This window comes from Lepidochelys kempii, chromosome 26 (genome assembly GCF_965140265.1).
Source record: "Lepidochelys kempii isolate rLepKem1 chromosome 26, rLepKem1.hap2, whole genome shotgun sequence".
Lineage (NCBI taxonomy): Eukaryota > Metazoa > Chordata > Testudines > Cheloniidae > Lepidochelys > Lepidochelys kempii.
In genome coordinates this window covers 729,971-801,480 of record NC_133281.1, presented here as the reverse complement: position 1 = coordinate 801,480, position 71,510 = coordinate 729,971, and the positions used below count along the sequence as shown (strand labels likewise).

At 49.2% G+C, this 71,510-nt stretch overlaps 1 protein-coding gene across 1 annotated transcript; it reads right to left on the bottom strand.

The window, feature by feature from the left end:
* Positions 1-14,207: 14,207 nt before the first annotated feature.
* On the bottom strand, positions 14,208-67,202 carry SFRP1 (secreted frizzled related protein 1). The gene is made up of 3 exons (XM_073325158.1): positions 66,472-67,202; positions 53,895-53,972; positions 14,208-17,956 (listed from the first exon to the last, which is right to left on the bottom strand). The coding sequence occupies exons 1-3, from the start codon at positions 67,013-67,015 to the stop codon at positions 17,634-17,636; spliced, it is 945 nt and encodes a 314-aa protein (XP_073181259.1). The 5' UTR covers positions 67,016-67,202; the 3' UTR covers positions 14,208-17,633.
* Between the last annotated feature and the right edge of the window lie 4,308 nt (positions 67,203-71,510).

Below are 71,510 nucleotides of genomic sequence, written 5' to 3'. Positions count from 1 at the left end.
ACTTTTCCCAGCAAGGGTCAAGGCAGAATGCAAATTGCCAGCGATGTGGAAAATTAACTGAGGGCTGGAAGAGGACTTTTGTCTAGCGTGAAAGGAAATGTTGTTTGTTTATAACTCTGCTACAGACTGAAGGCCAGAAACTCAATTAAGAGATGAGACGCAGCAGAAGGAATGCTGGAGGAAACAAAAAATTAAACATTATTGGGGAGGATCAACTGAGTCACAAAGTGATGGCTCTTTATTATGTGCAATAATTCATACCTAGAAGATCCACATGGCGGGCAGCTCCCAAGCTTGAAAGGCCTCTCTTCCCATCGTTTAGCTGCTGCGACCCACACATAAATCAGCACTGGCTTCCCAGTCAGGACAGTGCAATGTCTCTGCTCCAGCTCCGTACAGCTGCTGAGGAATGTGAGGGGGATAGAAAGCCTGAAGTGGAGTTTCCAATTAAAAATGTGGTGGTCTTGACCTTTAAAATGGGAACCAGCTCTGGCCTGTGGTGATGAGTGCTGTGGGGCACAGGATCCATTGCTCCACCAGTCTTTCTTCCTTCTGGTCTCACTTGCAGCATTCTGCTGGGACTCGGTTTGCCAAGGGCTGAAAGACAAAATAAAGTCGTTTTCACCGTTGCCCCCAGGGACTTGCCCAACGCCTGAGATTGCACTGTCAGAAGGCATACAGGACCTGGCTTGCCAAGCCTGGCTATACGCCACCAAGTCTCTTGATTGCTTCATGCTCAATAGAAATTAAGTACTTGATGGCGTTTCTCTTTAAAATGCCCAGTCTCGACTCCTCTGGGTTACAGTTAGCCAGTCAGTCATCCCACAGCAAGGCTTTGCAAATAAGTGATACACTCTCACCACCACCACGCAAGCTGATCTCCAGAAACCAGCTCCCAACCTGCTGCAGCATCTGAAAGTCATCCAGTTTCCCTCTCTCTGTACCAGTCTGTGTTGAAAACTTTGCGGCTGAAGATCCTGCCATACCCACATGGCCAGCCAAGAAGCTGCATCGAGAGAGAGGGAGTCCAGTACCGTGGGATTTGCAGCCCAGAGAAATGACTTGTTTTGAACCCAAATCACCTGCAGTGTATCAAGCAGCTCCCGATGCAGATGTGTTTGTGCTCCCCGTGGGTGCAATCCACCCCAGCGCAGAGGGGCCGGCACAAGTCCCACTGGAGGCTTATTTTCAGCCTTCACACAGTTAATGTTTTCTAGACAAAATCCCTCGGGAAGATCAATCAATTTCCAGTTAATATAATTTCTTTCTAAACATGGAGTGTTTTGGGCTCCTGCTGTGCACGTAGCCGGCTAAGCAGGGGAGGACCAATTTAGACTCCCGTTTAGCAAAGAACTTAAGCGCATGCTTAACATTAAGCCTGTATTTGAGTCTCATTGATCTCAGTGGGATGCAAGCATGTGCTTAAGTGCTTTGCAGAGAACCAGAACTTCAAAGACAATTGGCAGAACGCCCTGGAATCGTGGACGTGGGCAGAGATTGCCCAGACTAAGCAAATTGCACCAATGCAACGGGCATGGTCACTTTGCATTTGCACTATGTGATTGAATTGAGAGAAGGTCAAAAAACTCTCCATGATGATTTTACACCAGATCTCTCAAGACTCATCAGAGTATATAAATGATGAAAGAACAAGGAGACTACATCACAAAAACAGTATATTCCTGTCCCTCAAATGACTCCATTGTCCACATGTGAACAATAAGAGGGAAGCTGTCTCCCAGCACAATAAGGCATTAGTTTAAACTGAGCATATGTGCAGACACAGCCTTTTAAATCTATTTTATTTCAATTTAGGATTTAAACCTGAGATTACAATTAAAATGTAAAAATATGCAAGACAGTTGCATATGATCTGGCATTTCAGCCCCCAGCCTGTTCCAGTTTAGCAGAGCCCTACAGATTTTCTGATTTAACAGTTTCTCATGCTTTCAAATGTCAGCATGTCTATTTGTTTGATCCCTACATGACCTGATATCTCCATGTAACTTTTTCTCACAGCATATTTCCCCCATCGTTTACATTCATTGGGGGTTTCACGTTTCAGTAACTTTTTCTTTCAAGAGAATCTAAGAGAAATATCTCCCATGTCTACCAATATGGCACAGCATGGGCTCTCTGTTTGGCTATTTTAATCCAATAACCCAGAAGCGCACTCTAATTTGGTACCCCACACTTCTGACCAGATGCCACCAAAGCCCTCAGATGAAAAGAGCTGGTCAACACATTTTGAGTTTCAGAACTTTCAGTGAAAAAGGGGCACATTATCTGAGAAAATGTTCCCTTGTCTTAAACTACTCTGCAAACATACCTGTGACGTTCACTGACATGCCACCCCGATTTGGTAATTCTCTCTTTAAGTAGCAGCTTAAGAAAATCTAACCCTGAAAAACTTAGTTGCAGAGCATGTGATAAACTATTAAAATCCCCAAATTTAAGCAATCCCAGATGCCAACTCTTAATTGTCCTATGAGCAGAGATAAGATAAAACTTCAAAGCCCTTCAAAGCAATAGGCCAGGAATTCTGACCCTTAGCTTTAACTTGCCATAATTTTGATATAGTGTCAGTTCCAGTCTTTCTTGCCAGAAATACTCTATAAGCAGCTCTCTCTGATTTCACTGGGATATCAAAAGCATTGTACATCTGATGCGCACCACCTGTGAACCATCACCATCTGCAGCACGTTCAGATCAATTGACCGTTTCTCTTTAGTGATGGGGAAATAATTAGTTTAATCAAAATGGCCTGAGAGTAGAAGCCTAGATTGAGTTGGGGGGAGGATATGGGGGCATTTTTTTTTGAAAGTTGCCTGCTTTCATTACTGCTAACAAAACAGGACACTCACTGTCTCTAGGAAATTCACTGGCATAGAAGAAGTTTTCCAGATGACACTGTTTGCTACCAAAAGGGCTAGTTGCTTTCTGGCCTTCACATCAGAATATTCAAAAACCAGAGAATTCAGTAAGACTAGGAAGACTATGGTGGCATGAGTGACCAATGCTGAAATGAGGATGTATTTCAAGGTACTCTAAATAAAACCACAGAGGGGTCCTCTCTGCAAAAAAAACTGAAGAAATTTTTATAGGAAGCTTGTGGCTCGTGTTAACAGCTCCAAGTATCCAGCTCTGCAGTGTGTTAATCCCCTGGCACCCACAACACAAATGAGATTTAACACAGTTGTGGCAAAGTAACTCACCAGGCAGAGCGTCCCAGGTTGAGAGGGGTCAGCAAGCCCATCTCTTCTTACTGGTGTCTTCTGCCTAGCGGTTAGTGGGAAGAAGTCTGTCCACCTCCCAGGGCTGGGCCCTTTGGAACTGGGCTTCTCCCTTTCAAGGCTCCTCCTCCAAGATCGTCATGCCTTGCAGGTGTGGCAGGGCAGAGCTTCCTGAGCCCCCAGCAGCTCACCCACTGCAGGGTTTGTACATCCCCTCCCAATGCTCACATACAGTACTTTTCAGTTAAAAAAAAATTAAAGAAGTTTTAACTTCTTAAAGCAAGAAATACAAGCTGTCTAATGGTATAAACAAAAACATTCATATTCAAATGCTCTGAACATGCCTTTTTTTCTTCATTGTCCATGTTTAAAAAGTAAAGCTATAAAAGGCACCTTTTGTGTTTGCAATACGCATAAAATTATGTGTTTAACCCACCTTGTCCAAGTGTGCCAAGCACCTGTGCACTAAACATGCTCTGGAAGCAATGACCCACTGCTATTCTGGGGGCACCTCTCCCCAGAACGTGAGTGGGTACAAGATATCCAGTAGCATTAAGCAGAGTTTCTTTATTGCAGGCTACTGCAGACCATCACTTCATTGTTCTGTTCTGTACTCTTATCCCCACACAACCTTGTCTCTAGTTGTGTAATGCCTTCTTGTTTAGCTAGTGGCTGTTGGCCAAGCCTAGATGATGCTTCTGATTCTCTAATACTTATACTTACCAGATAACATTTCCTAAACTGAATGCTGAATTCCTATGGAAAAACAAATACTAACCACATAAATATCACCGAAGATAATCTTCTAATACTGTCTCCTGATGGAAGTGCAGGAATCTCCATGTAACAGAAAGGATTGCACAAGAACCAACACAGTAAGAGACACCGATATGGAAAAGTGTGTAAGCAATTGCACCGAGACAAATGTGCCACTAGTGAGTCATAATTATATGAACACATCAGTGATTAGGAAGCAATAGCAGCAAATTAAGACATTGATCATTTTACCTCTTGTAAAGAATGTGCAGCCTACTGACGCGGCTTGGGCCTTATCTGGATCAACCGAGCGACTGTGCCTGGGGGCCGTTAAACATGTTGATTTAATTTGTGTAAATTCATATTCTGCCGTTTCTCTGCATGAAGCAAATCACAAAATTCAAATGCAGGCTGGCTCCTTTTCTTAACGGCAGCCACATTTCCGACTGGTGGAGAAGACCGGTTCCGAGGGAGAAAATGCCGGGCTGAAGCTTAGGGGTGGAGTATACTGTCAGAGTGGGTAATGCACAGAGAGGCCAATAGCAGGACTGGGAAGAGAACCCACATCTCCTGACTTCCAGCTAGTGCCCTCTCCACTGGGTCATGGTGCCGCACCCGGTTGTGGGTGCTCTGGTATTACTCCAGTCCCCACACATGAAAGCAATGCGGTCCTGTACGATGCTGAACACCCTCAGCTCCCAAGGTGACTCATTCCCTCATAGGACCAGGCTCCTTACTAGGGGCTGCACAAACCGTGTGAGTCCCCTGTCCTGATGCCCTCCCTCTGGCAGGCTGTGCCTGAGAACATGATCTCTGGCCTGCCCTTGGCCAACAACACTATAGAAAGGATTGGGGCAGCCCCAGGCTGCCAGGGAAGGAGATGAATTGGGAGTGCAGAATTGGAGCTAGTCCAACAGGCCTGGGCTTTGCAAACCCAAACTGGGGAAGATTTGATTCCCGTGAGGGGGCCCTGTTTTATCTGCCCCACCAGAGCTCAGGGATAATAGGTTCTGGCCTCAGTAGCAGGACGTGTGGGGCTTTGCTCTCTGATGAGTCTGATTCCTCCCATGTTATCCACGCTGCATGTACATTACAAACACCCCGAGCACCAAATCTATGAGCTTCTTAGGGGTAACACTTGGGAGTTTGGTGAGGTTAACAGGCACTGTTTGCAATTAACAGCTCACCAGGAGACGCCTCTGCCAGCTGGCAGCTAATTGGCTTTAGCTTTCTCGCTCCATTCACAAATGGGTGAAACACCATGAAAAAACAAGTGCAGTCCATCCCCTGGTATACACACAATGCCCAAAGCCCTGCCTATGCCTGAGGCTCCGAATTGATTGGACAGTTTGTTCTGTTTGGGGATTTTTTCTCCATATTTATTTATTTTCTGGATGGAGGGTAGAACCAGAAACTCTGAAATCCTTCCCCTCAGAAAGGGGTTCCCATGCACAAGCAGCAGCAATGTCCCATGGAAGCACGTTCTGTAGTCTCCCAACGAAGTTTGCAGACTGAGATTTGGACAGGTGAGCTACGTTTCAAATGAGCATCCACACAAATGGATCATCTAAAGGCAGCTTGCCCGCCTCGGACACTGAGAATAAATAATTATTTAATATCAATCCTCTCAATAGTCTTTTCCATCCCCAATGTCTGTGATTTTGTGATCTAAACTTTTATCTGAACTACATTCTGAACTTTCATTTCATCCATCACTGAACAGCAGGGTAGACATGCTACATCTCAAAAGAAAACGGACAATATGATTATTCCACATGAAGCTAACATCTGAAGGCATGGGAAATACCGTCTATGTGGAAAAAGTTATAATAAAGATTGATTTGGTTTCTTTTACATTTGTTTTATGGAGGGTGTTTTGTACCATTGCAGAAGAGAGAAAAGCAAAGCTCAGAAGTTTATATACTGGCTAAAAATAACAACAACAAAAAACAAAGAGGTCCAGATTGTCTCATCAAAATGTACCATTAGAGAACTGAGCAGTACTCTGCCACAGGCATTGTATCTATTGTGACAGGGCAAGGCCAGATGGCTATAGAAAAGTAGTGAGAGAGAGATATATTAGCTCTAGACTAAACAAATCCCTGGTACCAGGATAAGTGAAGTGGCAGCTGCTCCATGTCAATTAAGACACCTGGGGCCAATTAAGAACTTTCCAGAAGGCAGGGAGAAGGCTAGGTTGATTGGGACACCTGAAGCCAATCAGGGTCTGGCTGTAACTAGTTAAAAGCCTCCCAGTCAGTCAGGTGGGGGTGCATGTCAGGAGCCGTGGGAGGAAGTTGTGCTGTTGGAGAGGCTGAGTAGTACACACCATATCAGGCATAAGGAAGGAGGCCCTGAGGTAAGGGTGAAGTGGAGCTTGAGGAAGTGAGGGCTGCTGTTGGGGAAGTAGGCCAGGAAATTGTACATGTCATGTTTCTAAAAGGTCAGCTACCATAGCTGATACTATTAGGGTCCCTGGGCTGGAGCCCGGAGTAGAGGGTGGGCCCGGGCTCCCGCCCCGCCACCTTTGCCTCCTGATTAATCACGGAGACTGGGAGACAACAGAGACTGTGCAAGGAAGGATAACTTCTCCTCACCTCCCTTGCTGGCTTATGATGAAAATGGCTCACTAGACTGTGACCCTTGTCCCTAGAGAAAGAAGGGTTACGTGGAGGGTCACAATGAGCCTCTGAGGCTAGCGAAATCCACCAGGAAACGCAGGACCCACGGAGGCAAGAACAGAGCTTTGTCACACTATGTATCTTATTTATACCCCAGGTCCCTGACATTGGTCTGGTGGTTTACTTCCACATAAGGGCTCTTTACACAGCCAGGCAGAACAGAGCCGTAGTGCTAAGGAGAACGAGGGCCTATATGTTTTTGTGTCTCTTTCCCATGAAGTATGTCTTTGGGGTGCATTGCTCAGACAACGGACTCCATGTAGTTTGGGCTAATCTAAGATTTACTCATCTTAAAACTCAGAGATCAATGGAGGGACAGGCAGTCCTTAACCAAAGGAAATCTCTACCAGGTACCAAGCTGACAAGAGCATCTCTCTCCTCTAGGACCTGTTTTAAGCTCAGTGTCAGTACAGAATTGCCTGGGCCCATGGCATAGAACAATTGCACAAAGCCTGAGATCCTTCTGGACATTCTAACCCTGGGCGATTTTACAACTGGCCACAAATTATTCTGCTCTGTGGTATCCAGACAAGTTTAGGTTCAAGGCAGCACATGCCATTCTTCACTCCCCCAGGCAGGAGCACACAGAAGATAACAAAGGCGGTAGTTTATTCAGGTGATGAGAGAAGAATGGCCCCCTCTCAGTTCCTGGGAAAAGCTGCCTCTCCAGACATACTTTGCTCCATTCTGCTTTTGGGAGAGGTTTGCAGTATAGCTAGCTGGGGGCGGAGCGGGGGGGGGGGAGGGATTATAAAGGACTTCAGTCAATATTCTTTCCTTTATTCCTCACAGATCAACACCCAGTACCACCTTGTTGTGCCTGCCCTGTCCCAGTGAAAAGACTCCAAATATACTTGGCTTATTATACTGTATTCTTCATGCAGATGAAAGTGAGAATGGGTCAGCTTACAGAGTCAGAAAATTACATTTCTCCGGGGATCACCCCCGGTGAAGCAGGGTGAGGTGGTAACTCGTCACTCAGGCTGGGGGAGTGCTGGGTCTGGTCTCCCTGGCTTTGCCTCAGTTTTGTCTGTGCATTTGCAAGGAGCAGAGATTGTGAGCTGGCGTCCATTATTTTTCCTCCAAACCAACGTTATACACTAGACACGCTGAGCTGTTCTCGTTGCTAAAGCAATCCAATGAGGATCCATGGAAGCTTGCAAATGTGGCCGTTTGCACAGTGCCGTACTGACTGTGTTCCCTCCCCACTCGTGCTTGTCGCCCTCTCTTTTAACATGTAGGTGAGAAAATAATTTGTCCTGTCAACAACTCTGTTTATCTTTCAGGAGGCCCAGATTTGTAAAGGTATTTAGGTGCTACTTCAGGCCACTTTGCAACACCTGGTTTAATTTCAAAAGTGAATTAGGCACTTAGGAGCTAAAATCTCATTGACTGTCCTAAATCAGCTTCTAACTCAGTTAGGCATTGCAATGCTAACTGCAGCAATGCCTAAATCCCTTCAAAAATCAAGGCCTAAATAACCTTACAAGGATAGAGTGAAGAACCGCAAAGCATTTTACAAAGGCAGCAACTCTGTACACCGCTAAAGCACAACTGACTCTGAGAGGGAAGACAGCAGCTGTTTCACAGAGCACTCCACCACTTGAGAGCAAAGGGCCCAACAGAGCCAGCTGCGACTGTCCAGGGCTTTAGGGTGTGATGCTGGAGGTAGTTATCTGATTTGGAAAGGAGTTAACAGCCACTGCTCAGAAGGGCCCCCACTCTCTGATGACTGAGTGGGGTTTGGACTTATCCTGGAGCTGGAACCCATCTCCCGTTGGCCTTCACGCTGCAGCCCAAGCCTGTTCGTATTGGGCATAATTAATCATTACAGACTCCTCTAGAGGGCCAGCAGCCACCTGTCCCCAGTTGTTCTCCTGCCAGTGGATCAAAGTATTTTTCTGTCTTAATTCTTTTCCTTCTGCAGGGAACCAACCCAGTTGCTAGCAAAGGAACCATGAAAGCACAGTCCTGTCACCAGGCTTCCTAGTCCACATTCCTGCTCCAGGTGAAACTCTGAAGAAAACCACCTCAAGCTTTCCCAGTTCAGCCCAGCTTCCATGCCCTCAGCAGCCACACAAGCTGAGCCGTGCCACTGGGCAAGCTGGGTGTGAATATTCATTGTAGAATTGGTGCAGCCAGCCTGCCAGTCAGCATGGAACTTACCTTGGTACAGAATGCAAGCCAGAAATTTCCCATAAACCCCCTTTCTGCTCTGTCATTTTCCTGTGTGGATAAACTCTGTTTTGATTGCATCTCTGGGGGGTGGAATGCAGAGGTGACATTCAAGCGGAGGGATCATAGAATCATAGAATATCAGGGTTGGAAGGGACCCCTGAAGGTCATCTAGTCCAACCCCCTGCTCGAAGCAGGACCAATTCCCAGTTAAATCATCCCAGCCAGGGCTTTGTCAAGCCTGACCTTAAAAACCTCTAAGGAAGGAGATTCCACCACCTCCCTAGGTAACGCATTCCAGTGTTTCACCACCCTCTTAGTGAAAAAGTTTTTCCTAATATCCAATCTAAACCTCCCCCACTGCAACTTGAGACCATTACTCCTCGTTCTGTCATCTGCTACCATTGAGAACAGTCTAGAGCCATCCTCTTTGGAACCCCCTTTCAGGTAGTTGAAAGCAGCTATCAAATCCCCCCTCATTCTTCTCTTCTGCAGGCTAAACAATCCCAGCTCCCTCAGTCTCTCCTCATAAGTCATGTGTTCTAGACCCCTAATCATTTTTGTTGCCCTTCGCTGGACTCTCTCCAATTTATCCACATCCTTCTTGTAGTGTGGGGCCCAAAACTGGACACGGTACTCCAGATGAGGCCTCACCAATGTCGAATAGAGGGGAACGATCACGTCCCTCGATCTGCTCGCTATGCCCCTACTTATACATCCCAAAATGCCATTGGCCTTCTTGGCAACAATTCCATCGCACTGAGCACACAAGTGAAGTGAGTGCAAGGACAGTGCTGAGCCTACAGGGAGAAACGGTCCGGCAGGACTCAGTGAAGGCAGCCAAATGGCGCAGTGAGGGATGTGCACTCTAGCACTCCCTCCACTCTGTTCTTTTCAGGCCTGATGCCACGTTGTGGGGCTGAGCCAGAGCACATCGTTCCTGCAAACCAGCAGGTTCTATGCCTCCCGAATGTTCACCGAGAGCTTGTTAAACATAAAGGAGACAGCGCAGCCAGAAACGGGATTTCAACTGAAATACGGGATACGACTAGGAAAACCTGAGTGCCATGCAACCCTGGTGAGGAGTAACCCTGCAATGGCTCCCAGGCACCTCGCTACAGCTCCGAGGAACGGGTATTTTACTCCATGGTGCTCCAGTCCAGCTCACTGCCTGGGACAATACATCTAGATGTATTCCACTGAGCAGTCTACACACCTGGCTAGCGCAGCCGGGAGCGCTGGCAGAGCGAGCCTGGGAATAGCTGCAGAGCTGCGTTGCTGTCAGTGCTACCTCTAACTTTGCAGGCTCCCAGGGAACAGGGACCCCGGCTCCCGCAGCAGCAGCAAAGCACGGGGAAGAACTCTGCTTGCTGGGCTGCATGCTTGGACATCTGCTTCCTGGCATTCATTTAATAGGCTTTAAAATTTGCTTTATTGGGGCACCTCTGAGACGCCCTACCACGCGAGTGGAAATATGTGCAATATGTGGGAGAGCAATACAGCGGTGCACAGACAATCCAGGAAGTTTTTGGAAAGTGTAGGGGACAATTTCCTAGTGCAAGTGCTGGAGGAACCAACTAGGGGCAGAGCTCTTCTTGACCTGCTGCTCACAAATGGGGAAGAGTTAGTAGGGGAAGCAAAAGTGGATGGGAACCTGGGAGGCAGTGACCATGAGATGGTCGAGTTCAGGATCCTGACACAAGGAAGAAAGGAGAGCAGCAGAATACGGACCCTGGACTTCAGAAAAGCAGACTTTGACTCCCTCCGGGAACTGATGGGCAGAATCCCCTGGGACAATAACATGAGGGGGAAAGGAGTCCAGGAGAGCTGGCTGTATTTTCAAGAATCCTTATTGTGGTTACAGGGACAAACCATCCCGATGTGTAGAAAGAATAGTAAATATGGCAGGTGACCAGCTTGGCTTAACAGTGAAATCCTTGCTGATCTTAAACACAAAAAAGAGGCTTACAAGAAGTGGAAGATAGGACAAATGACCAGGGATGAGTATATAAATATTGCTTGGGCATGTAGGAATGAAATCAGGAAGGCTAAATCACACCTGGAGTTGCAGCTAGCAAGAGATGTTAAGAGTAACAAGAAGGGTTTCTTCAGGTATGTTAGCAACAAGAAGAAAGCCAAGGAAAGTGTGGGTCTCTTACTGAATGAGGGATGCAACCTAGTGACAGAGGATTTTGAAAAAACTAATGTACTCAATACTTTTTTTGCCTCCGTCTTCACGAACAAGGTCAGCTCCCAGACTGCTGCACTGGGCAGCACAGCATGGGGAGGAGGTGACCAGCCCTCTGTGGAGAAAGAAGCGGTTCGGGACTATTTAGAAAAGCTGGACGAGCACAAGTTCATGGGGCCGAATGCGCTGCGTCCGAGAGTGCTAAAGGAGTTGGCGGATGTGATTGCAGAGCCATTGGCCATTATCTTTGAAAACTCATGGCGATCGGGGGAGGAACCGGATGACTGGAAAAAGGCTAATGTAGTGCCCATCTTTAAAAAAGGGAAGGAGGAGGGATCCTGGGAACTACAGGCCAGTCAGCCTCACCTCAGTCCCTGGAAAAATCATGGAGCAGGTCCTCAAGGAATCAATTCTGAAGCACTTAGAGGAGAGGAAAGTGATCAGGAACAGTCAGCATGGATTCCCCAAGGGAAAGTCATGCCTGACTAACCTAATTGCCTTCTATGATGAGATAACTGGTTCTGTGGATGAAGGAAAAGCAGTGGACGTGTTGTTCCTTGACTTTAGCAAAGCTTTTGGCACGGTCTCCCACAGTATTCTTGTCAGCAAGTTAAAGAAGTATGGGCTGGATGAATGAACTATAAGGTGGGTAGAAAGTTGGCTAGATTGTCGGGCTCAACGGGTAGTGATCAATGGCTCCATGTCTAGTTGGCAGTGGTATCGAGCGGAGTGCCCCAAGGGTCGGTCCTGGGGCCGGTTTTGTTCAATATCTTCATTAATGATCTGGAGAATGGTGTGGATTGCACCCTCAGCAAGTTTGCGGGTGACACTAAACTGGGAGGAGTGGTAGATACGCTGGAGGGTAGGGATAGGATACAGAGGGACCTAGACAAATTAGAGGATTGGGCCAAAAGAAATCTGATGAGGTTCAACAAGGATAAGTGCAGAGTCCTGCACTTAGGACAGAAGAATCCAATGCACCGCTACAGACTAGGGACCGAATGGCTAGGCAGCAGTTCTGCAGAGAAGGACCTAGGGGTGACAGTGGATGAGAAGCTGGATATGAGTCAACAGTGTGCCCTTGTTGCCAAGAAGTCCAATGGCATTTTGGGGTGTATAAGTAGGGGCATTGCCAGCAGATCGAGGGACGTGATCGTTCCCCTCTATTCAACATTGATGAGGCCTCATCTGGAGTACTGTGTCCAGTTTTGGGCTCCACACTGCGAGAAGGATGTGGAGAAATTGGAGAGAGTCCAGCGAAGGGCAACAAAAATGATTAGGGGTCTGGAACACATGACTTATGAGGAGAGGCTGAGAGAACTGGAATTGTTTAGTCTGCAGAAGAGAAGAATGAGGGGGGATTTGATAGCTGCTTTCAACTACCTGAAAGGTGGATCCAAAGAGGATGGATCTAGACTATTCTCAGTGATAGCAGATGACAGGACAAGGAGTAATGGTCTCAAGTTGCAGTGGGGGAGATTTAGGTTGGATATTAGGAAAAACTTTTTCACTAGGAGGGTGGTGAAACACTGGAATGCGTTACCTAGGGAGGTGGTGGAATCTCCTTCCTTAGAGGTTTTTAAGATCAGGCTTGACAAAGCCCTGGCTGGGATGATTTAATTGGGGATTGGTCCTGCTTTGAGCAGGGGGTTGGACTAGATGACCTCCTGAGGTCCCTTCCAACCCTGATATTCTATGATTCTATGTGATGTGTCTGATGTGCCAGAGCTTTAATGGCAATAATACCCAGCTCTTACATTGCGTGTTTCATCAGCAGATCTCCAAGTGCTTCCAAAGGAGGACAGTATCATTATCCCCAGGTCACATATGGAGAAACTGAGGCACAGAGAAGGGAAGTGCTGTTCCCAAGGTCACCCCGCAGGCCAGTGGCCAATCTGAAACTAGAGCCCAGGTCTTCGGAATCCCAGTCCAGTGCTTTATCCACAGGTGCTTAGAGAGGGGCTGGTATCGGTCTGAACTAGAGATGGTTGGAAAAAGGGAATCTATGTTTGAAAAATTTCAAAATTGCAAAGTTGTTTTCATGTTGAAAGATTCAAACATACCCATTTTCAGTGCTGCTATGTTTGTTGTGTGGTTTTTTCCATTTTCTTTTTCAAAACTTTCACAAAAACATAATTGTATCAATTGCATGATTAGGGGATTTTATTTTTAAAAGCCATGAAATTTTTGGCAAAAAAAAAATGTTGCCAATGTCAATAATTTCTCTCTGCCTCTCAAACACACATTTTCGGAAAGGCCATTTTTCCAGTGAAATATCTTTTCATCCACAAAGTTTGGGCCAGCTTCATTCTGGACAGAGCTTCATGAGGTGTTTCCCATGTGAAACCTCAGGCTCAGTTATTCCATTCAATTAGTTGGAACGCTCCTCAGAGGCCGCCCTATTAACCAGCTGGGGCTGGATTCACCCGCTAAGCAATCAGGGACCCAGCAGGACTCCCTTGACAAGCCTGATTTCTCCCCATCCCTTGTCCCCACGGCACTCTGGCTCTTTCATCTTTCAGCAGGGAGTGCCCAGGGCACACTTGGCCATGCGATGGCGGCTGGGTTTAAACTCACACACTGTGGTAGAAAACGCACCTGAAAGGAGAAGGAAGCCAGAGGCTGGGCAGCACGGTGGGGGAAGCTTATAGATCTGCCCAGCATGCTGCGGCGCCAACTGGGGAGTGAATGTGAAAGAAGCTCATCCAGGAGTGTGCACATGGGAGAAGCCTTTGTGACAGTTTCCTTTAAGAATGTCAGAACGTCCAAACTGGGTCAGACCAACGGTCCATCTCGCCCACGATCCTGTCTTCCAACAGTGGCCAATGCCAGGTGCTTCAGAGGGAGTGAGCATCATCAGGAATTAACAAGGATCTTCCCCTCGGCTTGACTGTACATTACTTTTTCACCATAAGACTTCAAAATACCAGTTTCAGTGGGTGTTTTGGGTGTGTGAGGAATGCAGCATCAGGACTTATGTGTCACTCACACACACACACACAGACACACACACACCCCCCACAAGAACATTCTAAGCATTTCTGGAAGTTTTGCAGTTTGTGTAAATACACAATGGGTTCTGCTGCAGATTATTCCCAAGTGCCTGATTTAATCCATCCTTCTACAGAGACCATTTGAAAGGCACCAGACCAGGGTTAGAAAACAACATCTCTTTATAAAAAATGGGGGGGGGGAGGGGAAATCACATTGTAATTGATTAATTCAGCAATTTTAGTTAAGTGAATATTGATACATGGATGGAAAAACAGGGAAAGCATATGCAAGAATAAGGAACAGATACTGGACTTGCTATTAAACATAAGTCATAACATCAAAACAGCTGGTAAAATAATGTAACATGAATAAAACGCTGAAGTTAAAAAAAAAAGAGGAATGTCAAACATTTTCACAGTATCCTAAGCTTTTATACACATCTTAGGAGAAAGTAGAAGCCGATACTAGTTCTAGGGAAGAGTCAAGCTCCTGAGAGAGGGCCTGAGCCAAAACCCAGTGACATCGGAGGAGACGCTGGGAGACTTCAATGGACTTTGAGTCAGGCCTGGAGCATCTGTGACGTGGGCTAACATGATGTTTAAGTGGTGCATACCGCCTTGTGCATATTCCCTGCACTGGGCTGTTTCACCCTTACTGCTTGAAAGATAGGTACTGCCAGTCCATTAGGATACATCAATTGCTTAATGTATACAGCTAAAATGCATGTGGAACTAAATATATCAACAGCTATTAGATGGTGATTCCTGAAAAAGAGACAAGAACTGGGTTCTGACTTTCGAGAGCATGAAACTTACTGGACCTTTTCTAGGAAGGCATCTTCATCTGAAAATTCAAATGCATTTGCCCGGTCAGTATAGGAATCATTTAAAAATCAAGAACATACCATATGTCTGCTGCTCTGAGAAGGAATTCAAGAAGTACCTATTAGAACTATGCAATGAAGTACATTACAAAAACCAGACACTATTTTCTCATGAAATCATCAATGCATTACTGAGGATTTTCCTTTGGTGCCAATTCTAACATTTTCAGATCATGTCTCTCAGTGAACCCTTCATTTCCCTGGTAGGTTTATTTTTATGATTACATGGAAACACCATAATGTTATCTAGCAAACTGGCATTATAGCAACGATTGTAGCTAAATTCCTGTAACACAAAAACTCTCTCACCATCTGTGGCTTAGTCTGACAGGACTAGGTAAAAGCCTGTTATTGTTCCAACACTACTGAAATGGTTTGGATGTGCTTTTTCAGGTCCTATTTCCAGAATGTGGGGCTGCGTTAGCCTGCACATGAGTGGCTGCAGTATCCTTTTTGTTTTTTGAAAGGTGTAATAATGCTCGTAAAAGTAGAAAAATCAGGCCACTTTCAGGAACAACACGAAAGCCTTGTGTTCATTTTCACAGCCCTTAGAAGGGAGCTCTTTTCAGTTCCAATTCTTTCTAACCTTTTACATTTCACTTCCTCTCTCAAAATCTCTATTTACAAACAAAAAACAAGTTTCCCCCCCTCCCAATCTGCCACACTTCCCTAAATTAACGCTCTAAACAATTACATTAAGACAAAATGTAAAGATACTTTCACTGCCCACAAATAACGTGATGTTACATCGGACTCATTTTTTTGGGTGCTGTTAATTTTATCAAAAACTGCACATGCATAAAACAGAACTAAAAAGTCCGACTGACGACCAATCAAACCTAAAAGCTAGATCCATGCAGTCTCAGAATCGCTGACAGTTCACCAAGCAATCTGGCAAAAGGGAAAGTAAAATTACTATTCAGCTCCATAAAAATGTCCAAAACACCCTGATTGAAATATTACACACAAATCTGATAAAAGGATCTAGCTTATCCTCTTTTCAAAGGACTAGAATACAAGATCAGAGAGCTGGTAAACTAACTGATACAGTACCTAGAGGCATACAATTATGCTATGCTTTAAATAGGTAACTACAGTAACAAATTGCTTTTCCACAATGTAACTTTGATAGATGATAGCTTTTCTCGGTCCTCCTATCCCAAGCAGAGCAATACCGTCCCAGTAACCAAGGCACACAGTCTGACTGACTGCAGAACCCCTACCTCGTGCCAACCAACCAACTATGTTCTGGAATCAGATACTTCTTTAGGCCCTGGTCCTGCAAAATGACACAAATGTCTGCTAGAGCTGGTCCTTACTGTGTAACTGACCTGACTTTTACCAGGTAATTAACATCCTGTACAGAATAGTTACAGAGGGAGAAAGAAATGCAAAGAACACATTATCCTTCTAAACTTGCTTCCTTACAGGATTTGTGTAGGAAACTAATTGACACTGCTAAAAATGTAAAAGGATCAGATATTTTGTTTCATGCAATACACTAGAACACTGAAAAAGGTGATGTACTGCTCAGTTCTGTGGCCCCAATTGTCTCTGAACTTGGACTTTTTGGCTCAATATCCATTTTATAGAAATCAGCCAAATTCTGAGAAGTGCCAGGGGGTGAGTGTGAGTTTAAATCTACATGAATTGAGTTTCTATTTGAGCTGATGGTTCCTGCTGAAATATCTGAATTTTGTTTAAAACAATCAGCTTTTGCCCATCAAGAGGCATAAGGTACATTCCTATGGCTGAGGCAGTGATGAGAGAAGGCCAATAAAACCAGAGGGACCAGCATGAAAATTCCCATATCCTTAAAACCCTTTAGCATCTCCCTTCTCTGATGCAAAACTAATCTCTTTTCTGTCCCTGTTGCTCTGCCAATGGAAACAATCCTTGTGTAGACTTGGCAGCCTTTCCCCCATGTCCCATAGTGCTTTGCAGACATCTTAAGTGTATGTTGTTTTAAAATAACCTCATCACCTGCTTTATGGCTTATACTCCCGACTGAGCCTGTGTTTTCCTTACTGTTCCACCTCCTCATGGCTCCAGGTTTGTCGCTTCCCCCATGTCCTAACCAATCTATGGCATTCAAGTCTGCAGAATTTAAAAAGCAACTAATGATAAAGTTCTTTATCTAGAATTAGTTTTGCATCAAAGACAACACTGCAAATACTGGTCTAAGATTACAAAGTGGGATTTTCTGCAGCATTCATGTGCTAATTCCACCACCCCATTAGCTTTAAAAGGCCTTTCACCACACTTTGTGGAATTGGCCTTCAGTGAGAACTGCAGAAAACATCCCATATAGGGAATAAACACCCCTGAGCTAAAGAAAAATCAATTTACCCAGAATTATTTCACTTTAGACCAATTCAATAGGATAATCTAGTATCACCCCCCCTTTGCTCTCTTTATCTGACAAGTTCCTTATTTAAATAGATTTGTATATCATTATAGCAACAGGTTACTTCAGACATTGCAGGTGTAAATAGTTTGTGACCTCAGTGACTGTTCTGTATGAATGTGTTGCATTTTCAAACATTCACTTACAGGGAAATACTGAGACTGGGGGTGGAGCTTTAAAGGAAGCCAAAAAAATTACAAAGAAACAAAATTGACTCAGGTACAACATCCACTACTACAGAAGGAGCAACATTTGAACCCCCGAGTCCTAGGGCTGTGCAAGTTCTGGGCCAGCAGGAGTCCCTCTAGCCACCTGATCATTTGAAGAGAGACTGAAACGTTGGACACTCCAGAGTTTTCATTTTCTTCATGAACTTTTTGAACTCTTTGTTTTTCTTATCCCACTTGTGAATGGCCATCAGCAGGTACTGGGTCTTCACTTTGCGGCCCATGATCAGGAAGTGGTTGCTGAGGTTGTCCAGCTGGTGGCAAGGGCAGTCTGCTCCGTTCTTTAGATACAGTACTAGCTTCTTGAGGTCTTTTCTCTTGATTGTGCCCAATTTCAGGGGCTTCTTCTTCTTTGGAACAATCTTTTTGTCCCCGTTCTCCTTTTTCACTTCCTTTATTTTCATCTTGAAAGCTGAAAAACAAGAGAGAGAAAACAACTCCTGAGTACCATTTGCGTACATGAAACAGAAGCACTGCAATGCTCCTGGGCCTTCCAAAGTGAACCGAGACAATGCCAGCACACGGCACATCTGGGCCAGGTGTGCTGAGTGCGCTGCTGAGCAATAACGTCTCATCGTTTCCTTGTGCTCCCCCACCTAACTGTCCGTATCTGCCTATTGTCTCCTGTCTTCTCCTTAGACTGTAAGCTCTCTGGGGCAGGAACAGAGGTCCTGGTCCATAATTGCAGCTCCTCAGTGCCATGCAATACAAATAAGGAAGAACAACTAGCCCCTTGCTTAACCTGTACCCATAGAGGCACAGCAGCAGTTACCTCCCTGCTGTGTCAATAGCTATGTACAGACAACAGAAAGCCAAATGAACCAGCACTGCAGATATCCATTCTGCTCCTTTAGACCCTATGTCTGTTCCATCAGTTGCCACTGCTATCCTTGCATCCTACCCAGCCACCAAGAGGGGAAGGTCTGGGTGAAGTTGGGATTTTCATGTCCTTGTTTCAAGCCAGAGAGCAAGGCAGGCTACTTCTTAAAACCATGCTGCATGCTTTTTATTTGAAAGACAGATGTGTTTAGCTGGCACTGCACACAATTTGCTGGCAAAATGTTAGTTGAATAAACAAAGCTATTTCCTTACTTTACAAGCACAAAGAGAGATTCCTGAAAGGGCCAATTAAAAGGTCGACTCAGCTTTTCAAATACATTTTTTTAGTTGCTCCTGGCCCTGGGGTGTCTGTGAAACAAGTTTCCAAACACAGTGAATTTCTGCAGTGAAGTTGAGCAATGAAGCCTCCTTGGAAACAGGTATGTCTAATGGGGACCTGCGGTTTCGGAGGGCGAACCACATTGCTCTAACAAAGGTGCTGACACCTTCCTGTAAGAGAAGGCGAGCTAATCCAATATGACTTCAATGGAAAAGATTTCTCTCATTGTGCTCCGTGCTTTCCTGAGCTAATGGCAACCTGAATAAAAAATTAATGTTCCTTCTCCGCGACCATGCAGAGGAATTTAGTTTACATGGGAGAAAATGATGAAAATGTGTTGTACATTAAAGTATCCCTTCAGTGCCATTTGGCTCTGCCTCTTCTGTTTTTGGGGGAAAAGCACATGTGGCCAAAAATTACTAACATGCTTCCATCGTTTGGGGTTTACTTTAGGGCTGCAGAGAGGCAGAGCTTGAATAGTCGATCAATTGTCTTGTGCCCCTTTCCTTTTGCATCTTAAATGTATCTGCAGAAGCAGATAATCAATTTACAGGCACGGTGGCAGCCTTTGGCTCTAGCAGGGCCCTGCACGGGTACATGCTGAGTTCTGGAAAGCAGCTCTGTGGGCCATTCCAGACACAAAGGGAGGAAGGAGATGGTGATGACAATACTGAAAAGGCAGCGGAATCTGTCTATTACCCCCATGCTCCTAGCCACTGCATTGGCAGCGGGAATAATGGTATTTATCCACTTGTGTGCCAGAAAAATCCAGCCCACTTGCCAAGAGCCCTGCTGTGTGATACTATTACCATACAAGAGTGTAATGGAGCTGGAAACCTCAGTTACATTTTCATTCCATTTGTTTTCTGGATTCAGGATGTTTAAGGAGCTAAAGAAATTGACCCAGATCAATTTTCAACGGGTCTGGAAAATACAGGAACCGTTTTTCGTACACTCTATGCTCTAAGACACGAATTGGGCTGCGATCTCCTTCATTATGAATCCCAGTTTCTTTAGCGGTTCAGAATTTTAACTCCATACTAAGCACTGCAGAGGTCTATGCAGGATGAAGGGTCCAGGAAACTTGTATAATCCTAGAGATAATGAATATGCAGGGACTCTTTGGAAATGTCCTGTTTGCAAACTGACTTAGTTATATCATTGCTAGTTTACATCCTTGTTACTAAAGCCCTTGGAAAGAACGCTGCCCCACAGTTAGTGGGGGTTTGTTCTGCTCCAGGCATCACATGTAATGGAACCCCCATGCCTGGGAACCGTCCTGTTCCCAACAGCTCTGACCTCTTCCTTGTTCAATTTAACCAGTGTTTATGGGACAATGATCCATGCTAGGGGGTGACATGTAACCTGCTCAGACAAACCATAAATCCAGGACTTGGCTAAGTCACTGTAAAATCCCTCACCCATGTACAGCGGTCTCTCCAATGTACAGAACTGGGATCAGAAAACAGGGAGATGAGAGGAACAAAAAGGTGCCTGACCAGGGACAAGAATTTCAGTTTAGCAGACTCTGCTGTTCACGGCAAAGACATTCTGGTCATTCATTCTGATAGCAACACACAGAACTTGTAGTTATGTCACGTTAAAACACCATCCAGTCTAACAAATCAGATGCTCCTAGGTTATAGACTCAATGGATATATGTGAAAAAAATGGCGTAAAAGCACCATTTCCTCTCTCCCCTCTGCTGGTGACCTGTATTCTCGCAATTCTCTGGGACGTCTCAAGGTAGATCATTTAATGTCGGATATATTTGCTGGTTGTCAGCCACCTGGGCACTAAGGACACTTTCTGCAAACAGCAGGGCCTGGCCAACTCCACTGCTTTTTGCATGAGCATTGTGAAGGCAATTAGGGATCCTTAGCCAAATGGCTTGATTCATCCCAAGCTGTCTGATGCTGCTGACTGATGCTGCAGGGTTAACACTGGCTATTTAAGGCAGGGCCCCTTGTATTGTGGTTTTATTAAGAAGAAATGCTGTGGCAGTGGAGACCATTGTGCGAATCGTCATTGGGGAGCCCTGTCCTGGCACATACTGATCCCATCCCAATAAACACCTTCACTCCCAGCAACAGGCAAGGAGAGGAGGAGACGGGTTTAAATAAAGTCAGTCATCAGGACGGATTGAATCTTGGCTCCAGGGTCTAACTGCACTGCCAACACAAACAGCTTCCTTCCCTCGGAGCCCCAGCCCTTCCCCTCCCCCAGCATTAAACCAAACTCAGCTTGAGATGGTCTTGACAACCTAATGCCAGATGGGAGTCAGGGAGATTGGGGCTGGAGGAGCTGAAATTGACTCCAGTCCCCAGGAAGCTCTTGCTCACACTGCCTCGGTTTTCAGCCATCTCATGCAGGCAGGTACCAACCCCTGTGAGAGCTCAGCACAAAGAGCTATTTATAGCACTACAGCATCTGCAGCCATTCCCAACCCAGGAGCTGGGCTGCCTGCCCTCGCCTGCAAAGAGAGCATGAGTGGGGACTGGCTGGAGGGGGCTGCTCCAGCCCGAGCCCTGCATCTGGGCAAACTGCTGCCAACTTGCATGATTTTGTCATGAGTCTTGTAACAATTATTGTTTTCCTTAAAGCCCCAGCTCCTGGAGTCAAGTGGGTCTGTGATTATTTCAGCCTTCATTCTTAAAGAAAAACTTAGTTTTTAGCCCTCGTGGCTCTGAAGAAAGCTTCAGAATGTGTCCCCAGTGCACCCTAAGGGCTCTAAAAGCAGAAGGCAATGACACAGAACTCCAAATCTATTATTTTTACATAACCTCATTATTTTTGGTGAGCCCGATTCACGATTTTTGAGTTGGCAGTACTGCCCCACCACTGACCAAGCACGATCTACATTTGCAAAGTGTCTGGGGAGAGCTCCTGCCCCGCTCCCCTCCCACCAGTGACTCAGCACAAGTACTTGAGTTTTACCAGTCAAGTCTGGGAAGGGCTGTGCCCCTGTATTAATTAGTGCAGTGGGACAGAAAACTTCCATGGCGGGGTCATGGCAGGTCACTTGGCAGGAAGAGAGCAGAGACCAGCAGAAGGCTCAGGACCCAGTGAGAAATGCTCCCATCTCCCTGTAACATCACAGCAAGCTAAATGGAGGCAGCTTTCTCCAGTGAGGGACAATGGCCCTGCCCAGCATTTCTTCAGGAGAAGGGGGCGAGTTGCCCACCGACGATTTCCAGGGCAGCCTGGTGCCAGCTCTCACTTAGGAATCAAACCCAAAATGGGCAGGCAGTGCCATGCAGTGGAGTGGCTTGAATTCACATGGAAATGCGCACAAGCCCCTCTCTGTATAGCGGGCCCTGCAGGGCTAGCTGCATGTTACAACCCCCCAGTTGCTGCAGCAGAACCCCCATCATGTTCAGGCCAGCGCTGACCCATTAACAGCTACGTTTCTGAACCCCCCTTTGCCAGTCATGATGGGCCTGGTTTCCAGAGGTGCACAGAGCACCCCCACATCCAGCTGACTCGTGGGAGCACTCAGCACTTTAAGAGTGGCATGGCTGTACAGAACGGACACCTTATTGTTTCTGTTCTCATGTGTTATCTGCACTGCAGCAGTGCCGATAGCCCCAGCTAAGATCCAGGCTCTGCGGTGCTGGGTACTGCATCGACATGCAGGGCTTGTCTACTCTGCCCCACAGCTCGGACTGTGGAGGCCTGAACAGCAATGCGCACCAAAGTGCTGCATTGGAAGGTCCCCCGTGTGGACACTGTGGGCCTGACCAAAAGGCTTCTAGTGTAGTCTGCACTAGTGCGAACTAGGAACCTGTTAGTTCAGGCCCGTAGCATCCCCATGAGGCAGTTACAGAGCAGCACTTTGGTGCTTTCTGCTATTCATGTCCCTGTAGTCTGACCTGTGGGGCAATGTGGACATGGCCTTGCTAAGAGACTGTCCCTGCCGTCTCACTAGACAAGCCAGACAAAGGGAGTATCCCCATTTTACAGATGGGGAACTGAGGCGCAGAGAGGCCAAGTGGCATGCCCAGATCAATAGCAGAGCTGGGGCCTGAACCGGCTGTTTTCCAGCTCCCCTATCTAAGGTATTTCTACAGTGCCTGTAGTGGAAGAGGTGAAGGATTGTATTTCGCAGTCCCTTCCTTCATGGGGGCTCTCTGAAGTGGGACACACCGGAGCTGACCAAACCCACATGATAGCACACCAGCAGATCTGGTACACTTCAGATAGCCATAGTGCCATTGGGTAGAGAATCATGGAATACCAGGGTTGGAAGGGACCTCAGGAGGTCATCCAGTCCAACCCCCTGCTCAAAGCAGGACCAATCACCACCCTCCTAGTGAAATTTTCTTTCCCTAATATCCAACCTAAACCTCCCCCACTGCAACTTGAGACCATTACTCCTCGTTCTGTCATCTGCCACCACTGAGAACAGTCTAGATCCATCCTCTTTGGAACCCCCTTTCAGGTAGTTGAAGGCTGCTATCAAATCCCCCCTCATTCTTCTCTTCTGCAGACTAAATAATCCCAGTTCCCTCAGACTCTCCTCATAAATCATGTGCCCCTGCCCCCTAATCATTTTTGTTGCCCTCCGCTGGACTGTGTCCAATTTTTCCACATCCTTCTTGAAGTGTGGGGCCCAAAACTGGACACAGTACTCCAGCTGAGGCCCCACCAATGCCGAATAGAGGGGAACGATCACGTCCCTTGATCTGCTGGGTAAGCGAGATTAAGAGGGGTATGGGTAGGTGTGGTCACACCAGTATTATTAATGTAAGTCACCATCAGCGCTGTCTGACAGCTGAGCAAACGACATCCGCCACCATTCCCAGCAACAAACTCAGAGCTACGGGGAGCCGTCGGAATTAGTGCCCAGTACACAGCAAAGCTTCTGCCCCGCCCCAGGAGAGACGGTTACAAGAAAAGGCCCTTCGCTTGTGCTGCTGCAGTAGTAGAAGCCAGCCACTTTCAGGGCTACACATAAGCCAGTGAAGGCTACTTAAGATCAGGCCATTACACCAGCTCTTGTACACAACATCACACCGCTGCTGAGACGCTGCGTGAGCTGCAATATGAGAACATAAGACCAGCCACACTGGGTCAGAGCAATGATCCATCTAGTCTGGTACCCTGTCCGCCAACAAGGATACGTATATATAGATCTGTGCAGTGTTGTTGTAGCCATGTTGGTCCCAGGATGTTAGAGACACAAGGTGTGGGAGCCAATATCTTTTACTGGACCAACCTCTATTGGCGAGAGACAAGCTTTCGAGCTCACACACACCTATACTGACCTGAAGAAGAGCTCTGTGTAAGCTCAAAAGCTTGTCTCTGCCACCAACAGAAGCCGGTCCAATAAAAGACATTACCTCACCCACATTGTCTCACATAGACAGACAACTCAGAGATATGACATGGGGGTCACTGCTGGGTGTGCAGCATCCCCAGTCCTGTTTAGGAGACACAGACAGAGCTTTCTTGGGGGCTGGCCCAAGACTGTGGAATGAACGCCCCCGTAACTAAGGGCCATCCCAAACCTCACCAGCTTCCAATCCCAGTGCAAGGTGCATTTCTCTGACCTGTCTTCTCCAACAGAAACACAGAGCAACACAAATGTGTGTGTGTGTGTGTGAGTGAGAGAGAGAGTGTATCTATCATCTCTCTAAAATAAATTCCAAAGCAAGACACTCCCCTGCACACAAACACGTGACAGATGTTAGTCACATCGCTTAATGAACACCTGGAAGGCACTCAGATATTATGGTGATGAGTCCAACATAAGAACCTGTACAGAACAGAGTCAAATTTAGTGTGTTCCTTTCTCTCCAGGCTTGTCGACACTAGAAACTCAACCTCAACCTGACCACAACTGTTCCCAAGCAAGGACGCTGCATAGGACGCTTTCTCACGACAGAACTGGTCCAGGCCTGCTCTAGGTCTCCATGACCAATCCGGCTGAGATCAGTGTGTCCCCCTGCACCAGCATTAGTGAGCACATGGCTCCTCACCTCAGCCTCTCTCCCAGAACGCACACACCCTGTGTGTCATTGTTTCCAGATGTTACTTATGTGGATCTGAAAATCCAAATACAATTTTTAAAAGTAGTGTCTGCTGAGAGGACTTGTCAATCAATGTGTGACTGCCCCAGGGAGAGGCGCATGGGGCTTGATGAGGAGATGCAGTCCCAGAATGGAATCTCCCCTGTAGCATGTCCTGTTTGGAATGCCAGAGCCATGATCACTTTCCCAGAATAGGAACGCAAGACCTGATGGGGCCAGTGAGAGTCGCAGAGGGACCCAGCTGGATGTCATTGTTATTATTCATTGGTCATATTAAAAGTGGCCCCGCAACCCAGGCTGGCACGCCACGGTGCTAGGCAAGAAGCAGTCACTGCCCCAAAGAATTGACAGACTATGTGAACAAGGCAGCAGCTAGTAAGCATTCTCCCAGGACCGAGACGTCCCACAGGAACTCAGTGGCAGGCCCAGAATTGAAGCCAGGTCACTGGAGGCCCAATCCAGAGCCCCAACCCCAAGACCAGTCGTCCTCTCTAGTTTGCTGGGTAATTTCCTACAAGCCACCTGTTCCGTGCGGCATTCCAGCTATAAAACCTACTCCGTGCTTTGGCCACAACACAGCAAGATACTTATGCACGGAAGGCCCTGGAACTCCTCCCACGGCAAAATTGGGGCTATCAGAACGGCCATACATGGCCGGACCAAGGGTCCCTCTAGCCCAGTCTCCTGCCTGTTGACAGTGGCCCACACCAGGTGCGCCAGAGGGAATGAACAGGACAGACAATCACCGAGTGATCCATGCCCTGTCGCCCAGTCCCGTGCTGAAGTGGAGTATTGGGCACAAGGAGTGGTGGTGTTCCTGTTTGGGTTAGGATTTCATTTCATACCAGATGCCGTTATGAAACATGCCGTCCCTGTGAGTACTGCGGTTGAGGCCACTTACTGGCGAGTTATGAAAGTTTACTACTGTGAGCACAAGTTTCCAACCACCCACTTCAAAGCCTCTTCCCAGAATGCCCGAAAGTTCAATCTTTATTCAGGCTGAGAATCATCTGGGGGGGGAACGAGGCCAGATTATAGGAATTATTTTTAATCTCAGACCTCAACATATTTCAACCATATTGTTTTTACAACAACAAATTCTAACCCAGGGTATCAACTCACAGGCTGCACCAGGGCTCACCCCGATACAATCCTGAACAGCTGAGAGACTCACCTGCCCTTCCCCAGACCTAGGGTCTGGACAGCAGCTACTAAAAGGACCCAAGCCACTACAGCATAACCAGCAGAGGTGGCAGTGTGACACCCAGGCCCACACAGGGTACGTCTACCCTCCATTTTGGGGTGACTGGGAGCAAGCCGCTGCCCCAGCTGACAGACTCCGGCTAGCAGGACTCCCACGAGGGCTCTAAAAATAGCTGCCGAGACAGCACTTTGAAGTTAGGGCTCAGGCGGGAGCTCGGACTCTGATGCCGAGGGAGTGGGGTGGGTTCACAGCCTGCGTGTGTGCATGGAGCTGATTCTCCCCCAGCATCCCTACCTCAAGACACTGCAGCAGGGCAGGAGAGCAGACTCCCGCAGACCCCTCCCGGGGGGCTGCTGTCTGAGATGGCTCCAGTCACGATGCTCAGAGCCCCCCTTCCAGAGGGCAGCTGGCAATTGGGAGCCCCCCAACACCCTATGGGTGGGTGAAATCAAAGTTCAGTCCAATTTTCTGCCTGAATAAGAATCTTCGCACCAGCAATGACCTCCACTTGGTTAGACTGGCACAGCCCCAGTGCAGACGGGCTGCAGCAGGCCAGCGCCAGACTTCTAGGGGACTGAGCTGCCTCCAGGCAGACCCTGTTTTTCCCAGTGTAGCATGTCCACATTAGTGGTTTGCACTGGGTCACATTTCCCAGCCAGGCAGGCCCTTTGTCCTGCCCCAGCATCCCCCATGGGCCCCTTGCCGTGCCCCGGCATCCCCATCTGGGCCCCTCGCCCTGCTGTGCATCCAGCTTTGCTTTCTACTTTGTCCTTTTGTTTTTTGTCTCACTTCCTGGAGCACAAAGAGCACGTTTGAGAGGGACAAGCCAGTGGCTCTAGGAGCTCAGCCCTGACACCACCATGAATCTGGGTCTCCAGGAGCAGTATTCCTCTGCTAAGACAACATGCAGCCCGGTTAGACTGAAGCCAGGAATTTGGCCTTGACTACAAAGGGCCTGTATCAGATTGTAGCATAGTTCTGCTATCACTAATGCAGATAGAGCAGTAAGCACTGAAGATATAAAAGTGTCCCTTCTGATTTCCGCTCACATGAAACAGGATCTATGAAAATGTTTGTTCACTCAGAATGAAATTAGTCTTGGCAGCGACAGCTCCAGAAAGAGCAAAGGCCCCCAGAAGTTGGTAGGGCTCCAGGCTGCGAGAGTGCAAGACATTTTTCATCGCTCCTGCAATTCTTTATCAATAGTCTTCAAGGCTCAGGCTGTCAAACCCATCTCCCAAATGGGGAAGGAGGAAACTCAGTCTCTCCAGCAAACGAGATGCTTTGCCTTGGTGCTTCCTGAGAGCCGAGATAAACCTGGCCTCACATTCCCACAGCCCCAGACCTGCCAAATTCCCTTTCCCAGGAAATTCTCTGGAAAGCTGTAGTGACATCTTCAGCACTTGCAAGCACCATGTTGTAAGAAGCGTGGCTGTGCCCAGGTGCCCTCTGTGTGGTGGGATGTCTGGTCTGCTTATGTCAGACTCAGCCTGTGCTGGCGGGCAGGTTGGCGACCCCTCCCCAGACACACCTCTCCGGCTATCTGTCGGTGGCACTTACGTGGCCCCCATGGCCGTGTGACTGCCAGAGCACCTCATCACACCCCTGTGAGCAGGGAAGGCCGTGCTGTCCCACAACGCCCCTTGAGCTGGGATTATCTAGTTTGCTCTTTGTTTCACAGCACTCAGCAGTACCCTCAGTGCGCCACAGGACACACCCAGAAGGCACCGTTCCTGCTCAGAGGAGCTGCCAGTCCTTGGTAGAGAGGCCTGTGATTTGTGAGGAAAAGGTTCCTAGGTGAACCGGGATCTGCTGCTGCTCCATTCCCTTCTCCGGATGAGCGCTGACGGCAGAGGGAAGGGGAGGTCGACTGGGACGGGCAGGATTTAAGGAACATTTTTCTCCTCCCCGAGCTACACTTTGTCTTCTGCTTTGTCCCCAATTCTTTACCTCTTGCCAAAGCAACTGGTCTGTCCAAGCCCCACTAGCAACCCCTGATAGTCTGGTGACCTTACCCTGTTTCAATTCTGTGCAGCACCAGAAGCTTCGGTGGGATCCAGCTGCCTTGTGTCTTACCAAGAGACACCTTTCAAAGCTCTTCCTCCACCTGGCTACCCCAACGCTGACACTATGGATCTCATGCTCCTTCTACCTCGGGAGGAGGGTGGGACGTCAGAGCACTGGAGTCTATTTATTCATCTCCCTAAGCCAATCCACTACCATAGCTATGACAGGTTACAGGCTAACCTGCGCTCCTCTCTCGAGTCAGGAGGTAGGCTGGTGAGTGGCCAGGCAAACGCCCCACACTGGGCATGGTAGGGAAGGCCACAAACCAGATGCCTCCATCAGACACTCACCACAGTGAGGGTGAACTGACAGAATGGGCAGCCTGTTCCAAGAGCGCAGGAGACCGCAGTGAAACAAGAGTCCCCCAACCTCCAAGGCTCCAGCTGCGATGAGCCAGGTCTGGTGCAAGACCCAGGCACCTTTGGAACCACAGCCTCCAGTCCACTGGCGGGGAGCGGGTTTTATAGCGCCCCTGGTTTAACGCTGAATACCTGCGCTGGCCACCTGCCCTGCCCAATCCCCACCCCCTGCCTGCAGAGGAAGCTAATCCTGGTCTGCCGGAGTCAGTAGAGCTCACCTGTAACCTAGTGTTGCCTCCTAAATGGGACGCCCCTCTGACAGAGAATCTCTATGCCAGGAGCAGGAGTGAGGGGCCTGGGCCGGCTCAGCTCTGACGGCAGGATCGGGGGAGGCAGCAACACCCACCTGCAAGCTGGGAGGGGCGAGTCCCAGCTCATATCGATGTCCTTGCACTAGCTCCGCTGGGGCTAGTGCTAAGAAACAGCATTGTGGCTGGAGTACCCGGGGCGTTGGGCTCAAGGCCTCAGGACAGCCCCACGGGGACCCCTGGGTCCACAGCCCCAGCTGCTGCCAGTGCCACCCAGCGACACTGCTTTCGCTCCTGCGCTAGCCTGCACAGAGCTACCCTGGGTAAGCCTACACATGCAGGGAGTCACCCCACCCCACCCCACCCCAGGGAGAGATCCCCTCCCTCCCCTTTGCGGGATGCATGCCAGATTTCTTTGTAAGGATTAACACAAAAAACACTCCAGCCCTAAAAATCTCAGTCAGGTCCCTCTGAGGTAGGTGTTGTGCCATACGGGGAGCTCAGCTGTGACTGGCTCTTCCATCTCTAGTTAGAATCAGATTCTCTATTTACTCACTTCAGAGAGGCTGCAGCCAATTGAACTCCTGGTGGGCCAAGCAGTAGGAGTCAAGGTGAAGGTGATGGCTGTGGAAAGTAACCTCCAGCACAGAAAGCCCAGGCTGCTGTGTCTAGCTATGCTGCTCCTGCTGATTCACTGAAGTCTGGCAAAACAGCCCCACGTTCTTGTAGTTCCCAGGCTCTCCTATACGGTTCTTACGCTCCAGAACCTGTCCTGGCCCTGACACTTGGGTTCCACAAATAATTCTTGGTGAAACTGGTCAAAATTTTTCAATTAAAATTTAAAAATTTTAAAACAAATACTGGAAAATCATTGATGACATTTTCCCAGTTTTTCCACCCTTCTAGAGCTGACGAAAATTCCAAGTACAAAACCAAACCAGGAGAATCACGTTTTCCTTTTTTATTTTTGATCCCAGCTTTAATTCTCTGGGTGCTCTGGCTGAGCCTGCTGATGCAATGTGACAGAGGGCCCTTACCATCCCAGGGCTGGCTCCACTGGTCATGAACATTCAAACTCTGTCTGCTCCAGCAAGGCTAACTCATGTGACCTGTGACAAAACCAGCAGCGTGGGCACAGGCAAGTGACCTTGCGATCCCTCCCCAACACACGCCTCTGAATATAACACAGAGAAGGCTGAAAGGAAACTCAAAGACAAATTTCAGAGTAACAGCCGTGTTAGTCTGTATTCGCAAAAAGAAAAGGAGTACTTGTGGCACCTTAGAGACTAACCAATTTATTTGAGCATAAGCTTTCGTGAGCTACAGCTCACTTCATTGGATGCATACTGTGGAAACTGCAGAAGACATTATATACACAGAGACCATGAAACAATACCTCCTCCCACCCCACTCTCCTGCTGGTAATAGCTTATCTAAAGTGATCACTCTCCTTACAATGTGTATGATAATCAAGTTGGGCCATTTCCAGCACAAATCCAGGTTTTCTCACCCTCCGCCCTCCCACACACAAACTCACTCTCCTGCTGGTAATAGCCCATCCAAAGTGACCACTCTCTTTACAATGTGTATGATAATCAAGGTGGGCCATTTCCAGCACAAATCCAGGTTTTCTCACCCCCCCCCCCTTTTTTTCCAAAAACCACACACACAAACTCACTCTCCTGCTGGTAATAGCTTATCCAAAGTGACCACTCTCCTTACAGTGTGTATGAAAATCAAGCTGGGCCATTTCCAGCACAAATCCAGGTTTTCTCACCCCCCACCCCCATACACACACAAACTCACTCTCCTGCTGGTAATAGTTCATCCAAAGTGACCACTCTCCCTACAATGTGCATGATAATCAAGCTGGGCCATTTCCAGCACAAATCCAGGTTTTCTCACTTCCCCCCCCCCCCCCCCACACACACACAAACTCACTCTCCTGCTGGTAATAGCTCATCCAAACTGACCACTCTCCTTACAATGTGTATGATAATCAAGGTGGGCCATTTCCAGCATAAATCCAAGTTTAACCAGAACGTCTGGGGCGGGGGGGGGGGGGGTAGGAAAGAACAAGGGGAAATAGGCTACCTTGCATAATGACTTAGCCACTCCCAGTCTCTATTTAAGCCTAAATTAATAGTATCCAATTTGCAAATGAATTCCAATTCAGCAGTTTCTCCCTGGAGTCTGAATTTGAAGTTTTTTTGTTTTAAGATAGCAACCTTCATGTCTGTAATTGCGTGACCAGAGAAATTGAAGTGTTCTCCGACTGGTTTATGAATGTTATAATTCTTGACATCTGATTTGTGTCCATTTATTCTTTTACGTAGAGACTGTCCAGTTTGACCAATGTAAATGGCAGAGGGGCATTGCTGGCACATGATGGCATATATCACATTGGTGGATGTGCAGGTGAACGAGCCTCTGATAGTGTGGCTGATGTGATTAGGCCCTGTGATGGTGTCCCCTGAATAGATATGTGGGCACAGTTGGCAACGGGCTTTGTTGCAAGGATAGGTTCCTGGGTTAGGTTCATTGGGTTGCTGTAATAACAAGCAACTGGGATTCCTGGGAAGCTCTGGGTACTAGAAAACACAGGGCTTAGCAGCTAGGGAAGGCAGGTAACTACCCTAGGTCTAATGCTGACAGCATGGCAAGTGCCCAGGTGAAAAGAGAGATTTGCTAACCACCAGTACGTTCTGCTAAAGCCAAGTCTACACTAGCTATGTCACAAAAGACTTAGTGTCAGCTCCCAGCCACAAGCCACCAATCTACAGAAGAGTCAAGTGTACCATGGCTTACTGTGACCCTGCAGCTAAACTATTAGCCCTGTGGCATTACATGCATCTGCAGTCCCTGCCGTTGTCCAGAATGTGGAGTCAGGCACTAGGGAAAATCCTCCTCCATCTGCTGCAGTTTCCCAGTGCGTGCTGGCAGGGCCCCACTCCAGCACCACTGGGGGTGGGGGAAAGAGAGAACGGAAAAACTCGGCTTTTCCTTCAGCCTAACTGCTCCTTCCTTTAAAAACCACTCAAAGCAAGGAAACCTGCCAGGAGACACATTAGGACTGTAAGAGAAGAAGGCTGCAGGCAAGGAGCTGTCAGTCAAGGAGGAAAATAAATAGAGTGTATTGATTTTACTCCAGTTGCCACTGCAATCAGAGCCACGGGTTCAGCAGGATCCCCTCCCACTCCAGAGAAAGGGCAAGAACAATAAATAAAATCACCCAGAGAAACAGACCCAGGAATCAGAGTAACAGCCGTGTTAGTCTGTATTCGCAAAAAGAAAAGGAGGACTTGTGGCACCTTAGAGACTAACCAATTTATTTGAGCATAAGCTTTTGTGAGCTACAGCTCACTTCATCGGATGCATACCGTGGAAACTGCAGCAGACTTTATATATACACAGAGAATATGAAACAATACCTCCTCCCACCCCAGACCCAGGAATGAATCCCAGGAGGCTCCAGGATTGGCCCGACCCGAGTGAGGAGTGAGAAGCGAAGTCTGGTCACATGCAGGGGAGCGAGATTCCTGGGAGGAGTTGTGGGAGGCCCAGGAGGGCATCCCTGCATTCCAGCCTTCATTTGTCAGTGCCCTCCGCATGATGGAGGCAGACTGAAACGTAAGCAGCACTTCCCCCGAAAGTCTCTGACACGACCAGTCCTGCAGCTGGTCTGTAGCACAAGCAAACAGTAAATAATCTCATGCGAGTCTTTGCTGCCTTCCAGCTCACGGCATCCCCAAGCCCTTTATAGGCACAATAACCCTGCGCTGACCAGGTCCAACCCACAGCAGTTGTTTGGCCCACCACTGACAGGCAGCCAAGCCCAGGGTGGGACATGGCAGCAGGCTAACACAACCCATGAGAGGTTTCAGAGTAACAGCCGTGTTAGTCTGTATTCGCAAAAAGAAAAGGAGTACTTGTGGCACCTTAGAGACTAAGACTAACCCATGAGGTTAGCAAGGGAAGTGAAAGAGCCCTCTCTCCCAGACTCACAGCAGGAGCTGAAGGGAGGCTGCTGGCGCGGCAGGATCTGTAGCCATGACTCCAGAGGCTAACACATCTGCTCCTGTGAAGGGCCCTGGATGGGCTCTCGCACCCAAAGCTCAGCATTTTACCCACTGGGGGTGGGAAGCACTGAAGGGGGAAGATGACTTTATTGTTAGATTTTATCTCCCAGCTGGGGCAATGACCTGCAGTGCTGAGCCCTTTCAGGCTGGGACCAGCCCCGTTAACCAGGCACCTCCTCAGGTTGATATCCCGTCAACTGGTAGCTCTCAGGAGTTTGTGACATTCCAGTGTATAAAATGATTGAGCTCCCAGCTGGTCTCGCCATCCCCTGAAATGAGGAGAGATGCAGGGTCCTGATGGGGTAGGAAGAGCAGGGATGGCTGGGTGCATGGGCAGGAGTAACGGTGCCAAGACCCTGGCCAGGCGGTGGCAATAAGGGCTGAGATGCTCTCGGTTTCTGCCTTCAACACCAGAGTGCACTGTTTGGTCAGTGGTGTTGACAGGAGACACGCATCTCATTTTATGAGTTGTCCTTTTCCCCCACTTTGAACCTGGGACCCATTCTGCTGGGAAAGGCACTCAGCACCCAGTGCAGTGCAAATCGCTGCTCCGTCTCTGACTCCCCTACTGCTACCACCTGTACCCACAGTGCTCTCAGATCCTGCCTACCATGCAACGTCCCCCTCCTCAGAACCCACTGCTGCCTGCCCACCCCGTCCAGGAACAGCCCCACTCTGCTGACCTTGTGCTGAGCACGCTGCAAACACAGTCCCTCTCCTGGAGAGCTGACAGCCTAATAAAAGCAGAGCTCAGAACTATCAGAGACTAGAGCTCCAGGAAAGAAGTCCCAGCTGTCGGCAGGAGCTGAGAAATGACAGTTGCAACAGGGGAGGGAGAATGGATTTTAAGGGAGACCCTTCGATTACCAAGTTTGGTTGAAGAAGCTTCCCAATGCTCCCATCTTGTCTCCTTCCAAAAACTCTGAAGGATCATAGAATATCAGGGTTGGAAGGGACCTCAGGAGGTCATCTTGTCCAACCCCCTGCTCAAAGCAGGACCAAACCCCAACTAAACCATCCCAGACAGGGCTTTGTCAAGCCTGACCTTAAAAACTTCTAAGGAAGGAGATTCTACCACCTCCCTAGGTAGCGCATTCCAGTGTTTCACCACCCTCCTAGTGAAAAAGCTTTTTCCTCATATCCAACCTAAACCTCCCCCACTGCAACTTGAGACCATTACTCCTCATTCTGTCCTCTTCTACCACTGAGAATAGTCTAGAACCATCCTCTCTGGAACCACCTCTCAGGTAGTTGAAAGCAGCTATCAAATCCCCCCTCATTCTTCTCTTCTGCAAACTAAACAATCCCAGTTCCCTCAGCCTCTCCTCATAAGTCATGTGTTCCAGACCCCTAATCATTTTTGTTGCCCTTCGCTGGACTCTCTCCAATTTATCCACATCCTTCTTGTAGTGTGGGGCCCAAAACTGGACACAGTACTCCAGATGAGGCCTCACCAATGTCGAATAGAGGGGGACGATCACGTCCCTCGATCTGCTCACTATGCCCCTACTTATACATCCCAAAATGCCATTGGCCTTCTTGGCAACAAGGGCACACTGCTGACTCATATCCAGCTTCTCGTCCACTGTCACCCCTAGGTCCTTTTCCGCAAAACTGCTGCCGAGACATTCGGTCCCTAGTCTGTAGCTGTGCATTGGGTTCTTCCGTCCTAAGTGCAGGACCCTGCACTTATCCTTATTGAACTTCATCAGATTTCTTTTGGCCCAATCCTCCAATTTGTCTAGGTCCCTCTGTATCCTATCCCTGCCCTCCAGCGTATCTACCACTCCTCCCAGTTTAGTATCATCCGCAAATTTGCTGAGAGTGCAATCCACACCATCCTCCAGATCATTTATGAAGCTATTGAACAAAACCGGCCCCAGGACCGACCCTTGGGACACTCCACTTGACACCGGCTGCCAACTAGACATGGAGCCATTGATCACTACCCGTTAAGCCCGACAATCTAGCCAACTTTCTACCCACCTTATAGTGCATTCATCCAGCCCATACTTCCTTAACTTGCTGACAAGAATACTGTGGGAGACCGTGTCAAAAGCTTTGCTAAAGTCAAGAAACAATACATCCACTGCTTTCCCTTCATCCACAGAACCAGTTATCTCGTCATAGAAGGCAATTAGATTAGTCAGGCATGACCTTCTCTTGGTGAATCCATGCTGACTGTTCCTGATCACTTTCCTCTCATATAAGTGCTTCAGGATTGATTCCTTGAGGACCTGCTCCATGATTTTTCCGGGGACTGAGGTGAGGCTGACTGGCCTGTAGTTCCCAGGATCCTCCTTCTTCCCTTTTTTAAAGATTGGCACTACATTAGGCGCACATTTGATCACCCCGGAAGCACATTTCGGGGTTCTCCGCAGATTCCCTCTCCGGGAAGGGCTTTGTGAAGGAGACGAAAGGCAGTTTCTGGATGTTGCTGATATAACACAAATAAAAACCAGTGCTAATCTCCAGGCATCCAGCTGCCTTGAAGGGATGATCCCCCATGGCTCCTGTGGCAATGCAAACCTCAAGGTCTCATTAAGTCGCTCCAATGAATCGAGGCCTCCATTGCCAAGGGTCAGAGCCCCGCTCCTTCTGTGGATGAGGGGGACGCCGACCGTGGCGGCAGAGAGCCGCAGTCCTGGTCCCAGCGAGGACAGGTCCGCTGGCCAAGGCTGGCCAAGGCCACATGGTACCTCAAGAACCGTTGTTGCTCTGGAGCCACACACCAGGACTGAAACCAGGACTGCTGTTACTCCTGGGCTCGTGGCAGGGGACATTTCCCCACTGATCCTCCGACAGTCTGAACCGCCCAGTAGCGAATTTTCCAGGCGCTCGCAGAGCATCAGGGCTTGAGCCGTGCCGTGCCAAGTACTTGGGAGTTCAGGTACTGCAACACACGCTCTGCCCCCTCCTGCAGAGCTGTGTCTCCGCCAGGGAGAACGTCCACGTGCACTACAGCATTTCCTCTGCTTCAGAGAGGGCTGCTTGCTCAGGACAGGACCCAAGAGTTCCTGGTGGGTCCTAGGCCCAGCTGTGGCACAGATGCTCTGCTGGTGACCTGCTCTGACTCAGTTTCCCCCCTGCAGAATGGAGCTGTGAGGATGATTGCAAAGGGCACTGAAGGCATGGAAACACTCCATGTCACCATCTCACACAAAGCGGTCACCATTGATTCATAATGGAGATTGAGACAAATGCTGCTCTGCTGCCTGGAAGTCAGTGGGGTTGGCACAGGGGCAACCTGAAGGCACCATGTGGCCTTGGGACTCAGAAAGCCTCTGCTTTGATGGGAACTGCGCCTTGCCTGGCTTTGCCAATTGACAGTCTGGGGCAAAACTACTGCTATGACTTTAAAAGTCCCACCTCCCTTTCTCGGAAGGTCTCTCCTCACTGCCCCAGCCCCTCCAGGCCCCTCTGCATACCCCTCTGCTCCCTGCAGATCTCTCAGACCTGATTTAAAAACACAGAGCCAAAATGCCCCTTGCTACTGGCACACAGTGAAAGCCAAAACAGCGGGTCTGAGAGGCCCATATCACAGAATCATAGAATCCTAGAATATCAGGGTTGGAAGGGACCTCAGGAGGTCATCTTGTCCAACCCCCTGCTCAAAGCAGGACCAAACCCCAACTAAATCATCCCAGACAGGACTCTGTCAAGCCTGACCTTAAAAACCTCTAAGGAAGGAGATTCCGCCACCTCCCTAGGTAACCCATTCCAGTGCTTCACCACCCTCCCAGTGAAATAGTGTTTCCTAATATTCAACCTAAACCTCCCCCACTGCAACTTGAGACCATTACTCCTTGTTCTGTCATCTGCTACCACTGAGAACAGTCTAGATCCATCCTCTTTGGAACCCCCTTTCAGGTAGTTGAAAGCAGCTATCAAATACCCCCTCATTCTTCTCTTCTGCAGACTAAACAATCCCAGTTCCCTTAGCCTCTCCTCATAAGTCATGTGTTCCAGTCCCCGAATCATTTTTGTTGCCCTCCACTGGACACTTTCCAATTTTTCCACATCCTTCTTGTAGTGTAGGGCCCAAAACTGGACACAGTACTCCAGATGAGGCCTCACCAATGTCGAACAGAGGGGAACGATCACGTCCCTCGATCTGCTGGCAATGCCCCTACTTATACATCCCAAAATGCCATTGGCCTTCTTGGCAACAAGAGCACACTGTTGACTCATATCCAGCTTCTCGTCCACTGTAAACCCTAGGTCCTTCTCTGCAGAACTGCGGCCGAGCCATTCGGTCCCTAGTCTGTAGCGGTGCATTGAATTCTTCTGTCCTAAGTGCAGGACTCTGCACTTGTCCTTGTTGAACCTCATCAGATTTCTTTTGGCCCAATCCTCTAATTTGTCTAGGGCCCTCTGTATCCTATCCCTACCCTCCAGTGTATCTACCTCTCCGCCCAGTTTAATGTCATCTGCAAACTTGCTGAGGGTGCAATCCACACGATCCTCCAGATCATTAAGGAAGATACTGAACAAAACCGGCCCCAGGACCGACCCTTGGGGCACTCCGCTCGATACCAGCTGCCAACTAGACATGGAGCCATTGATCACTACCCGTTGAGCACGACAATCTAGCCAGCTTTCTATTCCCCTTATAGTCCATTCATCCAGCCCATACTTCTTTAACTTCCTGGCAAGAATACTGTGGGAGACCGTGTCAAAAGCTTTGCTAAAGTCAAGGAACAACATGTCCACTGCTTTCCCCTCATCCACAGAGCCAGTTATCTCGTCATAGAAGGCAATTAGATTAGTCAGACATGACTTGCTCTTGGTGAATCCATGCTGACTGTTCCTGATCACTTTCCTCTCCTCTAAGTTCTTCAGAACTGATTCCTTGAGGACATGCTCCATGATTTTTTCCAGGGACTGAGGTGAGGCTGACTGGCCTGTAGTTCCCAGGATCCTCCTCCTTCCCTTTTTTAAAGATGGGCACTACATTAGCCTTTTTCCAGTCGTCCGGGACCTCCCCCGATCGCCATCAGTTTTCAAAGATAATGGCCAATGGCTCTGCAATCACATCCGCCAACTCCTTTGGCACTCTCGGATGCAGTGCATCCAGCCCCATGGACTTGTGTTCATCCAGCTTTTCTAAATCCCGAACCACTTCTTTCTCCACAGAGGGTTGGTTACCTCCTCCCCATGCTGTGCTGCCCAGTGCAGCAGTCTGGGAGTTGACCTTGTTCATAGATTCATAGATTCATAGATATTTAGGTCAGAAGGGACCATTATGATCATCTAGTCTGACCTCCTGCACAATGCAGGCCACAGAATTTCACCCACCACTCCTAAAAAAGACCTCACACCTATATCTGTGCTATTGAAGTCCTCAAATTGTAGTTTGAAGACCTCAAGGAGCAGAGAATCCTCCAGCAAGTGACCCGTGCCCCATGCTACAGAGGAAGGCGAAAAACCTCCAGGGCCTTCCAATCTGCCCTGGAGGAAAATTCCTTCCCGACCCCAAATATGGCGATCAGCTAAACCCTGAGCATATGGGCAAGATTCATCAGCCAGATACTACAGAAAATTCTTTCCCGGGTAACTTGGATCTTACCCCATCTAAAAACCCATCACAGTCCATTGGGCCTATTTACCATGAATATTTAATTACCAAAACCATGTTATCCCATCATACCATCTCCTCCATAAACTTATCGAGTTTAATCTTAAAGCAAGATAGATCTTTTGCCCCCACTACTTCCCTTGGAAGGCTATTCCAAAACTTCACTCCTCTGATGGTTAGAAACCTTCGTCTAATTTCTAATCTAAATTTCCTAGTGGCCAGTTTATATCCATTTGTTCTTGTGTCCACATTGGTACTGAGTTTAAATAATTCCTCTCCCTCTCTGGTATTTATCCCTCTGATATATTTATAGAGAGCAATCATATCTCCCCTCAACCTTCTTTTAGTTAGGCTAAACAAGCCAAGCTCCCTGAGTCTCCTTTCATAAGACAAGTTTTCCATTCCTCGGATCATCCTAGTAGCCCTTCTCTGTACCTGTTCCAGTTTGAATTTTGTTTGTTCGTGAAGACAGAGGCAAAAAAAGCATTGAGTACATCAGCTTTTTCCACATCCTCTGTCACTAGGTTGCCTCCCTCATCCAGTAAGGGGCCCACACTTTCCTTGACTTTCTTCTTGTTGCTAACATACCTGAAGAAACCCTTCTTGTTACTCTTAACATCTCTTGCTAGCTGCAACTCCAGGTGTGATTTGGCCTTCCTGATTTCACTCCTGCGTGCCCGAGCAATATTTTTATACTCATCCCTGGTCATTTGTCCAATCTTCCACTTCTTGTACACCTCTTTTTTGTGTTTAAGATCAGCAAGGATTTCACTGTTAAGTCAAGTTGGTCGCCTGCCATATTTACTATTCTTTCTACACATCGGGATGGTTTGTCCCTGTAACCTCAGTAAGGATTCTTGAAAATACAGCCAGCTCTCCTGGACTCCTTTCCCCCTCATGTTATTGTCCCAGGGGATCCTGCCCATCAGTTCCCGGAGGGAGTCAAAGTCTGCTTTTCTGAAGTCCAGGGTCCGTATTCTGCTGCTCTCCTTTCTTCCTTGTGTCAGGATCCTGAACTCGACCATCTCATGGTCCCCCAGGTTCCCATCCCCTTTTGCTTCCCCTACTAACTCTTCCCCATTTGTGAGCAGCAGGTCAAGAAGAGCTCCGCCCCTAGTTGGTTCCTCCAGCACTTGCACCAGGAAATTGTCCCCTACACTTTCCAAAAACTTCCTGGATTGTCTGTGCACCGCTGTATTGCTCTCCCGGCAGATATCAGGGTGATTGAAATCTCCCATGAGAACCAGGGCCTGCGATCTAGTAACATCCATTAGTTGCCGGAAGAAAGCCTCATCCACCTCATCCCCCTGGTCCGGTGGTCTATAGCAGACTCCCACCACGACATCACCCTTGTTGCTCATGCTTCTAAACTTAATCCAGAGGCAATCAGGTTTTTCTGCAGTATCGTACCGGAGCTCTGAGCAGTCATACTCCCTTACATACAGTGCAACTCCCCCACCTTTTCTGCCCTGCCTGTCCTTCCTGAACAGCTTATATCCATCCATGACAGTACTCCAGTCATGTGAGTTATCCCACATCAGACTGAGGCTTTCTCTAAAGCTGCACAAAGAAACGTCTTTAACACTGACAAGTACATTCTCCAGCCTTGTTACCAGCCAGTAAGCAATCCTCCAATCCAAACGTCACCCCCGCGTGGGCTAGTGAACCTGTGCTCATGTTACACGGGGATCTCAGAGATCCCACACAGAGGGTTCACCCCACGGCAGATACAGCAGTACCAGCCCCAGTTCTGCCAACTGCCTTCCAAAAACACAGGCCTTGGACCAAGCGCAGCGCTCGAGCCATGAACATCTAACCGCAGCTGCACCCACAGGAGGCCTGTGTGTGGAAGTGCACAGGGAGGAGCCTGCTGGACCTAGGGCCGTATCATCCCAACACACCCCAGTTACACTGGGGCTGCCTGGCTTGCTCCCCCCACTGCTCAGGGAGAGGGGAATGAATCACAAAGAAGCGTCTATTGCAGCCCGGGACCCAGGAGCTTGTCAGAAGCGACTGGGAGTCAGGGAAGAGCAGCCTGGATCAGAGATTCACCCCTGCCAAGAGTGAACTATTCCCCCTCTTCCAACCTCACTCCCCTCAGACAGCTCTGGAGTGAACATCAGCTCGGTCCCTGAGAAGTGGCTAGCCAGGGCGTGGCTCTCTAGCTCTGCTCCTTGGCGGGTTGTGCTTCTCCCCTTGGATACGGGGGAGAAGTGTCACTCCATGACAGGGTCCCACTCCACTTCTCGCAATGGAAGAGTGAGGACAGCACAATCCCAGCCACAAGCATCTGTTAACACATCAATGTTCACATGACACCTGTTTCCAGAGCTGGCGTTCCTTTGCAGGCACAGACTGTAACATTAGCCGCCGTTCCCACACACAGAACACCCCAGTCCCATGCCATGATCCCACTAAACTGCCACCTTGTGGAGGTTACAACCGTCCCTTTGTCCTTCACACGATTGCTGCAGTTAGGACCACACGCCCTTAGTAGGTGGTCAGGGGGAAAGCACCTGCTGCTGAGGCAAGGCTGATCCCATGGGCCACTTTCAACAATCTCAACCTTGACGGTGGTTGTTAAAGCTGGGTGCAGCTGCATAACTGAGATGTTACCCTTGCACAGAGAAACTGCGAGCTGCCTGGGGCAGGGCCAGGTACTCCGTAGTTCAGGGTTTGTCACAATGGGGCCTTGATCCCTGAGATGGGTCTTTAGATGCTACCGTAATAACAACAATAATAATCACAGGTGTTAAGGAATGAAGTCCCACGTGCATTACAAGGGCTGGAAGAACCATTCAAAGCCCCATTTCTTCCCAGCAGCACTGATGTTACGAGAAAGGACATTAGGAAAAGCAGCTCCTCTAGCCTCAGCTTAGCTGTGCATGGCCCTGCCTTTGACCTTGGGATTCCCAACAGGTGCCAGGCTTTGCAGCCAGGTGTCACAGACAGGCTGAGTTGCGAATGTTCTCCTTTATCTTCCCACTCCTATGAACCATGCCAGGCCCTACCTTTCAGAACTCCTTCCAGGCTTGACTCCTAGACCCAACGACTCTCCTCTTCGGAGAGTTGTGAAGTATTTTGCCGGTTATTTCACCATCATAAGAAGGTGAGGAGGGGAGAGCTGTTCTGGCAGAGCGTTTGCCATCATAGCTGGAAATGTGTGAGCACCACTTTCACACCACCCAGCTGCTGTGGAAACCTCACCCGCCATCAGCCTTCTGGTTACACAGGGAAATGCTTCCTATTCATAACAAGGAAAAAAAATCATATTTTGCAGTGAAGCTATTCAGTTCATTGGGTTCATCAGGGGTTCATCGCTCAAGGCTGTGTGAAAATAGACCCCAAAGTGCCAACAGAAAGCTCTCTGGGCAGCCCCTGGGAAAGTACAGGGGGCTGTGACCCCATCAGACATCAGAAGTGTAGCAAGGTCTGGCTGCACCAGAACTCAGAGGAGAAGCCTCCAGGGAACCGTCGGCTCTCCAGGAAGTGGTGCTTCCCAATGAGTCAGTGCTGGTGTTAGGGGGCTGCTGGAGGTGCCGTCTTCCACATGAAATGCAACACTGGGCTCCTCACCACTTGTGCTCATAAAAGATCCCCCTAGCACTTTTTCCAGGCCTCAGCGTGTGAACCCCAATGTCCTGACTCCCTGTCATTCCTCCTGTGGTTTCAAATGGATACAGCGTTCTTCACTCCATGTCCTAATTAGCTGCATAGTGTTGCTGTGTGCTGTTAAACTGCTGCTGCCTCCCACCCCAGACATGACTGCATTTCAGCAGTGGGTGAGACAATGCTTAAGCCTAGTCTGTAAATGCCATGGGGATGCAGGCAAAGCTTTAGAAGTGTAAACTAGAATTACAAGAATGAATGGGAAAAGGCTGCAGAGAGCAGAGAGGTGTGGTGGACCCAGTGACAGCTGCCCTTTATAGCAAGCTTTAGTTTAAACATTTATTGTATGCGTCTGGCTTTGACAGAGAATCTGTAACCTGCCAGTTACCAGTGTTTACCTTGGTGGAAATTCACGAGAAATCTCAATCTGAACAGTTTAGAGTTTATTTTAGTGCCAGATAAACAGTTCTGCTTGATAAATCACCCATGTGACAGTACCCCTCAAAGACTAAACAAAGATCTCAAGCACAATCCAGAGCTCTTTGAGGAACTTTCCAAAAGCTAATGCATCCTTAATTGGTTGCTCTTAACAGGTTGGAGCAGATGCCCAGGGCAGGATCTGAAATGTGCTGACACTCCTCCTGTCACTTTCCTCTCTGTTAAAGCCACAGGTAAGATTTACTGTTTCTAAATGGTGCTGCTTGCCAAGGGCGCTGAAGGTGTTAGCTAAATACCAGGAACATCTGTGGGGAGAGAGGAAATGAACTTACACAGTTCCAGGGATGGAGAGGACGAGAATCAAGAACATTAGAGCCATTCACTGAAAAAATGACTTGCCCTCCAAAGTCTTTCTTGTAGGTGAACGGGAGAGACCTCTCTGAACAGCTAAGCAGATGCCTTACCTATGGTTGGGCTAAAAAGAAAGGGCTGGATAGATGAAGAAAGACATTGCAGATAGATGTGACGGTGCGATTGGGGCTCTAGGCACTTTTGAAAGTTCCCAGCTTTTCTTCTGGAGAGGAAATTGGTAACAGGCTCATGTGCTGTTTGAAACTGTGCACCTAAGGCAGGAGCAGCAAGATGCTAGGACATCTCCTCCTGGTGCCATGGGAAGTATTGAAGCCAATTGCCTCCGTGCAAATCAGAATCCTGCCTCTGTGTTACCTTAACATGCCTGGCAAGTCTTTAGTGACACCTGTGACAAAGTTCCTCCTCTACCTTGCTGGGTCTTGCACTTATCAGCGGATTTGCTTGCCTTGCAGCTTCACGGCAGCCCTCAGCTTGGCCGTTTTTCTGAACCCACAGTCCAGGTCAACTCCTCCTGCGTCTGACCAGGAGTTGGGAGGTTTGGGGGGAACCCGGGCCTGCCTTCTACTCCGGGTTCCATCCCAGGGTCCTGTGCAATGCAGTTGTCTAAAGTGCCTCCTGGAACAGCTGTGCGACAGCTACAACTTCCTGGGCTACTTCCCCATGGCCTCCTCCCAACCCCTTCTTTATCCTCACCATAGGAACTTTCTCCTGGTGTCTGATAATGCTTGTACACCTCAGTCCTCCAACAGTCCGCGTTCTCACTCTCAGCTCCTACTGCCTCTTGTTCCCAGCTCCTCACACGTACACCACAAACTGAAGTGAGCTCCTTTTTAAAACCCAGGAGCCCTGATTAGCTTGCCTTAATTGATTCTAGCAGCTTCTCAATTGGCTGCAGGTGTTCTAATCAGCCTGTCTGTCTTAATTGTCTCCAGAAGGTTCTTGATTGTTCTGGAACCTTCCCTGTTACCTTACCCAGGGAAAAGGGACCTACTTAACCTGGGGCTAATATATCTGCCTTCTATTACTCTCCTGTAGCCATCTGGCCTGACCCTGTCACACACCAAAAAGACTTTTATAAAAGTATAACACGGTAACCCAGGTCCTTGCAGAAAGCCTGGCTGGGTAGTCTGCTATCCCATGACCAACCACTGCAAGCTCCCTTGTCATTACAAGTAAATGACATAGACAAAAGACAGTCATTGGTCAAAACAAGGACAAGCCATGAAGTGAATGGCAGGATGGATAAAGACGACTGGTGGATTAGCTTCACCTGCTGCTGACCCTCTTTCATGCAAGAGTGGCCAGAGTTGAGCCAGAGGTCCAATGCCCAGACCTCCCTGCCACATGAACAAGGGAACAAGACACGAAAGGTTCACGTCCCCTCCCGCTATGGCATGAAGTCATGGCAGGTGTTCACAGAATTCCATCCTGCCCCCCTTCCCCCTCCCCAGTATGAATGGAACACGCTGCCCACCAGCACATTTGCAGCTACCTTGAATTAACTAAGTTGTTAAGTGTCTCTTATTCCCACCCTCCTGACTGGGCAGATTTGGAAGCAGCATTATTAACCCTCCTCAGGACTTCCACCTAATGGAGAGAAGAAAACACACCAGCAGGAGTTGGAACATGAACTACAGCTGCATGAACCGTGAATCTGTCCCCGGAAGAACAGCAGTGAAAACGGACATGGTCACGAACGGATATAAAAACCCGGCCACCTTCCCATTGTCACTGAGATTCACCAGCTTCCAGGCAGGACCAGGAAACTCATCCACAACAGGTTTCAGAGTAGCAGCCGTGTTAGTCTGTATTCGCAAAAAGAAAAAGAGTACTTGTGGCACCTTAGAGACTAACCAATTTATTTGAGCATGAGCTTTCGTGAGCTACAGCTCACTTCATCGGATGCATACCATGGAAACTGCAGCAGACTTTATATACACAGAGACCATGAAACAATACCTCCTCCCACCCCACTCTCCTGCTGGTAATAGCTTATCTAAAGCGATCACTCTCCTTACAATGTGTATGATAATCAAGTTGGGCCATTTCCAGCACAAATCCAGGTTTTCTCACCCTCCGCCCCCACCCACACAAACTCACTCTCCTGCTGGTAATAGCCCATCCAAAGTGACCACTCTCTTTACAATGTGTATGATAATCAAGTTGAGCCATTTCCAGCACAAATCCAGGTTTTCTCACCCCCCCTTTTTTTCCAGAAACCACACACACAAACTCACTCTCCTGCTGGTAATAGCTTATCCAAAGTGACCACTCTCCCTACAATGTGCATGATAATCAAGGTGGGGCATTTCCAGCTCAAATCTAGGTTTTCTCTCCCCCCCCCCCCCACACACACACACAAACTCACTCTCCTGCTGGTAATGGCTCATCCAAACTGACCACTCTCCTTACAATGTGTATGATAATCAAGGTGGGCCATTTCCAGCATAAATCCAAGTTTAACCAGAACGTCTGGGGGGAGGGGGGTAGGAAAAAACAAGGGGAAATAGGCTACCTTGCATAATGACTTAGCCACTCCCAGTCTCTATTTAAGCCTAAATTAATAGTATCCAATTTGCAAATGAATTCCAATTCAGCAGTTTCTCCCTGGAGTCTGGATTTGAAGTTTTTTTGTTGTAAGATAGCAACCTTCATGTCATGTAATTACAGATAAGCTATTACCAGCAGGAGAGTGAGTTTGTGTGTGTGTGTGTTTGGGGGGGGGGGGGGTTGAGAACACCTGGATTTGTGCTGGAAATGGCCCACCTTGATTTTCATACACATTGTAAGGAGAGTGGTCACTTTGGATAAGCTATTACCAGCAGGAGAGTGAGTTTGTGTGTGTGGTTTCTGGAAAAAAGGGGGGGTGAGAAAACCTGGATTTGTGCTGGAAATGGCTCAACTTGATTATCATACACATTGTAAAGAGAGTGGTCACTTTGGATGGGCTATTACCAGCAGGAGAGTGAGTTTGTGGGGGGGCGGAGGGTGAGAAAACCTGGATTTGTGCTGGAAATGGCCCAACTTGATTATCGTACACATTGTAAGGAGAGGTTTCAGAGTAACAGCCGTGTTAGTCTGTATTCGCAAAAAGAAAAGGAGGACTTGTGGCACCTTAGAGACTAACCAATTTATTAGAGCATAAGCTTTCGTGAGCTACAGCTCACTTCCTCAGATGCATATCGTGGAAACTGCAGCAGGCTTTATATATACACAGAGAATATGAAACAATACCTATTCCCACCCCACTGTCCTGCTGGTAATAGCTTATCTAAAACTAACCAATTTATTATTAGATAAGCTATTACCAGCAGGACAGTGGGGTGGGAATAGGTATTGTTTCATATTCTCTGTGTATATATAAAGCCTGCTGCAGTTTCCACGATATGCATCTGAGGAAGTGAGCTGTAGCTCACGAAAGCTTATGCTCTAATAAATTGGTTAGTCTCTAAGGTGCCACAAGTCCTCCTTTTCTTATTGTAAGGAGAGTGATCACTTTAGATAAGCTATTACCAGCAGGAGAGTGGGGTGGGAGGAGGTATTGTTTCATGGTCTCTGTGTATGTAATGTCTTCTGCAGTTTCCACAGTATGCATCCAATGAAGTGAGCTGTAGCTCACGAAAGCTCATGCTCAAATAAATTGGTTAGTCTCTAAGGTGCCACAAGTACTCCTTTTCTTCATCCACAACAGACACCAGTCATGTGCTGATCAGCTTATTGGAACCTTTCCTAGACTTGGGAGAGCATTTTGTTTTCAAATAGAAACAGTTTCTGGGACAGCCAGGGGAAAGAGGCATTGGGAAAAGAGAGGAGGGGGTTGCACTTCAGACCTGCAACAGCTTCAGCGCTTGTTTAAAAAATACAGATACACCTCAGAGTCATGCTGGTTTGGGAAACAAAGACTGACTTCCAGGTGACTTGGAATGGCTGAAAGAATTGTCCAACCCAGGCTTGGGAGAGAAAAATCCACCAATGACAACATGGGGAAATACACTAGTATCTGGTGCCAGATGGATGCATTCACGACGTTATGATGTAACAGAGCTCCTGTGTGATGTCATTGCTAAAACAACTTTCTTTCAGATTACATTTGCGACCAGTACACACTAACCCTATGCCTCTTTCCTGTACCTGGGACTAACAAAGAAGTTGAAAGTATGCTGCAGTAGTTTGGTGTTGTCATGATGCTTGTTTTATTCATTTAAATATCTCGCTCATTGCATTGGTTTGATTTTGCATTTTTCTTGAAAAATTAATAAAAAACATTATTTTTTAAAAATGGCCAGACATGGCACATGTATTTCCATAATAGTCCAGTCTATGAAAAGTTCAGGCCAAATAAAATGAGTCCCAGAGACTATATTATCCTGCAGCCACACACACTGCGGTGGGTTTACAGATCTGGTTATTGAACTCCAAATGATCTGGGATCCTGAGGACACCAGGAATTCAAGATCTGTCAAATCACAGTAAAACTGCAGGATCTTACAGTGCTCCCCCCACCTTCCACTCCCAAGTGATTTATATATTTTATACCCCAGAATAATATCTGAGTAGAGCCAATAGGAATATTCCTGAGAGCTGCTGGTTGGGGCATGAGCCCTCTGGCAGCACCTAAGAGTCTGCCTACACTGCAGTTAGACCCCCGCAGCTGGGCAGGCTCATGGGGCTCTGGCCAAAGGACTGTTTAACTGCGGTGTAGACGATTGGGCTCTGGTTGCAGTCTGAGCTTTTGGACCCTCCCACCTCGCAGGGTCCTAGAGCCTGTTCTAAGTTTAACCCAACTGCTTCATCTCCCCACAAACACTACGAGACCTGAGGGGAGGCAGCTACATGGGCAGCCTGGCCCAGGAAATTGTCTCCAAAGGAGTATTTCCGCCCCATGGACTCTGTTGCAACAGAGTTTCTCAATAATCAGACTGCTATATGGGTTAGTTAATGTCCTGGGCTGCTCCACTAAGGGCCTGAATACTTCTGGTTTGGCCACCCTGGTGTGTTGTGTAACCATCCCAGCATTTGGGAAGAATATTCAGAACAAGACACTGATGACAAGCATGTGGTTAAAAGTTTATTTCCCTTCCCACTGTTTGCCCACTATGGAGATGCCATAATGGCTCATTCCTCACATTCCAGTCTCTGTGGATGTAAGGTGCATTGCAGGGACTTCCAGGAACAATGAGAAACAGTTGTTCTGAGCCTGCCAGCCCGACTTCAGGGGAACAGCTCTTCCTCCCAGGTTTATTTATTTTTGCTCTGAGCGAAGTGGGTTTCTAGATGCTACACTTTCCCTTTAAGTGCACCTGCTCTGGTGCCAAGGCATTGCTTGTAGCTGTTCCCTGCACTCAAACATGAAGTACAGGTTGGCGTTCTGGGTTTGCTAGCAGTTGCTTGGAAGTTTCTTTGCTGACTCACTACTCATGGGGCTCAGCAGGCATGGACCCCTCCTCTCTTCTGGCAAAGCCATAGCTAGCTCTAACAAAATACCATGGCATTTGCTTGGGTCCCAAGTGGAGTCTGCCCCTTTCCAAACACAGACTAAGCAAGAGCAAAGACTGGGTGTGCAATGTAGTGCTGGCTCCAATTGCTGCAGTCAACTCAGCGGCTGAGTTGCAAAGTCCAGAAGTGCACCTGAGCCGCAATATAAAGAGCGGGCATGATCAGTGTGGGAAATAGGATTGCTAAAAGACAAGGGAGACGTCTGACAGCAAAGAAAAGCCTCTGTTTATGGACAGAGCAAACCAGCCAGCAGGCAGCAAGTGCTGCTGTCTGAGATCAAGCCCAGCAATGAGGAGAAGCTGCATCTGAGACTCGATGGGAGAAGGATGTGACACACCTCTGGGAAAGCTCTATCACCATGTGATGCTAGAGAGGCCAAAAGGGAATTGCTGAACAGTGGGAGAAGATAGACGGAGTCGACAGTCCAGTGCAGAGACATGATCTTATGGGAAACAGGAATGACACTTTCCATATTCCTCTCCTGGGATAAGGAAAATTATAGACGTTGGTATTCAGCTGCTAACGATCATGTAGCCTGATTTCTAGGACCACAGAAATCTCCAGACCAGATCAGACCAGGGCCCCATCTAGCCTGGTATCCTGTCCCTGGCAGTAGCTGGTACCAGCTGCTCCAAAGCAAGGTGCAAGAACCCTGCAGTGTGGGAGTGATGGGCTAACCTGCCCCCAGGAAGTTTCCTCCCTACCCCCAATAGCCAGAGAATGGTGCCTGCCCTACAGCAGGAGAGTTTGTATCCCTTCCCAAAATTTGTTCAATATTTACTGCAACAGCTCTAGATATTAGTTTCACCTGTATGAATATAAATCCCTTTTTGAATGCTGTTAAACTCTTGGCCACAATAATATCTTGTGGCAGTGAGTTCCACCAGATAACTGCGAGTGTGAAAAAATATTTCCTCTGATCAGTTTGGAATTAGCCTCCTTTCCATTTCCTGGTTCCAGTGCTTTGAGACAGGGACAAGAGACAATCCCCAGCAGCCTTCTCTGTCCCATTATTTATTTTGAATACTTTAACCATGTTCCCCCTTATTCATCTCTCTCTACAGTAATCAATAGTCTCAACATGAAAGTCAGACAAAGCCCTGGCTGGGATGATTTAGTTGCGGATTGGTCCTGCTTCGAGCAGGGGATTGGACTAGATGACCTCCTGAGGTCCCTTCCAACCCTGATATTCTATGATTCAGGAGACTGAGAGGAGATCCGTGCAATGGAGCAGAACTCAGACTGCCTTCTCTCCCCTGATCAAGCATTTCTAAAGACAGCAGGCTTGCAGGCTGGCTGCCATATTGAATTCAAACTCCACTTTGGCTTCCCCATCTGTTACTTGATCTGGTCTGAAGCATATGCATTCCTGGGAAACGATTACATAGGTTTTCCTGTCTGTTTTTCCCTGTTGGAAAAAATCTGCCTTGAACTTGGGACATTTGGCCAATCAAACCTGCGGAGAGTCACGCATTCATTGCCAGCAGAAAGGATAATGAGGCCTGCATGCTGAGCAGGTTTGGGATTGCATAGCACCCTTTGGCACAAATGTTAATCCCTGCGGAATGCACACCTTGTTCATAAGGCCTTTAAGAACCTTCCAGGAAAGTTACGTTTACCAGCAAAGATGTCAAAACCAGGTAATGCTGGTTTGATCTGAGAAAACTAATATTTTTCCCTACACTATTTTTCATTAAGTTCTGTTTAGCTATGATTGTCTGCCTCACATCCTAAACCACCAGGTCTGCATTCTTTTCCTCATTGCTCAACACTAGCAACGTAGGGGCTTATTTTTGCTTTCCATAGCTGCAAAAGTTGCACATGGGTTTGGCAGACGAACGCAGAGTTGATAAAAGGAAGCCAGCAGAACAGGCCACCACTGGGGATTTGCACTCGCTCATTGCTGCAAGTTTGTGTCTTGTCCACAAAAGCAAGAATCAAAGCTGGAATGTGACACTTTGAAGTAGATAATGGAGTGAACCAAATTCATTGCACAGCCACGCCCGAGCAGCCACTCAGGACAGGCCTCCCTCTTCATCTCCCACCCCAAGCCTACCACAAGCCTTCAGGAGGCTCAGAAAGTCTGGTGTGGTATTCCTCCTTCCTGCCCCAAAAGGGGCAAGGGGGAGCAGCACAGCACAGCCTTCTCAGCTAGTGTCCTCTGCCTAGATATCTGAGCACGAGGAGGCCTTGCAAGTTCTGAAGAGCAGTCTGGCAGGCCAAAGGAGCTCAGAGAAGCATCCAAACTTTTGGGTGCATCTGGATGACTCTGAAGTTCTAAGCCAGGCTGTCACCCTGCAGCCCCACTCCCCATGGGAGCACCTGGGCAGATGTGCTAGGCAATGCAAGGAGTCATGGGACAAGGCAACGTAGTTCCCCTGACCCTGCTCACACTTGTCTGCATTGCACTAGCCATGTGGCACACACTTGCCTTGTGGGCTTTAGGCTGCATATTGTGGGACCAGCTAGCAACAGACGCTAGACTCTTCATAGACTCTAAGGTGAGAAAGGACCAATATGATCATCTAGTCTGACCTCTTGCATCACACAGACTCACCCAGGAAAGCCACTGAAGCCCTATCAACATCACAGCTCAGCCAGCTGGAGTTACAGCCACATTCGAGAAACCCACATTTGAGTCCAAACCTTCACACACACACCCCCATTCAACAATGGGGACACCTGCCCTAGGACTTTTGGACGATGTCTTAAAGCAATAGTTTAAAGTACCCAGCATTCTGGGTTACCAGGTGCCGGGGTAGGGCAGGGGGTCGTTTGTGTGTCTCCTGGGGTGTTATTCATTTGAGGACCAGAGGAGAAAGGCAGAGTGACCCACTGAGGGGAGCCATAGGGAGATCTCTCTGTCTCTCTCAGGCAGGGGCAATGCTGATTGACAGCTTCCTCTTTTTACCGAATGAGGAGGAATTATCACAAAGACAGTGGCCTGGGAGGATCTTTGGAAAGGCTGTGGTTCCTCTGCTCTGCGCTGGCTCCATAGAACTGTCCATCTCAGCGCTGACCGGGATTGTGCCTGGACACCCCTGCTCCCCGGCGCTGGTGAATGGCCGGCCAATCAGATAACTGACTGGCTGAACCTTCCTGACCTCTGGCTCAAGGCAGAGACGGGGGCTCTGTGAGCAATAGAGCAGCTATTGTAAACACACAGGCTGCCCCATGGGGCTGCAGGAGGAGGGGGCTGAAGTCTGGATGGCTCCTGCAAATGGCAGAGGACGGTGGCCAGGGCAGTTTGGAGGGGAAATGCTGCATTTTACATGAAAATGGAGTAACTGAGGACACTGGCTGGCTCTACGATGTGTCAGCAGCACCAGCCTGTCCCACATCAGCCAGGGAGCTCAGAGCATTCATTTCAACCAGTCCTGGACTCATCGGCCACCTGACGGGCACACCTGAGCCCCTGAAGCTCTAGACTGGCCAGCGAGGGTGCAGCCCAGCACAGACAATGGCCCCGAACCAACCACTTTGCTGGCAGCCTGGCTCTGTCCCCTCCACTTCAGCCGGACCAAGCTGGCCTCCTCTCTGCAATGGCCAGGGAAATCTGCTAGAAATCCTGCAGACTCCTCCCCTGTCTCACGCATGGCCAGGGAAACCTGCTATAAGTTTACTCTGTAAGAATCACTGGTGACTGGGAGGCATCTGGAGGGAGTTTCCTTCCCACATGGGTCAAAAATGCTCCTGCTTGAACAGTGAGCAGTGCCTGAGCTCCAGCAGAGCGTGGGCGCTGGGCCCCTTCTTTGCAGAGCAGCTCAGCCCAGCTGGGAGGCTGCATCTCTCTGCGTGGGGAATACGCTCTTCCCCTCTCCTCCAGCCAAGGCTGCAGGTGCAAGACTCCTGGGATGTCACTCGCAGTTACTAATCTTACTTACGCTCCAGGCAGAGAGCCAGCTCAGCTCCGCTGAAGCCTTCCCCAAGGCAGACCACAGGCTGACTGGCCGGGACACAAATTCCCCACACGGATGGCTTTAGAGCCAGAGACACTGTCAAAACAGAAATGTGCTAAGGCTCCAGGGAAGCCACGTTAACCCTGGAGCACCGAACAATCTTTACAGCAACCACCGAACCCCCTCCGCGCCCTGTGACCAACACAGACACTAGGCGATGTCTCCTACAGCGCAGAGTTAACAGGGTGAGGAGGCGTTATTCAGGAGGGGCTGCCCCATTTCTGCACAGGGGACCCGCCCGCGCTAGAGGCAAGGCCATGAAATGCCCCTAGCAGGGTCTAGTTGGGATGCGCAGCCTCCCAGGGAGAGCCCCCAGAGAAAGAGAGAGGCGAAGAGTAGGGCCTTCAGGCACGGGCGGTGGGGAGGCTGTTGGGTGAAGGAGTAGAACCGGAGCCAGGCCATTGCAGCTCTGGAGAGACAAGGGAAGAAGTAATCTGGGTGAGGTGGGTGATGGCTGGGGTTTGCAGAGTGGCACAGGGAACAATAAGTGACTTCTGGCTGTCAGAGACCTTATCAAGTCCTGTGAAATCACAATAGCCAGGTCAGAGAGATTGCGAGACCCCCTGCTATTCTTGCCTCTGCTCCAGGCGAGCAGGCCCCGGGACTGCATGTAACTGCGCAGAGTGGAGGACTCTGCAGAAAAAAAGTCTTGGTTTTGGATGAATAACCACAGGGCCCTCTGTGTAAGGCGGAGAAGGGCAAAACACCACAGGGGAAACCGAGTTCTCTCCCCCCCGAACAGGAGTGGGGGAGTTTCCCCCTCCACAATCCCAGCCCCAAAACTCAGCTGCACGTGGGCCCAGGTTAGCAAAGCCAGGCAGGATCCACGATCTGGGAATGCGCCCCTTCCACTTCCCACTGCCGCCACCTCCCCAGCTTCCCTGTGTCGCTAAGTCTGAGTCACTCAAACTCCAGGGCCCAGCTGTGTCCCGGCTGTAAGCACCCGAGCTCTTTATCCCTCACTGCCTGCCCTCCCGTTAGCCTCCTGATCTCTCCGCTCCCCTCTCCCGGCCTCCCACAGCACAACAGTGACATCTAGGGGCATGTCCATTTACTAGAGAGAAACCTGCCACCCAAGTGCCTCAGGGAGGCCCGGCTGGGGTGACATTGCAGCTTCCTGGGCCGGCGGGGAGGCACCCCAGGGGGCCAATCCCCCACTGCCCTGCTACTTGAGTGGCCATGCTCCCCACTGCCAACTTGGGATGCCATTCCGCTGCTCCAGGCCAGTAGCCCTGGGCACTGGGGTAGATGATGACATGGGCAGAGGACACGTACAGGGTCAGGCCCTGCTCCTGGGTGCGATTAGCTCTCTTCTGCACAGCTCAGAGGGAGCAGTCCCAGACTCGGCTCCATGCAGCTCCAGCACCAAAGACACTTTGTGGGCAGTGCACTTCCAGTCTGATAATGAGACTCAGCGGAACAGCCATGGCCGCCCCAGGGGAACTTCCAGCCGGGCTCCTGCTGGCTCAGCAGGGTGGATCCACATTAGTTTTTGATGCAAGCACCAGAAAGAAAAGGCAAAGCATGATGGCCCTGCAGCAGCCATGCAGTGCTCCCAGCATGCTAGGAGGGAGCTGCTCCTTCTTCATCGAATTTACTGCACCATGGCAATTCCTAACCAAGACAGGAAACTGTCAGTAATTAGCTGAGCAGCCCAAGGAGAGGGGGCTCGGCATGATATCGAGTTTCTCCTCCCTCGTGTAAATGAAACTCTGAAAAGGGAGAAGAGGAGGCCGGAATGTTTCCTTACCGAATTCACTGGCACACAGGTGTTCAATGATGGCGTCCGACTTCATCTCGTTGTCACAGGGGGGACACACAGCCGTTCCTAGCCAGGGAGGAGAGACGGGATCAGTACAGAGCACACTCAAACTGGAGAGATTTGGTGCCAAACTGGTTACATTCTTAGACCAGTTCCCACCAGGGCTACCCTCCCACAAGGCATTCTCTATGCATCCCATGACGTGCTGAACCAATGGCCCAGCCTTGGGGAGGATCTGAGGCCTGGGGAGCCCATGGGAAGGCCTAAAGGAGCCACTTTCAGATGGATGAGGAGCCTGGCTTGGTGTGCAGGTAAAAGGCTGGTCTACATTTAAAACATCACAGTGCAGACACTACGTATGCCGACAGGAGGGGTTCTCCCACCCCAGAAGAATTCTTCTGGCTCCTTCCAAGTGCTACACAGGGACTTAAATTGGCTTATCTACATTCTTCCAGGGTGTGGATTTTTCACACCCCTGAACAACGTAGCTAATTTTCTAGTCTAGACCAGGCCTAAGGAACTCTGCTGAAACAGGTTCCCAGAGCCCTGGCAGGGAACTTTCTGTGGTGAAGTGGGGCTTACAGCTACAGCCTCCTGCAGACAGGAGTTCTCTGCACCAACTTCCTTCTGCAGTTCCCACCTCCCTGTACAATGGAGCTGAAAGCTAAAGGCTGCTGGCTGGGATTGAGTCACTGCTCAGCGAATGGGCCAGACCTGCCACTCTTGTGGCTGACTGGTGAAATCCTGCCTGGTAAGAACAGAAGCTATGGAACCGGAAATGTATGGAGTTATTCCATCTACATTAATACCACCTTTTTGGTGGCCCAACGTGGGACATAAAGGGTTACCCAAACTTGTACAAAGCTTGTTACCCAGTCAGAGGTTTGGTTTTAGATTTAAAGGATGGAGGGGAGGAAATTATTTGACTGAGATGTGGCTTTTACCTGTTACTGGTCCTATTGCAGTGGTGCTCCTTTCCACAGGCTTTGAGGAGAAATTCGTCAGGGTGACTCAGCTCACTCCCCTCCCTCCCTGAGCAAACAAAACCCTTTCACCGCTAGCGTGAGTGTGTGTTGGGGGTCTGTGTGTCACACAATATCTCTGTGAGTCAGGAAGGTTTTAGCACCGAGTCACCTGCTGAGCATGTCCCCTCTGAGCATGTGTCAGGAATTCCCACCAAGTACAGGCGAGCTTGTTTATTTGAGAAGTGGAGGGAAGCACGGGACCCATTGTTTCTCCTTTTGCACGGCACTCACACCGTCCCTCCTTGTTATGAGCCATGCTCTGGGCTTTACTGGTGCTTCTCTGCCCCTCCCCGCCCTCGAGCCCTACGGCTGTGCTCTTGAGAAACTAGTCTCTGCTCCTGCTCCTAAAGGTCTGACTGCACTTGGGGTTCTCTGCTGCAGCAGGGGCACAAGGCCCTCCCCAGGGGTGGCCTAAGAGCGATACAGTGCACCCAGCCAAGACACGCACAGAACAGCGGCCTGGCTTTGAGCTGCTGGGCCAGGTGAGGAGCCGGCCGGGGAAGGCTGCTGCCAAACTGGCAGGGAGAAGCTGTTCTGGGGCCAGACCCTAAGCAGTGTCACTCCATATTGCCTCCAACGCTTCCAATGAATGGGGGGAAAGGGCATCCCCATAAGTGACATCCTGGAGCTCACCGGAGCCCCAAACGGGCAGCACAGCTCCGCCAGGTAAGATCCGGAACTAACAATGCAGAGGAAGAGTGAGGCTGGACTCCCGCAGCGGGGGTACATGTCAGAGGGGGCCTGCGGGTCTGACAGCCCTAATGGCTGGAGTTTATCCCCAGAACAAGCCCACCCTGGGTGGCAGCAAGGCAGCTACGCTCCTCCCACCCACATGCCTCACTCTGAGCCCTGGCTTCGTCCTGGATTGCAGCGGGGCTCTTAGAGGAGGGTGGGACATGCCATCCCGGGTCATTTCCTGAGGTCCGCCCTGTGATGTGGTGACACTGTGCCCTGACCTACAGCCCTGTTTCCAGGTCCTGCAGCCAGCTCTCGGCAGATGGGCTGTGGTCACCCAGAGCACAGGTGTACGCCGCTGACGGGTACATTTATCGAAAAGGGAGACCCTACTTCTGCTCTTGGTCCAGCAAACTCGAGGGCCCTTTTCCACGGGAGAGCGATTCCCAGGGAATATAAGAACACACCTCTGCCTGGTACAACGTACAGCGAGAGTAATTCACCAGTAGAACAAGTCACTGAGGGTCAGGGTGGATTCTCCCTCACTGACCATTTTTAAATGAAGACTGGCTGTTGCTCTAAAAGATCTGCTGCGGGAGTTATTTTGCAGCAGGTCTCTGGCGTGTGCTACCCAGGAGGTCAGACTAGATGATCACAGTGGTCCCTTCTGGATCTGGAATCTGTTACTCTGTGAGGGGATGGCTTTTCCCCGAGCTCTTGAGGGCAGAAGGATGGGCATCCCTCCTTGACGAACTTCAGGATTATTGGACAAAGAAACAGACAGATCCCAAATGAAGTGAGGTGTAAACTCAGAGGAGAAGGATGGTCTTGTGCTTAAGGCACTGTCCTGCCACTCAGGAAAGCAGATGGTCAGTTCTCTGCCACTGTCTCCCTGGACAGCCTCGTCCAAGTCACATAGTACTTCTGTCCCCCTCTGTTAAATGGGGATGATAAACCTTCCCTTTTCTATGTAGGTTCTAAATGCTTTAAGTCAAGAACTGTCTGTTACTATTTGCATGTGCAGGTCCCTGCCCAATGGGGCTCTGATCTCAGTCAAGTTTGTAGATGCTACTGGGGAACAAATAATTAACCACAGTGTTCATATAACATCTAGAATTTAGCTCATCTCATGATCCAGGTGTCCATGGATTCTGTCTCTCTTTCTCCACCACGGGTGGGAGGAGGAGTGGGCAGGGATGTATGGTGCAGGCCCCTTGTGAAACAATAATATGCAATCACTACTTCTATCTTTTCAATTTACAAGTGACTTTGATAGGAGCAGGATCCAGCCCTCGCAGCTTTAGCCAGGGCCTGTTAACTCCCCAGGAAGTTATTTTCCAATAAGCAGTCAAGGAAGATTTCCATCCAGCCTCCAAACGTTAATGAACTGTATGAAATGGACAAAGGAAGCCACAGGGTCTCGCCAGGGCATTCTCCTCCAAGTGCTTGGACTGAGAGCCAGGAGGCCTTCAGCCACATGTTCCAAGAACAGCTCAGAGCTGGGAGGTTAGTCGCACAGCTGAATTACCTCTATTCACACGTACCTCCCACATATTAGTTCACACCTGGAAACAGCTGTGTGGCGAGGGCAGTGTGTCATTCGCACACCTGTTAATGGGCTGAGGCAAACACTGGGGGGAGCTGAAGAGTTAAGCCAGTTAGCCCATATGAAAACCACAAATTGCCTTGTCCACGTGAGGATTTTCCCATGTGTTAACCCAGCTCTTCCCTAGTGAGGGCAAGCGTCCGTGTCACTGGAGCCCCGGAAACTCCCCGTTGTGCTGGGTGGTGCACAGACCCACTGGAAGAGTGGGGAGGGAGGGAGGCAGAGCAGGGCAGTGACTCGACCACAGTCACAGTCACAGAGCAGGGCAGGGTAGAGATGAGACCAGAGCCCAGAGCTCCTGAATCTCAGCCCAGTGCCCTGCGCCCTGGACTCCCCGATCCTCTTGCTCAGCGTCTGTCACTCAATCATTCCGTGTGACTTTTCCCTGCATTCCTCCTGTTCGCAGACTCACCCCCAAAAGGCTGGTTGTAAAAGATGTTTGCAGCAGAGCTAGATTCGCTGCAGGGTTTATGGCAGCAGAATTACCTGGTGGCACGAATTACCCCAGGGGCCAAGTGCACAGCAATTGTGCAAGGTGCCCCCTACACCAAGGGCCCAGAGCCAGCAGAAAAGTCCTAAAAGTAACTGACCCTTTGGTCAGTCTGCTGACTCAGCACGTCCCCTGTGCAGCCTCTACCAAGGCAGCTCACTGTACTTTAAAGCTGCCCTCCCTTGCTGGAGCCCACCTGGAGGGTGCCAACACCTATTGTTGGGTGGGGGCGAATCAAGCCAATTTCTACTTGTTTCAATCGAGAATGAGCTTGGTAGATAAGAAAACATCTCCAGCTGGCTTCATGGAAAGTCCCAGCCAGCAGCAGACCCGGACACAGGCTGCAGCCAGCAAAGCGCTGGCTGAGAGGGAATCTGGTGCCAGAGTCCTTCCCGGTTCCCATAGAATAACTGACCTGTGAACAGAGGTTTCACCTACACTGGGGCTGCCAGTGGACCTTCTACTCTCCTGTTCTGTCCACCGGCTTTCCTGGGTCTGGTCTCACTGCACTTTAATCCATTTTCGGGCCAGCCCCCACAGCCCTGGGACATGCATGCAGGTAGGTGTTTGAGGTGCAGGGTGAGTTCAGAACCAGCCTCACACCAGCAGGTGCACTCTGCTTTGTATCTTGTGGGAGGTGCAATCTGTGGGGTGGAACGTACAGGCCCCCTCTCACTTCCAGCACCTGCAGAATAGCTTCTAGTCTGACTTTACCCAAAGAAAGCAGTAGTGGCTTGAACACTAGCCTAGGCCTTAGGAGACCTGGGTTCTAGTCCTACCTCTACCAGTGACCTGCGCAAGTAATTTCCAATCTACATGCCTCAGTTTCCCCATCTGTAAAATGGGGTTAATGATACTGACTTCCTTTGTAAAGTGCTTTGAAGCCTACTGATGATAACCGTGAGGAATAGACAATAGCATCAGTGTCCTCAGACCATTACTAAACTTCCTGCTGGTTCGAGAGTGAATGCAGAGTGCTTTCCACTTGGTCAGAAGCTCTAGGAGTTACTTCTACAGCGTGCCCACAAAAGAGGGGAACTGTTGAGGAACATGACACCAAAGCTGAACATAGGAAAGCCCAAAGAGCAGCTGCTGCTCTCTGTGGCTTGAAGGGCCGGTGCTGTGGGGAGCCATCAGGCTCAGAAGGATTAGATTTTTATCAGTAAGTGTCAATAAACACTGATTTCACCGTACACAAACAACTGACCACAAACATTTCCATCAATAATAATCGAAATTCACAGCTAGGCAAAGTGAAGAAAATGCTGCACGAGAACTTGTTAGCGTTTACATGGTCTATTTACACATGATGTTGACAATTTGTGTTTTAATAGGTTTCAGCGTAGCAGCCCTGTTAGCCTGTATTCGCAAAAAGAAAAGGAGGACTTGTGGCACCTTAGAGACTAACCAATTTATTTGAGCATAAGCTTTCATGAGCTACAGCATCCGATGAAGTGAGCTGTAGCTCACGAAAGCTCATGCTCAAATAAATTGGTTAGTCTCTAAGGTGCCAGAAGACTTTTCTTTTTGTGTTTTTCTTTTTGTGTTTTAATAGTTATAAAGCGTTAGCTTTTTGAGTCTCAACATCTACTATCATTAAATAATTGTCTGACCCCCCCCATAATTTCCCACAACTGTGAAAATTTAAATGATAAAAATTGAAAAAACAAATCCTTAAAAATAAACATTGATGTTATCCATCAATACTGTATAAAAAGCAGTGAATTCTGCCAAGCCTATCTGTGAGCTAATTGTTGATAATATCTGCCCCCAGGGGTTGTCACATAGTTTCACACAAGCCATGTTTTGGTTCTTCCTGGGAAAAGGCTGCCATCTAAAGGCAGAGCAGCGCCCAGAGTGCCTCATGGAAGTTAAGATCTTTCGGCCACATCCCTTTCAACATCCCTCCTGAAAAGCAATTACCAGCTCTGCGTAAGCTTCCCCGCATGGCAGGACGCAGAACAGGGACTGTGCAATCCCCATGCTGGAAGGTGTGGCAGAGAGGAGACAAACCAAGCTTGCACACACACACACACACACACTCTCTCTCTCTCTCTCTGCCTGGCTTTGGCTGCCACATGCTTAGCCCCACCCCCACCAGCACTAAGACCAAGCGCCTCCATGGTGTTTCCTAATGATAGCTCCGTTTTCTCCTCTCTTTCTCGCCCACCCTTAACGGCCACGTCTCCCCGTCCTGTGCACAGACGGCTCCAATTGAGGGGAGAAGGCCATCACATCCCGTATCCAGGACCCTGCTGGAGTTCACCCTGCTTGCTTGTCAGGCCCCTGAGGAGGGCAGAGACAGGGGCCCGAGAGGTGCAGGCTAAGGTACGGGATGTGCTGTCCTGTGGTTATCAAATGGTATTGCAACCCACAGAGAAATGCACATGGGAGCCAGCTATGTACTCATCTCTTCATCACAGATATAATAGCAGAGACCAGAGGTCCTAGTCCCACTGGCCCCCGGGCATGCGCCTGGATAGGTCACCACCCCGCCCTGTGCCACCAACTCCCCTCGGGGTTAGTAACATTTACCTGCCTGAAGGGATGGCGTGAGGATTTAATGCGACTGTTTGAACAGCACTTGGAGATCTCCAGCTGGAAGGGAGAGAGAAAGGTGATGGATATTCCTGTACTGGCAGTGATTAATTGGTGCCAGGGCTTGGCAGGGCGGAGCCCTGGCACCTCTGGGCCTGGAGGTTCACAGCCCGGCAGTTCAGAGCCTGGCACATCTGGGCTTGCCACGTCAGTTATGAATGTAAAAAATTGCGTGAGACCCAGCCCCTCTTTCATTACAAATTAAGCACTGTGTACTGGTAACACATATTCAGAAGCTGGCACTTGGCTGGCTCCCAGGAATGGGTTGCATGGACACTGTGGGGCAGGGCAACCCCACAATGCCTGAGGGACTCGGGTGAAACAAGTTACTTGTTATCTGGGCCAAACAGGATTCCCAGGCGTTGTGTCTCTTAACCCCATGATGCCATGGGGGAGGGAGCATGCCCTTCAAGGACAAAGGGGACTCTTCAGACTCCGAGACTCCTCGCTGGGCACTTGTGAGAGCTGTCTGACTTTGAACAGTCACTAGCCCCCCGGCTGCTCAGAAGGTGTTCAGTAACAGGACCGAGTCTTTTCCTGCAGCCCATAGCCCAGCTCCACTGCCCCTGCACAGGGCCCAGAGCAAACTGGGGAGCAAGGCAACATGGGCTCTGGCGTGGACCAACATCCAGCAGCACCAAGGCCCTGTCTGCACTCCGAAGTTAAGTCGGCCTAACTTACATCGGCATACGGCCCCCGCAGTTATTCAATCTCGTGTGTGCACACTTGCTCCTGGTGTCGGCAGTGCGGGTACTCCCCATGTAGCGACGGTACTGTCAGCGTGGGGCATTGTGGGATTGCCCCTGACAGTCAGTAACAGTCGCCGGATGCAACGCGGTGTCTACACTGACACTGTGTCGACCTAACTGCATCGACTGTGACTCTCCGCCGCTTGGGGAGGTGGAGTTACCAAATTTGCTAGAGAGGCACTTACGTCGTCTGGAGCCAAATTTAAGTGAAGACACTTCCACAGCTAGGTTGATGCAAGGCAGCTTACGTCAACCTAACCCTGTAGTGCAGACCTGGCCTAAAATAACACTCTGGGGCTGCAAGGAAATTGATGCTGGCCTGGGGTCCCGGGCTACACAGTGAGTTCAGATCACCGGAGGCCTGGACAAAGCCTGGCTTGGGCATCTCCTAGCTGGTATGAATTTTGACTGGGCCAACACGCTGTTTTCTGCATTTGACAGCATTTCTGAACACAACCTCAGTCTGTTCCCAGCCTGGTTTTCCCCTGCTGCCCGTTTCCTACCGCTCAGCTTTCAAGCAGCCTTACTCCAGGGGCAGGAAGAGGAATGTGTAATGCTATATTAATCTGTGACTCCCCTGATGCATCCTGTAGGCCTGCAGGCTTTACCGCCTCCTACTTAAGGAGAAAGGAATTCAGCAGGTCAGCTCTTTGAGAGGCAGAACCAAATTCCAGTGCTAAGGTGTTAATGGGGAAAAATACTGAAAGGGTTCGTACGTTTTTATTAATATGGGAGGGGGGAGCAGTGCTGGGCTCTGACCTTATTTAAGTCAACAGGAAACAAGTCCCAGCACCTGAAATCTAAGGGGGCTCCAGTTTAGTTTTTTTTTTTTTTTTTTTTAATAAAAAGAAAAATCCGAAGAACAAAATCTACCCCCAGGAGCAGAGGAGCCCAGCAGCCCCAGCGGTTCAGCAGCAGAAAAGCCCAGGCTGAGCTGGTGTACTGCAACTGACTCACCCCCCAGCGGTCCATTATCAGCCCATAGCTGGGAGGCTGGGGGCTTTCAGAGGGTGCTCTGCAACTCGCTCTGCCGTGGTTCTTTGCAGGAGTGTGAGGTGCTGGGAACTTGCAGAGGCTCAGCACCCTGCAGGAGCAGGCCCCTGCATTTATTGATTTCAGGCCAAGGTCCAACTCTTTGCTAGGAGGTTGGGTACGAGACATTGGCTGGGGAGGGGTCCCAGAGTTGCTGTAGGTTGGGATTAACTTTCAAGTTCACTCTGCCTGTTAGCTCTTTGTTTCTAATAGAAGGGGGCAAACAATTCTTAGTAAATAATGCATCTGGGAACCTGAGCCCACTTCTCTGTTTGTCAGTTACCCACAAAGAGACTGTGGGCCAGCCCCCACTGCTGTAAATCACTCCACTAAGGTCAGTGCAGCTATATTAAGCGATACCAGCTGAGGATCAAGCCCTCTGAATGTTGCAAAATGTTCTCTATTTGAAACTATGTGCCTGATGCAGAAATACCCTGCCGATGGGACAGGCACAAAGCAGTCACTATTTGTTATCCCTGGTGGATGACTGGTCAGCTACGTCACATCGTAGTTTTTCTCCAAATGGACACAACTAAAACCTTACCAGCAGGAGCCAGGAAAGTGAAAGGGATTTCAAGATGGCTGCAGGAACTTTCCCAGCACATGCCTTCATGTGAACACACTTTTACATGAGCGTTCAAAGACTCTTGCTTTCTGGGAATGTTTTTGCAAACAAACAAAATCAATTGTATGAACATTCATGGCAAACAAGAGTGTGAATGCCATTTAACAGAGGTGTGGGTGTAGCTGAGGACTTCAGTACTTTCTTTCCACAACTTGCCCAACCCTAGTTACTAATTTGTGCTTTTAAGTGAACAGTCAATGGATCCAGAAGCTCTTGTGATGGGCATGTTTCTGAAGTGCTGGTAGGACAGGGCCATGTCTACACTTTGGGCACTACAGAAACACTGCTATGGTTCCTATACGGATGGAGGGGTCTTTCCATCGCTGTAGGTAATCCACCTCTTCAAGAGACAGTAGCTAGGTCAACAGAAGAATTCTTCCATCAACCTACCCACTTCTAGGTCGACCTAACCAGAGCACTCAGGGGTGTGAATGTTTTTCACTCCCCTGAGCACTGTAGCTATGTTGAGGTAACTTTTAAGTGCGGGCCAAGCCTAGATCCTTTCTGCAACCCACAGAAAAGGATTCACAAATGCTTGGAACCGGAGTTGACATCATTTATTGTAACAAAGTCACTTTACTGATTACCGTGATTAGCATAATGATATTTATATTGTGTCGGCGATCATGTTAGAAATGGTTAGAGAGGGACAGTTCTCATCAGCACTGCCCAGGGGAGGGTGCTGAGTTTTAAATCCTGTGTTTATCTGAAACTATTTTTGGACATTTCTAAAGCTATGTCTACACCTAGCACTTTTGTCGGTGAAAAAAAGCACACCCTTCTGACCGACATAAGTTACACCGACAGAAGCAGCAGCCCAGAGAAGCTCTCCTGCCAACGTAGCTACCGCCGCTCATTGGGGATGGTTTAATTATGCCTACCGGAGAGCTCTCTCCTGCCAGCATAGAGCAGGTACACGGGAGACCTTAGAATGGCGCAGCTGCAGCAGTACAGCCGAGAGGCTGTAAGGTCTCCCGCGTAGACATGGCCTAACCTATATGGGAAAGCTGAGCAGAATCGGTTTGTTTGGAAAGACCTTCTTTCCTAGCCCTTGAAAACAGCACTGATTTTAAAAGAAGAAGTTGGGAAGTGCTGAGTCTGGGCTGACCCAAAGCAGTGGCAATCTGTAATGACGGGGGTTACCGCGGAAAGCACATGGGGACAGCACTACACTGGGGATTCCAAGAGGCACAGAACAAGTCCTCCTACGTTCTCAGAAGACGAGAGCACAGCTCTGCTGAGTTACCGTAGCCTTTCAAGACAGTGATTTCACAGCCTTCCTTCAAAGTAAAGGACTTTTCCAAGAGATAAAGTTGGGTCAAAACCCCGAAAAAGCCAGAAAATTGGAGACTGTGCTCCACAAATCCCTGCTGTTCCCCCATGTCCTGCCCCTTGCACTCACCCATCAGGTGGGACTCTCAGTGTACCTGGGAACTCACTTGGGCTGCCCAGCTTGCCTCGACTGTGGGTGGAGTGGTGGGTTCCCTATGGGGATGTGACAGCAGACTAAGAGCCTCTTCCCCCTTCCCCCCAAACATTTACCAGCCATGGCTGGACCTTGCAGTGCGTGTCATGCCCCACATGCTGATGTCCAGACAGATTGCGCTGGTGCAGCTGCACCAGGGCCCCCCTGAGAGATGGTGTCTCCCCCCCACACTCCTTGTCACACATTGTCACCGGGTCAGGTTTGTCACCCAAACATGGCATCACTCTGCCCTTTTCCACCTAGTGTTAAACTGAGGGCTAAGATACTCTAATTCACAGCAGCAGGGACGATCCAGCTCCCTGTTCTCCAAGGAGCCACCCTCCCTCCTGCCAAGGAAGGCTCAGGAGATCGGAAACTCTGTGGAAGCCCCTGCTGCATTGGGACAGGGATGGCGAAACGGGTCAGTCCCATCCCTGCTGAACGAAAGCACCAGAATGCTCACTCTTTTCCCTAGCCGAGCAGCCCCCGTGTTGGCAGGGGCTGGGATCCTAGCTGCGAATGGACAGGGAGAAATGGACACAATTCCACCCCCCTGCTCCCCACTCTTTTCAGCAATCAGAGTTAACGGGCCAGTGCCTCTCTCTCTGCAAGTGCTCCGTGCTCTAATTTTTACAGACACGCTGAGGATGTTACTCCTTGATTCCAGACTGCGCTCATTTCCTGCCCTAGAGAGTGGAAATTAAATGATAATTGGAGGATTCTGGGCAGTACAGTTTCTGGTGTGGAAAGTAACATAATATTATATAACCCGCAGTGAGAGGAGAAACCCAGGCTGGCTGGGCAAGGGCTCTCCCTCAGCACTGAGCAGAACATAAAGTGCTTTGTTTGCCAAAGGTAACTGCACTTGAGCAGCTATAATGAATGGCAAATTTATCTTCAGATGAACCCTGGACACACAGGGAATAAATCACTGGAATTATTCCCCTGGCTGCCACGAACTCCCTTCAAAAGCAGCTCAGGAAAACCAAGTGATCCTGTCCCTTCCAAGTGAAGCTAGAGGCACCAGAAGAAGAGAGCTGCAAGCCCTTTTTAAATACATTGTCTTCATTTTTTAATATTTTCTTTCCTACTGACCTTTGAAATACTTTTAGGATCCAGAACTGGAGAGCTAAACACCTGGTCCTCTATTTGTTTTAAAAGTTTTAAGCAACAAACCAAAGATTAGTTTCAGAGTAACAGCCGTGTTAGTCTGTATTAGCAAAAAGAACAGGAGGACTTGTGGCACCTTAGAGACTAACCAATTTATTTGAGCATGAGCTTTCGTGAGCGACAGCTCAATCCCCCAACTAACTAAACTTTGCATCCGATGAAGTGAGCTGTAGCTCACGAAAGCTTATGCTCTAATAAATTGGTTAGTCTCTAAGGTGCCACAAGTACTCCAAAGATTAGTGTAACTCAATCCACACAAGTCCATGGAATATCAAATAGATCTGCTGTCCAATAGAATCAAACAATCAGTTTGCCTCTGCTTTGTCCAAACAACCTGGAAGTCTGTTTAACTTACAATAAAATTCTTGATCAGAAATGTTGCCCCGTACAAAACTCCAGCCCCAGGTCCAGGTTTACAGCCCTTACCTGAAATGAACAGGATTTGTTTTTCTAAATACGTGTAACCTGCTGCACTGAGGCTGCTTTGTGGCATGAGTGAAGCAAGCCCATCCAGCCTCAAATTTCAGCGCTGCTAGGAAAACAGGGTGTTCTTGACAGGTTTATTTTCACTCCTTCCCCAGGTTAGCCCAGGTTTAGATGTGTGGCCTGGGCTATTACTCTAAAATGGTTCCATGAGACTTAGGAATGCGAAGAAAGGTCCATTAGAACAGAGGCAGCAGCCGTCCCTTTCACGTCACTGTCAATAGTGGTAGACGGGTCCCAGATATCAATACTAGGCTCCGGTCTAAGAGAATCAGAACCACCAGGAAGGAGCACAGCCCGGAGGAGAACATTTACATGCTTAGAGGCTGATCCTGCTAGTGTCTAAGACACTGAACTTCGGCAGAACGCTTGCTGCAGAGAGGGGACACTCAGAGAGAAGAGTTGCTCGCAAAGTGGTAGCTGGGGCAAGTTCTAAAGGGAGAACTTGCTTCCCTTCTCTTCCCCCCTCTGTGGCTGGAGGAGGGGCGGCTACCCTGGAGCAGAGTTCAGGTGATTCGTGCTACCACTTCTGGAGGGAGCTCTTCTTCGGACTGGAGCTGCATCTCCCTCAGGCCAGCCTCTGCTCTGCTAGGAAAGGGGGGAACCCAGGGGTTAGTAGGGACAGGGTCAGCACCAGTGAGTCTTACCTTGGGGCTTGGAAGCCTCTGTGGCATTGGGAGTGGTCATCGCAATGCAGACGTCGTCCTGGGGGAACTGGTCGCACTTGAGCATTTCTGGCCAGTAGAAGCCAAAGAACTGCATGACGGGCTCGCAGGAGTCACGCACGGCCTCGCAGAGCCAGCGGCAGGGGTAGATGGGCCGGTCCAGGCACACGGGGGCAAACAGGGAGCAGAGGAAGACCTGGGTGCCAATATGGCAGTTCTTGTTGAGCAAGGGCACCCAGCTGCTGGCCTGCTGTTTCACCTCGGCCATGGTCTCGTGGTCCAGCAGGTTGGGCAGGACCATTTTGTCATAGCCCACGCTGTGACAGAGGCGCAGGTCCGCTGGGATGGCCACGCACTGCGGGGGTTTGGTGTAAAATCGCCCACTTTGGTAAGAGCCTATGTCGGACTGGAAACTCACATAGTCATATTCATTTGCATCACTGCAAGCAAAGAGTCCGGCTGCCAAGGCCAGCAGAGCCCCGGCTCCGCTCCAGCTGGGGCCTCCTGAACTGTGGACTCTGCCCATTCTTTAAGCTGAATGAAATCAAGTTCCAGGAGCTTTCTGCTTCCTTTCCCCTCCTGGGTTGGAGGTCTGCAGAGAAATCCTCCCGCCCGGTGCTAGGCAGAGGTCTGCCCTCCTTCCCTTGCCTCTGAGTGCCTGAGCAAAGGAAGCAGCCTCTCTCGCCTGGTGGCTGTGCCTGGAGCACCTACTCTGGAGGCAGCCAGACTGAGAATGGCCAGAGCTCTTGTTGGAGAGAGTTTCTGAGCCTCACACACCAGCCAATCAGCACTGAGCTGCTCCTAGTGCACTCATTTACAAGTGTCAGTCACAGACTCAATTAGCCAATCACCTCCCTAGCACGGGCTCATTTGGGTATAAGCTAGATACAGGTCAACTCCCCTTAAAACAAAACCCAAAGCTGCACAACAGAGTGAACTGCATCTTCCCTGCAGGAAGCAGCAAACTTCTCGGATGCCAGCTAATGGAGACAGCTCATGTTTTACCTTCAGAGTCGCACACGCTGACTCACAAATCAACCAAGTCTTAGTTCCCTACAGCTCCAGGCAAGCGAGCAACATGTCTGAGAGGCTTTCTGAGTGCCGTGAAACCTGCAGAGCACAAGCCCAGGAACTTTTTGCTCCTTACAGAGTCTGCTGTGCTGCCCAGTGGAGGAGTTCTCTTGTCAGAGCTTCCTGAAAGGGTGAAGATATGGCAGTTCTGCAGTTAGCATTGTCCAGCAGCCCAGAGAACAGTCCACTTGTTCTTGCAGTTTGAAACCAGCACTGGCTTCCCTGCTGTCCTCCCCCAAATAATTACTGCTGGATGGGACGCAGGGTGTTAGAGAGGCAAACATTAAAAACACACATTAGCTCATCGGAGCTACTTGTATAAATCTGACAAGCCTGTCGCTCAAACATACATTTGAGTCCAATTTGTTACCTAAGTCAGCAATTCTCTGGGGCTGTTCAACTTCAGAGCACCTAGCCCGGATCAGTAAATGGTCCAACACCTTGCAGCGCAGGGCAGCTTTATTCCCCCGTTCCTGAGGGCTGATAAGTCTCCCCTCAGGAGAGAAATCATTCGGAGGAAGCTGATTGCTAGAAGGTTCCCAAAGGCTTCAGTCATGGAGGGGAAAGGAGAGGTGGCTCTACACCTGGTCCAGCTGGGTTCACAAGCCCCTGGGCTTGGGCTTTGTGGAATAAACAATTCCAAGCAGTTTTCTGTTTTGCAGCAATTCCCTTTGTCCCCCGACAATGGCTCCACGCGCTGTTTCCTTGGTTTTGTGCAGGAGGGGTTAATTCAGAAGTAGTTTTATATTTGCCAGCCACCTCCAGAGAAATACGGGGTCAGAATCGGAAAGGCCAGTGTCATGGGGTCACCGGGCGATGCTCTGGAGCTGCTCCCTTGGAAGCCAGGCAGGACTCTCGAGGAGCCTCTTCTCTGGGAGCAGACTGTCTCCAGGGCAAGCTCACACAGCGTCGACCTTCCTGGATCTGACCTCAGAGCATTCAGCCTCCCCTGCCCCTCCGTGCGCTTCCCGCAGCACGTCCGCACAGGCCAGGCTCCTGGGGAAGCCAGAGGGCCCTGCACCTCAATTCCACAGTCAGACGTGACTTTCAGCCAGCCAGTAAAACAGAAGGTTTATTAGACAACAGGAACATGGTCTAAAACAGAGCTTGTAGGTGCAGAGAACGGGACCCCTCAGTCAGAACCATCTTGGGGGGCAGGGAGGCCAGAGCCCCATCTGGGCCTCCCTCCATTTCCCCAGCCAGCTCCAAACTGAAACTCTCCCGCCCCTCCTCTGGCCTTTGTCTCTTTCCCGGACCAGGAGGCCACCTGATCTCTTTGTTCTCCAACACCTTCAGTTGGCACCTTGCAGGGGAGGGGCCCAGGCCACCAGTTGCCAGGAGACAGGGTGTTGGCCATTCTCTGTGCAGACACCATCACACTGGCCCTCTAGGGCTCTACAACAATCACACACCCTTATCCCACCACCTAGATACTTAAGAAATGCCTAGGGGAAACTGAGGCACCCACACAGTAGTCAGAGAAAACATTAAGAACATTCCCACTTCGTCACAGCCAGTCAGATGTGTTAATTTGTGCGACTCTTTCTATTGACTCTGCCAAGCTGTGCTGCAGTGAGACAGAATCACTGGGGGGCAGGTTTTTTAAACCAATGAGAGAGTTAGGGATCTATGCACATGAGGCACCTAGTCTGCATCTTGAGGCACCTAGATATCTTTAAAAATCTGGCCCTAACTGTACAAGGCCATGTGCCCCATGCCATTAGGGAATCTAGGGTCTATTTGAAACTCTCAGCTTTTCTGCAAACAGCATTTCCAAAGCTGCAAAATGTTTCTGGGAACCTGGTCTGGACTCTGCAAACCTTACTTCCCGATGGATGAAGTCCAAGGAAAACTATGGTATTGGCAGAAAAAGTCAGGTTGTTTCTTAAAGAGGTATTACCCATAATGAAATTCAGCTGGGGCTTAGTGTGGGCAGCTATGTGACAGCAGTGACTTTGCGGCTTCTCTGAACCTCAGCTGCACTCTTTCCTCTTTCCTCACAAAAAGGGACACAGTAGGGAAAAGTAACGTTGGTAGCCAGCAGCTTAACTCTTCTGCTGTCACAAATGGTCCCGTTCCAGCAGCCTCCGTGGCTGTCCTTTGGAATGTTCATTCTTAGCCCCGGTCTACACTACGAGTTTAGGTCAAATTTAGCAGCGTTAGATCCATTTAACCCTGCACCCGTCCACACGACAAAGCCGTTTTTGTCGATTTAAAGGGCTCCTCCCGACGAGGGGATTAGCGCTGAAATCGACATCGCTGGGTCGAATTTGGGTAGTGTGGACGCAATTTGATGGTATTGGCCTCCGGGAGCTATCCCAGAGTGCTCCATTGTGACCCTCTGGACAGCATTTTCAACTCAAATGCACTAGCCAGGTACACAGGAAAAGCCCCGGGAACTTTTGAATTTCATTTCCTGTTTGGCCAGCATGGCGAGCTCATCAGCACAGGTGACCATGCAGTCCCAGAATCGCAAAAGAGCTCGAGCATGGACTGAACGGGAGGTACTGGCTCTGATCGCTGGATGGGGAAACGAATCCGTGCTATCAGAACTCTGTTCCAAAAGATGAAAGGCCAAAATATTTGCAAAAATCTCCAAGGGCATGATGGACAGAGGCTAGAACAGGGACCCACAGCAGTGCCGCTTGAAAATTAAGGAGCTCAGGCAAGCCTACCAAAAAACCAAAGAGGCAAACAGCCACTCTGGGTCAGAGCCCCAAACATGCTGCTTCTATGATGAGCTGCATGCAATTCTGGGAGGGAGGGGGGCCCTACCACTACCCCACTCCTGTCCGTGGACACCTGCAAGGGGGGAGTCTCATGCAATAGGGATGAGGATTTTGCGGACGAGGAAGATGAGGAGGAGGAGGATAGCGCACAGCAGGCAAGAGGAGAAACTGCTCTCCCCGACAGCCAGGAACTGTTTATCACCCTGGAGCCAATACCCTCCCAACCCTCCCAAGGTGGGCTCCCAGACCATGAAGCCAGAGAAGGCACCTCTGGGGAGTGTACCTTTGTAAATAAAATACATGGTTGAAAAGCAAGCGTGTTTAACGATTAATTTGCCCTGAAGACTTAGGATGCGTTTGCGGCCAGTACAGCTACTGGAAAAGTCTGTTAACGTGTCTGGGGATGGAGCGAAAATCCTCCAGGGACATCTCCATGAAGCTCTCCTGAAGGTACTCCCAAAGCCTTTGCAAAAGGTTTCTAGGCAGGGCGGCCTTATTCTGTCCTCCATGGAAGGACACTTTACCACACCGGGCCAGTAGCACGTAATCTGGAATCATCGCATAACAAAGCATGGCAGCATATGGTCCCGGTGTTTGCTGGCATTTAAGCAACATCCATTCTTTAGCTCTCTGTGTTATACTCAGGAGAGTGATCATCCCAGAGAATTGGCGGGGGGGGGGGGGGTTACTTGGGTTTGTGCTGCACGTTAACCCAAAAACCGCAGCCCCTCCTTATAAATGACCAACCCAATGGGTGCTTGGTATGGGAAAGGAGGGCGCTGCTGTTTGAAATCATTCCCGCATGTTATGAAGGTTGAAGAAGCCGAAAGGCTGTGGCTTACCATGGCTGCCTGCAAGTCGAATTCTGTTGCCTGGCCCTGCGTGTGTGATCTCTCACACCAAACCAGCAGGCCCTCAATATGAGAGGCAAAATGCGACCTTGTTCTGAAAGCACATGGGCTATGTAATGCTAACAGCTTAGTTCACTGTGAAAGAGTCTACCCATTGTTCTCTAAAATGTCTCTCTTTAAATACTACTCTCCCTTTTTTTCCTCCTGCAGCTGCAAAATGTTTCAACGCTCCCCCTATCATCTCTGTCCCAGAGGCTAGCACAGATAAAAAGGTGAAAAAACTGCACTCATGATTAAATGTTCTCTGAGCTCATGCAGTCCTCCCGCACTGAAAGAGCTCAGCAGAATGTGTGGAGGCAGACAATGTCAG

Bases quoted from the DNA above. Each gene is read 5' to 3' on its own strand.
- SFRP1 (XM_073325158.1), bottom strand. From the start codon at position 67,015: ATGGGCAGAGTCCACAGTTCAGGAGGCCCCAGCTGGAGCGGAGCCGGG. The intron at 53,973-66,471 runs GTAAGACTCACT...CTCCCTGGCTAG, and splicing joins AGAGGCTTCCAAGCCCCAAG to GAACGGCTGTGTGTCCCCCC. The intron at 17,957-53,894 runs GTAAGGAAACAT...CTTGTTTTTCAG, and splicing joins CCTGTGTGCCAGTGAATTCG to CTTTCAAGATGAAAATAAAG.